Source organism: Ostrea edulis, chromosome 2 (assembly GCF_947568905.1).
Source record: "Ostrea edulis chromosome 2, xbOstEdul1.1, whole genome shotgun sequence".
NCBI classification, from domain to species: domain Eukaryota; kingdom Metazoa; phylum Mollusca; class Bivalvia; order Ostreida; family Ostreidae; genus Ostrea; species Ostrea edulis.
Genome location: NC_079165.1, coordinates 55,650,608 through 55,722,696, shown reverse-complemented (window position 1 = coordinate 55,722,696; position 72,089 = coordinate 55,650,608). Strand labels below are relative to the sequence as shown.

General features: G+C 34.6%; 3 protein-coding genes and 1 long non-coding RNA gene across 17 annotated transcripts in view; 2 read left to right on the top strand and 2 right to left on the bottom strand.

Annotated features, from left to right (window-relative positions):
- LOC125680462 (magnesium transporter NIPA2-like) overlaps positions 1–548 on the top strand; it is a 22,200-nt gene extending 21,652 nt beyond the window's left edge. For all 4 annotated transcript variants that reach the window (XM_048920072.2, XM_048920070.2, XM_048920073.2 and 1 more), the window contains one exon: positions 1–548. This exon is cut by the window's left edge and continues 4,998 nt beyond it. The gene's annotated coding sequence lies outside the window, so the exon portion shown is untranslated.
- Positions 549–14,121: 13,573 nt separating this feature from the next.
- LOC125681191 (transcription factor AP-4-like) lies at positions 14,122–20,184 on the bottom strand. The gene is made up of 5 exons (XM_048921159.2): positions 19,757–20,184; positions 18,621–18,780; positions 16,502–16,685; positions 16,078–16,277; positions 14,122–15,922 (listed from the first exon to the last, which is right to left on the bottom strand). The coding sequence occupies exons 1-5, from the start codon at positions 19,846–19,848 to the stop codon at positions 15,497–15,499; spliced, it is 1,062 nt and encodes a 353-aa protein (XP_048777116.1). The 5' UTR covers positions 19,849–20,184; the 3' UTR covers positions 14,122–15,496.
- A 7,931-nt stretch (positions 20,185–28,115) lies between these two features.
- LOC125680781 (uncharacterized) lies at positions 28,116–30,434 on the bottom strand. The gene is made up of 3 exons (XR_007372075.2): positions 29,543–30,434; positions 28,819–28,912; positions 28,116–28,606 (listed from the first exon to the last, which is right to left on the bottom strand). It is a non-coding gene; the product is annotated as an uncharacterized LOC125680781 (long non-coding RNA).
- A 594-nt stretch (positions 30,435–31,028) lies between these two features.
- Positions 31,029–70,797, top strand: LOC125679683 (zinc finger protein GLIS3-like). Of its 11 annotated transcripts, XM_048919105.2 has the most exons (11): positions 31,029–31,120; positions 42,441–42,510; positions 42,798–42,916; positions 46,153–46,214; positions 58,174–58,247; positions 61,049–61,175; positions 63,090–63,252; positions 66,374–66,750; positions 66,966–67,219; positions 68,128–68,246; positions 68,659–70,797. In XM_048919105.2, the coding sequence occupies exons 7-11, from the start codon at positions 63,213–63,215 to the stop codon at positions 69,324–69,326; spliced, it is 1,458 nt and encodes a 485-aa protein (XP_048775062.1). In that variant the 5' UTR covers positions 31,029–31,120; positions 42,441–42,510; positions 42,798–42,916; positions 46,153–46,214; positions 58,174–58,247; positions 61,049–61,175; positions 63,090–63,212; the 3' UTR covers positions 69,327–70,797. The 11 variants fall into 11 exon arrangements, with proteins under 11 accessions (XP_048775062.1, XP_048775063.1, XP_048775055.1 ...); XM_048919106.2 differs by lacking the exon at positions 46,153–46,214; XM_048919098.2 differs by lacking the exon at positions 61,049–61,175.
- Positions 70,798–72,089: the final 1,292 nt, after the last annotated feature.

Genomic DNA, 72,089 nt, shown 5'->3' with positions numbered 1-72,089 from the left:
ACATTGTAATTTATGTCATAATTGTAACAACCAACAAGTATTTTCAGACAGGTTTTTGTTCAAGCAGTATTCTTGTCAACCATTGAGAATGACTATGGGCTAAAATAGGGTTTTAAATGCATTACGCCACTGCCATGTAGCAGTTATACCTGTTTGTTCTTGACGATTTTATGAAGGCAGCACAGGGGCTTACTTCCTTTAAAATAAACACAACTATATACATACATGTATTTTAATATGTATAGTATTGTTAACAATTTTTTTCTAAACGGAAGCAAACCCCTGTGAAGGCAGATTGCAGGTAACCAATACACAGATAAAAGATCCATTTTTACATTGCATTCATCACGAAAAGTGTTATGACCAATTATCTATTTATATGAGGTATTGTTGTGATACCAAGAGCCAATCTCCATTTGACGCACAAGATCTGGATATTCGACTTATCTGAATAGCTGCAAGTACATTCCATTGTATGATTTTTACATATTTATGTCATATAGATTGTTATCTCGTTTGAGAATGTGAATAAACATTTATTTTCACATGATACTTTCACGTGTTATGTTTTATCCACATGGAGTGGAATTCAGAAAGGTAGTTAACCCGTCTCAACCAAATAAATTGGAATGTTGGAGTTATCTTTCCTCATAGCTGTTTGTGATATATATCGACCTAGACAATTATTTACTCCAATCAGGTGACCCAAAACAGACATAACATGAAACATGATTTTTTAAAATTAAAAAATGCTATACAGGATGGAGTATTCATATGTGCCGTGTGCATATTTATTATATATATATATATGAGAGAGAGAGATTAGTTATGCCGTAGTTACTAGTTACCATGGCCTCTTGTATGTGTAATTAAATAATAATCAATTTGTCACGCATTACGGGCGATAATTTTTTACTATAAGAAAGATAATGCATGTAGGTAAAAAAAAAAAAAAGAAAGTATGGACATATAGAGGCGCCTTAACCCTTGCTCAACCGTACCCCCTATATTGCCCAAGCATGTCTGATGAAGTAAACTAAGGTTATTGCTTTTAACTCCCTCCGAATCACATGACTGGAACAGGTGAGTTTACAAACACCGCGTAGTAATACACCTGAGTAATATAACACGTCAGCGGAATGCGCGAACAAGTAAGAATTTGCACAAAAGCACTCGTGGGTTGATAAGCGACCGATCATATATCACTAGGTCTGATAATGGTTTAAATGCACGGTTCCCAAAATATTGACTGCCTCGACAGATCATTTAAACTTCAAATTAATTACTTGGGTATAAAATGCCAGACTGCATTGGATAAACAGGGACGCGTTTGTTCGGTTTGCTTTTTCCCTTCTTCTGGAAATGAATAGTACCTGTGACATGAATAACCAGGATATTTTTCAATTTCTGGAATTGATCCATATCTCAATACACTGACGTGCTTCATAGGTCTCCCATGACACCTGTACAATATTCCCAAATTATCGATTATTTAATTAAAATTTAAATGGTTCCAGAATACATACATTTCTCTACATGGGATGATAAGACGAATAAAAAGTATAAAATTGAGTAATATTTCAATTCAAGAAAATATTGACCAATCTTAATCAGAGAATTGGGTAGATTTTGTTTTGTTTTCATTTATATTTTGGATTGGGTGGGTGGGGTATTACTTTTTATTAAAAGTTTTTGTATTCCCTATTTTTTAATTTTGTATTAATGTCATGATTTGTAAAAGACAATTGTGAAGTCAACATCTTCTCTGGCTGCCCTCCCACTTTAAAAAATGACATGTGCCTGTAATAAAACAATAGAATGGCCTACTTTATTTCTAATTCAGGGTCCAAAATAAACAAAAATGCCAAAGGATAGAATATGCATATTAATCAATAACAATAACTAATATATATATATATATATATATATATATATATATATATATATATATATAAAGTGAAATTTTCTGTGTTTTATATTAAATATTTCTTCATTTAGGGCAGTTATATTCATTTAAAAGTTCATTGCTATATATATTTCCGTGCTTTAGATAGGATAAGTTTATTCCAATTTTGGGCCCAGATGGCATAACAGTAAGACAGTTTATAAAGAAGGAAATTAAAAAAAGAAAGAAAGTTTACAACATTAACTATAGGTTACATAGACTGCAAACTGCATGTGGATGCAAGATGTTGGGGAAACAAGTACATACATACATGAATTGCTAATCATGTGTATACACAAGTAAATGGACAGTATCAGTATTATACCAACATATGAATAATAAACTATAATGATTTTTGCAGTTTTAAAGCATCACTTCTTTTTCTGAAAGTTTGCACTAAATATTCACTCAATTTGACAATTACTGGTTTGTCTTCATTAATATATAAAATATTTCGAATGCAATGTGCATGTATCATGTATGATCCTTTTAAATGTACGTTAAATAACTATATCCCATTTCCATTATAGCTTGGCGAGAATTCCATCGACATCGAAAGCAAGTTTTTTAGACTTGCCTAGATGGTCGAGCGGTCTAGCGCACTGGTTACATGCTGCAAGGAGATTTGGTTCCGCAGGTCGTGTGCTTTATATATATTATATATATATATATATATATATATATATATATATATTACTAAACCATGTTGTCATTGTTAATATGTGCTTGTGATTAAAGTGCATATGGTTAATAAAATACGTTTTTGTCTTTCCTTTATTATTCCGTCACTGTAAATGAGCTTCCTTCATTAAATTACTTCTCTCACGCTTTGAAAACTGCTACCTTCCGCCTTTTTTATAATATTCTTTCTTTCTCTTTTGTTTACATAGTGATTAACTATGTAAGTATTCATCAATGAATGTTACACTCCCATGACCCAGTTCCATTTTTACGTACATGAATAACTTTCACAAGATAATCTATGTAACCGCTAAGTGTGACTCATTATGCGTAAGAGCAATACATATTGCTTTCGAAAGAGAAAAAGTACACTTTTTTGCAAAAATTCCAATAAGAGGCGCTAGGATAAAATCACCCATTCCCTCGTCACGGAGATAACAAGAAACAGCCAATCCGAATCATATCTATCTCATCTTTCCAAAGCAAGCAGTAGCTGATTAATTTTTGTTTAAATCTCGTGGAATAGATTGCCATTAACCAATTTTCAATACATATTCCATGAATTTGAGGTAAACAATGACATATATATAATGCCGAGAATTCGAAGCCCCCCGCTCCTGATCTTCTTTTGTATGATCAACCAAGAATACAACACCTCTGTACAATTCCTACATAATTAAACAAGTTCTTATTAAAGGGTTTATTTGTTTGAGAAAGAGAGGTAATGTAGCATTCAACGTGGGCTTTGGGGGGGGGGGGGATAAAAAACGGGAAAAAGTGCGACCGACAATTCATCATCACCACCGTCTTTGAGATTACTTCCCATATACGTCTTTGAGATGACTTCCCATATACAATGTACTTATGAATTCTCTGGGATATCTTTTGTGTCTATCACAACAGAGTGTATTGTATCGTGAAAGTTGTGACCTATATTTTATCTATTTGTCAATATAGAACTTTTACAAATCAGTTTAAAAACAAGTTGCAGACCGAGCTGACGCCTACGCAAAACGCGGCAACAGAATCGATACTGGTATCAAGGGAAGTATTTTCAGATTGGATGGCCACGAAAGCTCATTTTCTTTTAAACTAAGTCACGATTTTATCTGTTTCTAAATGCATATCTACCTCAATGTTACATAAGTACATGCATTCTTGCTGGGATTCCTTCAGTGTGGTATACATCACGCTCTGTATACCCGGGCCTCTTTCTCGTAATTTTTTTATGTTCAATCTGCATTCAACAGATGTACACAGTAACACTGTAGAAACGGACTAGAGTAAAGTGCCTTACCCTAGTCCAATATGGCGACAGACAAGTAGTCATTCAAATATTGATGTTTTCTTAATCTATTTTGCGCCAGTGAATAGGTAGTGTACCATCAGTCAGTTTTAAATGCCTATCTGGAGATTGTATTTAACAGGAAAACCCACTTCGAAGTTTAGTTACAAATTAGGGTAAAGTTTTTGGAATGTTTATGCACGATTAGAGAAAAGTTTTTTCGCGATTAGGGTAAAGTTATTTGTAGTACATTCAAGTATGCGATATTTTTGTTATATATATACTTCTTTTTATAATTGATATAGAACTTTGCGGGTAAAATCTTGAAAGGGGGTTTATACATGCACCTTATAATAAAAACACCCTATATATAACCTTCTAATGGACGTATTATGTACCATTTATGGTACTCTTGTTGCAATAAGCTCTTCATCCTCGTTTTCATCTGCTTTTGACAGTTTTTCTTCGACTTTGTATATTATATCTTCTGGCATGTCAGGTTCATAAGTGATGCTTTCTATGATGCATTGGTCTGTAGTTGAAAATTTACTTTATCTTTTTTTTTGGCCGCATTCAAATCAACTGTACATTGCTTCCCAGACTCAGTTTGTTTAATTATGTCCGAAGCATTATGAAGTGAATGTACTTCTATTTGAGTTTGATTCCTGTGAGGATCCGGGTTAGAATAGGTCCTCAGTACCCCTTGCTTGTCGTAAGAGACGACTGAATGGGGCGGTCCTTCGGACGAGACCGCGAAAACTGAGGCCCCTTGTCACAGCAGGCGTGGCACATCCTTAAAGAACCTGCTCAAAGGCCGTAAGCACTGATTATAAGCCTAAATTTTACAGCCCTTCACAAGTGAGTGAAAAATTTTCGTTCAACAATATTGTACAATGTTATTGTTAAAATTGTGCATGCCCCCTTGGGGCCATTGATTGGTGAATAAATAAATACGTTCTTGATTATCTTCAAAATATATTCCCTCCAACTAGGAATACTGAATCAAATTAAAATACACACAATGGAGAGGATTATACTCTAATTCTTCAATGTAGACTTGAGCTATTGAGGAAATCCTTTGTCCCTGACATAATTAAGCAATGGAAAAATAAATTACTAGTACCTAACACCATGCTTTATTCAAATAACTGATATTTAAAATATGTATATATATTTATTTATTTAATGATTATGTATATTTATAATAATAATTAGTATCTTGACAGTTGTGTTTAAGATGAGAACCTCGTAAGTTGAAAGAACTTGTGTTCAAACCGTTTGTATTATATGCACTTATACAATAAAATATGTTCAAATCAATCAATCAATCAATACAAATAGATATACCAATATTACAGTGTGTTTGAAAACAAATATAGAATAAAGCAAGTAGGACATGGATCGCCACTAAGTAAGGACAGATGTTTTGTCTATACACAGATTAAAATTCGTTCTTACTTTACAATTTTTATTTCTCTCTCTCTCTCTCTCTTAATGACGAAGATGACTACAAGACTGGAACTTAGTCTGGAAGCAAATTTGCCTCATTTACACATTACCAACTAGATTTACTACCGTTTCCTTCAGATTAATTTACATCAAATTTGCATTGCGAAGTTGTTTGATGAAATGATTTGCATTTTAACAGGAAAAACAAGTATGTAGAATTAGGCCTAAGGCCTAAATTAAATATCTTTCCCCATTTTCGACCGACGCGTCTTACTAAAAAAAAAATTTTTTTTTCAAGACTACCCATCTTCCCAATCCAGAGGTTTGTGATCCACCACATTTCTCACAAACAATCGACAGACCTGTCTATGATCCACCACATTTATCTCAACGTGCATTGCCTTGGCATGGGAATATGGTGATATCATATGCACATTGTTTTATCCTCAAAGTACGAATCTACCGGGATTTTGTGTGTGTGTAATTAATTTATGTATACAGGGGATATATTACCGTGGTCACCTATATTTTACGAAAATGAATATTTTTCTTATACCAACCTCTATCCACTAGTTATATTATCAGAAAGCTAACGGTTGCTTTAAATCTCTGATACTATATAGTATTCTCTTAGAGAATTGGACAGGCCCAGCCTACATCCATGTATGTACGCTATGTCTGTCCACATCTCTAAAAAAAAAAAGAAAAAAAAAAAAGAAAGTAGTTCATTACAAAACATGTAATTTAACATAGAGAACAAAGCAGAACCATGGCTCTAACAGGTACAACAAACATTAATGCACTGGCAAATTTAAGTTAGACGAAATTACCAAAGATTTCTCTTCTCCAATGATTTGGAAATTCCATTTTTCAATGAAAATATACATCTGATATACATGTACAATGAATAGTTATAAAATAAAGCAAGGCATGCGCGGATCCAGATTTTTTCCCCCAGGTAGTGATAGTCTAAACTGCACCAAAATCAATAATGACTTTATGACGTCATTCAAAGGTTTACATTGTTTTATTATTAAAGTTTATCGTTGGCAAAAATAGTGAAAGTTGTAAATATTAATATGTTAAATCCTACCTCGAGTATGAATAACATTGTTTCATTGACCACTGGTATTAAATAATCGCTCTAGTATATATATTCTACATTATTATTTCATGATAATTTCGCGGTCTTGTCCTCATTATTCAGCACATGAATGTAATCAATGTTTTTCCCATGAATCATGATGGTATATATTTTGCAAATTCCAGGGTTCCAGACCTCTTCCTTTGCCCCCTCTAAATCCGCGCATCTACAGGTATCAGATCGGGGTAAATCGAAATATTTTTAGATAATGATGATCTAAAATATCGTTACCGGTATAGCTTTGAACACTGTTAAAAATCTTTTAATGTCGGCCTAGATATTGTTTTACTGGATACAGATCTTTTTATTTTCTACTTTTATAATAGGGAAAATGATATACCACAATCAAAGTGTTCAGTCTTGTGGTAATTAATACAAATTTTAAGCATTTTCTTTTTAAACGAAAGAAATTATATGCACACTTTGTGCGTGTCATTTGTTTCTGGCAAGCATTCATTCTGCAGTATCTGCTGAAATAATATTTATCTGTGAACTCATCTCTACTGTTCAATGGTATTTGAAATTCCTAGATGAGTATGTTGATGATAGTAATTCTTTAAGGTAAGCAGATCATTATAAGTCCTACATACATGTACTTGCGGTTTACCCATCGAATTTTCATTCGACTGGAGTTCATTCATTATATAAAAGGTGCATTTAAAGTCAATACACATTCGTGTATACCATTCCACGAATGTTTATATCCAAAACAAAACAAAAAAGGACACGATTGCCAAATATAACAGTCACGCTCTGCAAGAGACGTGGAATGTTCAAGTAAACACCTGGTAGTCTCTTACACTGGAATGTACAGGTATCAACTCGACATAAATTCTCAGACTTATATACTAATATTAAAAAAGTTTATCCTAAACATAATTACATGTAGAAGGAAGCTGCACCAATGATAGAAGCATGGGAGTAAATTTTGCATTACGCACGACAAGAAAAATAACAAAAGCACCATCCTATTTAACCATCATCTGGTCTATGAGTAATTACATAATTATATCTGCATTATATGCATGCTAAGCAAATTGTAGGTAACTGCACTAAAGGTGCCTCCAGCAAGGCTTTGTAAGTAAGATAGTCTACAAATGTAACGGGAGGTGTAAAATTCCTACACTGAACTACACCCTGTGAAGAACTCTATATTACAGGTAGAATAAGTGAATATAATGTTTTGCTCGATAGTGTGACAGAAACACAAGAATTTCATATGAGCCGTTCCTAGCAAAAAGGGCCCTTATGTATTTTAGTGCTATTAAAGTGTGAACTATAGAGAACAATCCCTCAAAATATTAGAGCAAGAATATTGATTGTCGTTAAAATATTACAATCAATCAAAAATGATAACCAACTCGTGATTGGTAACCGTGACCTTTTTCTTTATAAGTATGCAAAAAAAATGGCGTCACGTTTTTTCATTGTGACGTTTTTTGAAAAACATCATTGGATAAGGTAAGGGTCTTTTTTGCTAGGAAAGGCTCATATATGCGTTCGTATGTTTATCATCAGATTTGATCAAATCTTAATGGTGAGAGAGGATAAAACAGTAGACAGAAACACAGTACATGGACAGTACAGACGGACAAACATAGACAGACACAGACAGACAGTACAGACTGATAGACACAGACAGACTGACAGTCACAAACAGACTGACAACATACTGACAGACAGTACAGATTCACAGACAGACAGTACAGACTGACAAACACAGACAATACATATTGACAGACTGACAGACAGACACAGACTGACAAACACAGACAGACAGTACAGACTGATAGACACAGACACAGTCTGACAACACACTGACAGACAGTACAGATTGACAACATACTGACAGACAGTACAGACTTACAAACACAGACAGTACAGACTGACAAACACAGACTGACAGACAGTACAGACTGACAAACACAGACAATACATATTGACAGACTGACAGACAGTACAGACTGACAAACACAGACACAGTCTGACAACACACTGACAGACAGTACAGATTGACAACATACTGACAGACAGTACAGACTTACAAACACAGACAGTACAGACTGACAAACACAGACAGTACAGACTGACAGACAGACTGACAGTATAGGCACATGCTGACAGACAGTACAGACTGACAAACACAGACAGTACAGACTGACAGTTTAGACACAGACTGACAGACAGACAGGCAATACAGGCTGACAGTAAAGACTGACAAACACAGACAGTACAGACTGACAAACACAGACAGTACAGATTGACAACAGACTGACAAACACAGACAGTACAGACTGACAAACACAGACTGACAGACAGACTGACAGTATAGACACATGCTGACAGACAGTACAGACTGACAAACACAGACAGTACAGACTGCCAGTATAGACACAGACTGACAAACAGACAGGCAATACAGGCTGACAGTAAAGACTGACAAACACAGACAGTACAGACTGACACAGACAGTACAGATTGACAACAGACTGACAAACACAGACAGTACAGACTGACAAACACAGACAGTACAGACTGACAGACAGTATAGACACAGACTGACAGACAGTACAGACAGACACAGACAGACAATACAGGCTGACAGTAAAGACTGACAAACACAGACAGTACAGACTGACTGACAGTATAGACACAGACTGACAGACAGACAGACAATACAGGCTGACAGTAAAGACTGACAAACACAGACAGTACAGATTGACAACATACTGATAGACAGTACAGACTGACAAACACAGACAGTACAGATTGACAACATACTGACAGACAGTATAGACTGACAAACACAGACAGTACAGATTGACAACATACTGACAGACAGTACAGATTGACAACATACTGACAGACAGTACTGACTGACAAATACAGACAGTACAGACTGACAGTATAGACACAGACTGACAGACAGACGGACACAGACAATACAGGCTGACAGTAAAGACTGACAAACACAGACAGTACAGACACTAATAAGTACATCGATACTGCCCGGGTGACGGTAAGGGCGGTGGACTTAGCTGATGGACTAATAAACAAACATCTCTCTGTGGCTAACCTTTTAGTGAGAGTGCTAAAATATACCGTCTGTTACCCATTCCCATCGAAAAGGTCTCCATTTTGAAGGGAGAGGGCGAACACAGCCTTATTCTCTTTAGAGAAGTCGAAAGGCATAGCCTTCGTCGATGAAGGCTATGCCTCTCGACTTCTCTAAAGAGAATAACACAGCCTGTCTGTTAGTTGTTCCTATGTAGATCAAATAGAGAAGTTAGTCTTCTTGTTACAGTGCAACTGAATTATCTCTGCTGCCTAAAACAATGAGAATTTGTTTTTAATTAAATTAATCAAAATAAATCTTCTTTATGTTCTGTAAGTCATTTAAACAGAAAAATATTTCAGTCAGAAAACCCAACTGATCCAAGAATAGAATGGGCAATTTTGATAAAATGGAAGAATGTCAAGTTAATCTAAAAAAGCTGTTTTGGGGATTTATCATTTATAATCGATATAATAATCACTTATCACTAACAAAAATGTTAGCTAAAAGACATGATCCGAACAAATTGAATTATTGTACTTTCCCTCCCTCAATGTTTTGCATATATGAATCATATATTTGCCAAAAAACGACTATTTTTAATACTTCCTGTATGATTTCAAAGCTTAAGGGAGGCACATAATCCTTCATTATATATATATGTGTGTATACATGTGTATATATATATATATATATATATATATATATATATATATATATATATATATTTAATCCAAATAGAAAGAGATGATCCCAAAGTCAAAAAAATTGAAAAAAGCAGGAAAATATGCAGTTCAAAAATTTAACATCCATCTTCAGGTGAATACAAATATTGAATATCAAGATATATATATATAGAGAGAGAGAGGGGGGGGGGGTGAGCAGATATTAGATAAAATTTATTGAAACCAATATGGAGCCCATGAGGGCATACAATTAAAGAGCAACATACAAGAGAAGAAAGTCGAAATTCATAGCACTATATATGGTGTTTGGGGGGGTGTTGGGTGTTCACTCGTAACTCACGATGATGTACGTGCTGGGCCATGAAAATATCTCGATCTGATACTACATTCCAGATCAGCATCAGAAGTCCGCAGTAGTGCAAACTATCCGATCGCATGATCCTAGAAAAATGTCCGTATCGCATGATCCTAGAAAAATGTCCGTATCGCACTATCCTAGAAAAATGTCCGTATCCCACGATCCTAGAAAAATGTCCGTATCGCACTATCCTAGAAAAATGTCCGTAAAATATCCGTATCGGGTACAAAGTTCATGAGCAATTGCAAGACTTGCACATCTGTACATTTTATCTACAATGCAACACATGTATCTCTCAAGGGTCAACGGAGACTTATATAAATAATACAAGTTATATGTATGTAACATTCAATATGTAATATGTAGGCCTACATGTACAAATGTACATTATCGCCTTATAACGAGTGAGGTAAAAAAAATCATCTCTACGAGTCCTTTCTCATCTAATTCAAGTTAAAAAAAAAAAGAAAAGAAATTGATTACATTCAATAGCTTATGGTGAGAAGATGAAGTTGTCGGAAAAAGTTTGGCAAATGTAAAAAAAAAAAAACAAAAAAAACAAAAACAACACAGTGAGAGAGATAGAGAGAGAAGAGAGAGAGATGTTATACAAACATGATATTTGTTTGCACACAACCCGATCTGACCCGGTTACACGAGGCCAACATGTATGTAGATCGGATTGTCCTAGGATGACCCCAAATCGACCCCTATTGAATGTCCCTGTGCGTCGGTCCGAAATGCGATCAAGTAATAGACGATTTAATCACCAAAGAAAATAATCTTTCAAACATAACATGCGTAGAAGCAATACAAAAACTTTAGAGTCAGTATGTTACAGAATAGAGTGACAAGCTATATCGTCCAAATTAAGAAACTTGCAAATGATGAAACGAGAGAGAGAGAGAGAGAGAGAGAGAGAGAGAGAGAGAGAGAGAGAGTTCTCCCTTTAGCCATGCTCTTGACAATATCTTCCATAACAGATGGGCCTTTTGATAAAACTGTTGGGTTGGGTTTTTTTTGAAAAATCAAGTCACAAACTATCAACGTTTACGACATTTTCCATAACGGGTATGGGTGAAAATGTCTTCGAACAAGAAGCCCATGGACCACATCGCTCACCTGAGCCGCTTTGGTCCCGCGCTTGTTCAAGGTCATCGCCAAATAACAAGGTCTTGCCATAAAGAACCTATATAGAAAATATAAAGCAATACCTTAAATAGTTCAGGAGATATCAAATATGTCAGGTTTTTCTTAAAGTGGGTCAAACTTCAAGGTAAAAAAATCAAACACCATTGTGTCCCAATGTCTTGCCATAAAGTATCTCTATAAAAATATGAAAGCCCTACCTAAAATAGTCCCTGATATACTTGATAAGTAGGTCAGACTCAGAGTTCGAGGTTACAAGGTCAAAGGACATGATATGAAATGAAAAGTCTTGCCATAAAAAAAATTATATACAAGATATGATATATATCTACCTTAGATAGTTCAGGAATATTGAATATGTAAGATTTTTATTAAAAGTAGGTCAAATTTTCAGGTCAAGGTCACAAGATCACACACATTGGATCACATAAAAAATGTATTGCGGTAAGGAATGTATATGCAAAATATGAAATCCCTAGCTCACGAGATATTTCCTATATATATCCGCATATAACAATTTGATCCCCTATTGTGACACCACCCTACCCCCGGGGACCATGATTTTAACAAACTTGAATCTGCACTATGTCAGGAAGCTTTCATGAAAATTACAACTTTTCTGACTCAGTGGTTCTTGAAAAGATTTTTTAAAGATTTTCCCTAAATATTTGCAAGTAAAACTCTGATCCCCTATTGTGGACCCACACTGCCATAATTTTAAACAAACTTGAATTTGCACTATATTAGGAAGCTTTCATGTAAATTTCAACTTTTCTGGTCCAGCGGTTCTTGAGAAGATTTTTAAATGACCCCATCCTATTTTTGCATTTTCGTGATTATCTCCCTTTGGAAGGGAACATGGCCCGTCATTTGAACAAATTTGAATACTCTTCACCTAGGGATGCTTTATGCAATGTTTTGGTTGAAATTGACCGACTGGTTCTGGAGAATATTTTTAATATGTCAGTGTATTTTCGCTATTATATCCCCTTGGAAAAAGGAGTTGTCCTTCATTTGAACAAAACTTGAAACCCTTCACACAAAGATGCCTTTTGCCAAATTTGGTTGAAATTGACCCAGTAGTTCTGGAGAAGAAGTCGAAAATGTGAAAAGTTTACAGATATACAGACGGACAACGAGTCAGAAAAGCTCACGTGAGCTTTCAGCTCCGGTGAGCTAAAAACAACAACAAAGAAAACAAGTTAGATTTAGTCCATGAAATCCTTTGGTACCGATTTACATTTCATTATTTAAAGAAAATGCTTACGACAATATTTTCCATAACGGATATGGATGTATTCGAAAATTTTCTTATGAAGAAATTCCATGAAATCCTTTGGTATTTTTCTTTATAGAATATGTTCAAAATATCAACGTTTACATAAATTACACTATGTACAGTAAGATTTTTAAGTCTACAAAAGTTAGTAGTGGTCGTTGCAACATCTATGGATATGGTTGATTTGTATAGGGTTTTTATCATGCAGAATAACTGCATGACATGGATTTATTCAGGTACACACCTTTTATATTATTTATGTATTTTTTTTTTTTAAAAAGTCCATTTCCGTTAACGGGATAAGCTTAGCCAGTCTGAGATTTTATTTTAGGGTCATTACTGCATTCTACTGCAACTGCTCTCGCCCCAAGAACTTTGGACGAGGACATTGCTCATTCGTTGCTGCATGAAGGTCACACTACCTGACCGTACCATATTCCTCCCCCGTTCATGATTTTTACAAAGCTCGTCAAGATGGTGGGCCCTCGTCTTGTTTTATATCATTATTATTGCTGTCCTTTTATTTGTTAGCCACTTGTTAACTTGAATATTGATTCCGGATTACTGGCAGACTGCCAACTAGACAGACTAAACCCCAATACAATACTACACAACCATCAAACGAGTAATCGCTCCGATAAACTGCCCCCAAAGAATGAAATAAAATGGAAATCTCGAGACAATATGAAGATATATAAGACTTCACCAAATAACCTTAAAAAATAATAAATGCATACGACAAAGGCCAGCTTTCTCGTCAATCAACTTGGACCTGTGCCAGTTAATTTACACACACAATGCATGTACGAATGAATAAAAATAGTATCGACTCTAGTATTGATCTACCTGGCGCAGTGCCAAGGCGCCAAGTTATTTTACGCTAAAAGCTTTACACCAAATGCAAAATGCATGTCAACGGTATTTCGTAAAGGAGGAATCCCGCTATTCTATAAGGCTACCTATCTTTAGGCAAGTACGGAGAACCGTGACTGAATATGAATGGGACTATTCCTTAGATATATCTTCGTCTTGACAATTCAATTCACAATTTCAACAATTTGCATACATATTCATCAAAAGAAAAGTCAAGTTTACATTTACCACAATTTATTGTAATTCCAGGCCTTCAATTCTCCAGAAAAACAACAATTAAAAATCGGTCTAAAGTAAATACACAAAAGTATCAAGTTGTAAGCATCCTTCACAAAAAATACAAAAATAAAATGTCAACAATGTCTCACATAAGACTTTATAGCACTACTTAATGCATTTCGTGTTTAGAATAATGTGATTTCACATTTCAAAACAGAACAACCACTTTCCATTTGTTATTAAATAACTGGATACTAGTAACTGTATTTTTGGTAGCACTCTAGCTTTAAACTTAACATATCTGATGCAAATTTTCAGAATATATAGTTTTTAAACGTACAATAAATTACTGATATCTACAGATGACCTAGTGAATAAAAATGCACATGGTGGTATATTCTGAAGCTGCAAGTACACTGAGAGAGAAAAAAACTTGTCTAAAACTGGTCTTAAATATTACACTGAATTTCAAGCAAACGAAATTTTAACATCTCATTTTCAGACTGAAACTAAGCAATTATTCTGCAGATAACAATATTAAATTAACAGATACAAATTGACACATATCACCTCATACCCCTCAAGGTCAGAATCTTAAAATATTCTACTATCAGGATTAGAGGTGAAGTATGCATTGCTATGTGCATTTTGATGGTCATCTTGCAAAAAGAGATCACCCATGCATGGCAAAACATCCACAATACTCAGTTAATAACATACACTCAATAACTTCAGTAACATTTACCATACACACACACACACATTAAATTCTGTGCAACTGGGAATGTCACACCAAATGAATGAACAAGGGTATGTCACAAAGAGCACCAAAAACACACGAGATAAAAGCAATGTACATGTATGTATGTATGCATAACGAATGTTAACAGATGGATTATTTCATTGAGCATTTTCACATGTAATTGCATATGAAAATAATTGATTAGAACTGGACTTTGTGGCTTGTTTCTAGACAACTCACTCATACTTGTAAAACAATCAAACTTAACAACTGCAATAACAAAAGTCTGATACAATGAGATGATCTATTTACACATGTACAAAGTAATAAATTACTATCAATGACAAAAAAATGCCTTCCTTCAACATTACTGAATATCAAATGAAGCAAGATTAATTTTTAGAATGTATTTACAGGTTTTAGACTGTTAAAGCAATTTAAGATCAATAGACATCACAGAGTGTACATACAGTAATGAAAAAATTTGAGCATTTTCATGGGTGAGGAGAAATCTTTGAAAATTATCAAATGACTCTTTACAAAATAAGAATAGGGCAGTTTTCTTTTCCATGACAAAATGAAATCATGATAATATTTACAAAATGGTAGAATGAAATGTACATGGCTGGTTTTATGATTTCTGAACTATAACGTTTGGTCGACAGTAGTAATGAACCATGTTAGGTCGATGTAATAAATTTGTGGCAATAGGAAATTTCTCATGATACTGGGATGGAGAAAGATGGGGGTGAATTTCAGTCAATGGAACTTCTGTGACAGACACGGACTGTCTCGAGTCTATTTTTTCAAATGGAATAGGAGAATCACGGTCTTCAGGTTCACTGCAAGTGACACTACTGTCTTTTTCACTTTCGTCACTATGAGGAATGCCCCGGTGGTGGGTTGTTCTTTCGTTAAATCCTAGACGGTCTCCTTCTAGGTGTCTGATGGCCTCGACAATGGTTTCTAAGTTTCTCCGTGACATAGATTCAGAATCCGAAGAATTCCTCTCATGCAACTTGTCTTCCTCCTCAGATTCTACATGTTCAACATAGATCTACAAGAAGAGAAATACCATTTACATCATGAAGGAGTACATTGATTTTACACAAATTTCAACAAGAAAGTACAACTTTCTGAGACTTCAATGATGACTGCAGTTTGTTAGGTAATCTCAGCTCTGGGACATAACAAATAATGTAGAGAACTTACAACATTATCTTTAGGTATCTTTTCTTGCATTTGTTCAACAAATGTTGGATGATCTTGCTTCAAATGAAGTGATTGATTTTGTTTTTGCAGCATCATTCGCAGATGTCTTTCTCGGTCTAACTGGCATCGCAAGTCTATCATCTCTCGCTTGATTTCATTGATGTCTTCAAAGTCTGCTGATATTCCCTCATCAGAAGACTCTACAAATTAAGTAGATCAAGCAATAAAATAGTGTTTTATTGAATTTACCATCATAAAACTGTACATAAAAAAACACTTCCAAGACTCTATTTCAGTTTTAAAAGCTGGTCACATATCAATGCATTGTATTCACGTTTCTGAAGAAAAAAAGATTTATAACAAAAATGTCCCCAATTTCCATAACTGACAGAAATGAACAATGCAAAATTACAGCAAAGCATACCTGTATCTCGCTTCTTCCGTTTTGTTGGTGGAGATGGGTTGTAGTTGACTGAAATCTGTTTTTCATAGTCACTTCCTAGTAACCGTTTAAGCTGCGTGCTCAACTGATTGTTGATGGCCAGAAGTCTGGTCTTGTCACTTTCTAATTGCTGAATATAATCCGAGGTCTGCTGCAATATGGCAGCCTAAAAAAAAAAGATGACATGTAATTTAATTGCTTTCATTTTGCAGCATACAACCTTAATGCTTTACAGACAATTCATCAAAATTTATTTTTTAAAAATCAGGTTCCATGTAAATCAATAACTTCTGAAACCTGAATTAATACTTTCTGTAATATTATATCATGCAAACTATATGTACAATGAATAAAATGTATATCATCTTTTTAAGAAAATTTTTAAAAATCTTTTTGTACAGAAGTAACAATGATTATATATTTCTGGTCCAAAGATTCTGGAGCATTTTATAATTGGAACTGCTTACGGAAGTGTCAGTTTAATTCAATCAAGAACATTCAAATTAATCAGACCCGTGTCAGTTGTTTTAATACACAGCAATTCAAAATACTATCAGTGTTGTTTTCCCCCCTAACCAAATGAACTGTCATTCATGTTCTGTGATACTATTACAAATATCTTAAACATGGTGATGTTTTACTTTACACAAAGAAGCATTCTTACATTCATGTGATTAAAGTACATCCTGCAATTCGAACAAGACACTATATGCTGGCAAGATTACTAGATCAGCTGATGACCCATTACTAGACTGGCAACATGCCAACCAGTACTTGTATGTCTGTTTGCTTAACAAAGGACCCAGTGACCAAGAAATGTTTGTATACCTAAATGTTGGTTCTACTGACACAATCGATACTCTCACTTGTGTCTCACTAGTGTCTTTGACCTATATAGTCATTTTCTTTTCAGCTCATCTTTTTACCTGTGTGTTTATATTATCAACTCCTAACAACTGAACTCTTTCAAATGTGTAAAACCTTCAGTAAACAGATCCCCACAAACATTTCATGAATGGCTCCTTGTACGACACACCTGAGTAATTTTATATCTAGGTTCCTCTAAACTAAAGGCATCCCAAGAATCTCAGGTGAAATATATGGCCTGGATATCTTTTACCAACAAACTATCACAAACCTGTCCCAACCCATCCTATTTAATCCAAATTTGTCTACATAGCTATCTTAACGATAACCATTAAACACTTACAACTCTGTTAACTCTCTTAACACACTGCCTCTGTTTGAATGAATGCTTACACAAACAAATTTCGTGCCTACTGGATTTCCCATCAATGACAACCACTCCTCATCTCCACACTGTTCTGCACTCGAGGTTTATTACTGATGTCTCATAATATGCATTTACTCTCAGTCTTGTATGTTGGAACCATAATTTGAATAAATTATATCTTAAAATTTTCAAAGGCTAATATTTTGTCTTTTGATACTTTTACAAATTTTTGAAAGCCATTTCATCATGAATGTGTTACAGTTGTGTTTAAATATAGTATGTCTAATCTAACAGCTGGGAATTTTGACAAAAATAAAAGTAGAATGTAAATAAAAAAAACCACCTGTTTTTGAAAAATTATATGAAAATAAATATATATATAAATCGCATTTCCTCTGACCTACATATCACAAGAGCATTGCTATGCATGCATAAGAACCCTGAATCTACTTGTAGTATAGGAGAGGTCTGCAAGTCAACTATTATGTTTGATAATGATGAGGAGGGGAGATCAATAACTGCTATCAGACAAACTGTAAGTGATAACTGCTACACAGCTTCCCAACAAATACAGCAGTTACAGCTTGTCTAGACTGACTAATTTATTTTCATGCACAGAACTATCAGCTGATGTCCATCAGCTACTGATTCAGGGCAAAGTGCCAAGAAAGGAATACACATTTTGACTTTCACTATCAGGTGCAGTGATGAATATTACAAAATTGCACATGATAAACAAACACACAACATTTGTGTATCATGAGTTTCATGTACCATCCTTGCTTTTCCCCTCCGATTACAATGATGACTTATGATAACCTATTGTGAAAAATTCTGCATTCAGAATAAGCAAACGCTTCAATTCACCTTGCTCAATTTTTCACCATCACTATGTGGAATCAACGATTTCAAACTCTGAAAGCCAGCATTTATGCTTTGCATTCTTCGTCGTTCATTGCTGTTGGCAATTTCTCGCCTCATCTTTTTCTCGTGCTCCATGTGGGTTTTACCAGGGATGGACTGTGATCTGCAATAAACCAAAAACAGCCAATATGCAAAACATTCCCCATTTTTGTCAATGTTTTGTTGTTGAGACAATCTATTTCTTGATACTACAAATTCCAGATAGATCTCATTGGATGTTTGTGAATCTTCGAGACGGTCAAACGCAATGAATTTCCTTAATGACCTTAGCTATGTACTTATATACTTTCTTTACACATTTTCTCCGACTATGTTATAGAAATTCGTAAGCTATTTATTTACTAAACTTTAAAAGCACATCTCCCTCTCCATGTAAACAAATATCTATGGGATACAAATGTGTAAAAATTGTGCCATTCAGCACGACCAACACGACATGCAATAAATCTGGAAATGTGCCAAAACCAATCTTCATTTCTCAATTCATCTTTTTCTGTCATGTCATGAATATTCGTAATTTCAAACTGTAGTATCAAATGATGATGCTTTTTCCATTACATATTACATTTATATGTTTGCATAAAAACAAACAAAAATCTACTTTTTTTTCAAAAGATAAGGTCATATGAATAACACATCAGCATATTTTGGTTATTCTATAACATCATTCACCATTTATCATCATAACAATTTAATCTCGCTTAAAACGTAAATTGGTCGGGAAATAATACGTTGGCAATTCAAAAATTAATTTTTCAAGGAACATACATGAAATATTCTAAGAAATGCAGAGTAGCAAGTTAAGTTGTCTGCCCTTTGTTTTCAGTCACGCCATGTGCGGTCTCGTGCTCCGGCAAACACACCTACACTTTGTCATCAAAGTACAACACCAGAAGCACGGCAATTTTTGTAAAATCAATTGCAATCATATTCTAAGTATCATATACAATCATACTGTGCATGTTTAAAATCAAATTGAAGTTGACAAATTAAAAAAAAATACGAAACAAGCTTGGCCTACAACGCTGCTACGCAATGTTTATATTATGGAAGGCGTGCGTACTCGCATCGCCACTCACCTTCCCAAAACAGCTGTTAAATCCTCTCTTTGCAATTCGTACTCCGAGTACAGTTTCCTTCTGTCACTACTTCTGTACACATTCGACATCATAACTCTTTGGAAATCACAAAATGAACTAAAGTTTTAATCCAGGGAATATTGAAGTTGTATATTCCAAGTTTACTACCGGGTCGTCGTGGCTTCAGTAGAATGAGTATTAATTGGCGGGAAACAGCTGTAGGTCGATTCAAGAAGGCGGTGCGCTGGCCAACTTCAACATTTCTAGATTATATTTGCATAAAAAATGTTTAGATTTTTAATTATATCTAGTAAAAAGAATAATAATAACCATATATGACTTGTACAGCACAGAAACTCAGCAATGTTTTATTTGAGTACGAAACATATGGGATTATTTTTTACTGCGCAATTGATTCACTTTCCCAAGCCGTACTCTCCGTTGGCAAGACGCGGGAAACAAACCAACAGCTGTTTGGCATGCTGCCAAAAATGTGTAGGGAGAATTTGTAAAACACAGTTTATTTTTTTTAATTTATTTTCAAAATGAAGAAGTTTCCTTTAAGAAAAGCTTAGAAAAAATTCTTTTTAGATTCTAAGTTACCAAGTGAATCATTACAAAAAGAAAATCAATTCGTTAACATTTTGCATTTGTGTAAACCCATATATGATATACCTAAAATCTCCTATTCAAAACGAATGTCTGGAATGCAGACTGCTCTATGACATTACCATATTTGTAGTTACTAAATTTAGATGTCGATCAGCTGAGCTAGTGCATGTAACAGATTAGTTCATCGGGTCAAGGGAAGACAGCTGGATGGAAAAAAGACTGTTTACCAACACTATCAGATGCGAATGAGGTTCTCCATGTGAAAGATGTCAGGGAAGAGGGGGGGGGGGGGCGACAAAATGAAAACCTGCTCCATTCATTACATTTAAACAATTTATTAATTAATCTCTGAAAAATGAACAGTTTCTACACATTTTTTTCTCTTGCCAGATCATGAAGATATAATTTAGTGTTCAAACCTATGTAGCATAGAATCGTTGCTCTCCTCAAATTTATTGCAGCTAATTAGGCCTAATTATATATGCAATATTGTTATAAATATTCAAATTCAGGTTGAAAGGGGTCATTTTGATGAAGCATATAGGCACGTCTTTATTTCAGCATGATCACCAGTAGAATAGCTAGACTTGAGGACAACACACACACCCCTCCCAACCCCCGGAAACACATCCGGAAACTTTTAAAAGTGATAAAAGTCATTTTAAAAAATGAAAATTTATTTAAAATGTAAGTTTCTTATGGAAGAAGAAAAAAAAGCCTAAAACAACAACAAATAATCAAATATCCTTAATAGATCTAGAAATGACAACCCAGATCCCTCTTTTTGTATGGAACAGCTAGGCTAGTAGACCTCTATAATTAGGATCACCGGTGTATATTTCAGGGGAGGGGACTGTCATCATGATTGAGTGTTCATACATACCCTCTAACGGAAGAAATAAAAATTGATGCAAAATTTTATATTTCCAACTATGGTCCCGATAGCTATATATAAACATTATAAATCAATGATTTTATTTAATAGGCCTATAGCAATATCAAAAATGCATAATTATATAGTTTCACCTATTGATGACATTGCCTTCATTTACACGTTTTATTCTCTCTCTCTCTCTCTCTCTCTCTCTCTCTCTCTCTGACACAAGTTTTTAGTATATATAGAACATATTTTATTTTCCAATCAAGGGCCCTCAAGGGGCAGCATGAAAATATATACAAATACTGTACACATACATATACAAGTAAAGAAAGAAGTGATTACATTAACACATGCAAATACAGTGTCATATATTATTCAAAATAAATTCTCCTCCAGTGGCTCTTCAGAACATAATATGTAAATGAATTTTTGTTCATCATTGAATTTAGTAAAAAAAAAAAAATTTCCTTTTTTTTTTTTATATAGCACCACAAAAAGATTTTCTTTCATCAACAAACTTTTCACATTTAATCAAAAAATGAATCTCTCCACCTAATGAACCGGAGTTTGCATTTGTTACATATTCGTTCATTCCTAGTAATACCAGAATATCTACCAACTTCAATCATTAATTTATGAGCCGATATCCGTAACTTACAAATAGATCTTCTAATATATATTTTTTTAATTTTATTAAGATAGTTCTCAAAACCAAAGTACTCCTTTAGTTTAAAATAAGTGCGCAGTTTCCCATCAATTAATTTATTTCGATTATTGTATATATAATTTCTAAAGGACGAATTTGATATCATTTTCACAGCGTATGTGGAGGCAAGTGTACTTCAGTCCTTTCTGTTATGACCCCATTTAAACATGACCAACAAAATGTGAACGTTTAGACACAATATATGAGCTTGGTAGGGACAAGTGGTGAGGGGACACCTACTGATAAAAATCTTTTTATGCCCCCAGAATCAAGGACTCGGGGGCATATGGTTTTATCCGGTCTATTTGTCTGGCAAAAAACTTTAACCTTGGTCATATATTTTACACCATAAGAGGTAGACCTTTCATATTTGGTAGGTTTATTCCTTGTGACAAGACCTTTCCATTGACATTAACATCTTTGACCTGGTGGCCTTTGACCTACTTTTAGAAAATTTGAACGCAAGCATATTTTATATTAAAGCTGACGTGAATTCATAAATACAGTAGAATTCTCTATGTCTGCCATATTTTTCTGCTTATCTGCCCTCTTAGAAACTATGTAAATTTATAAAAACTCTCATTGATTGAGAGAGTTAGCTCTCCTGGTTGGCTCATTATCAGATACTGTAGTTCATTTTTCTCACGTATGTAAAACTTATACGGTACCAATTTTGATGCACCAGATGCGCATTTCGACAAATAATGTCTCTTCAGTGATGCTCAACCGAAATGTTTGAAATCCGAAATAACTATGAAGTTTTAGATCTAAATGTAGCCAAAAACAGCGTGCCAAACAAGTGGAGCCAAATTCGTCCAAGGATAAGAGCTATGCATGAGGGAGATAATCCTTAATTTTGAAATGAATTTCTAAATTTTATAACAGCAATTAAATATACATCCGTATTTTCAAGCTAGTAACGAAGTACTTAGCTACTGGGCTGTAGAGACCCTCGGGGACTAACAGTCCACCAGCAGAGGCCTCGACCCAGGGGTCATAATGTAAAACTTATACGGTACCAATTTGCATGTATTTAACTATTATTAGTGTAATGTATCTCTATACTGTACATTTTTCACTTTATGAGAATAAACTATTGTCATTTATTATTTGCCCTATTAGATGAATGTTCTATTTTTATATGTATCAAGGTTTGCATGGTATACAAGGGGACGAGTTTTTCGCCGCTTAACTTCACATCAGTGTTTCCGATTTATCTGTGCGGATAGTCTCAACAAGCAACACGAACATCTCCGATACTATGATATAGGATTAATTAATTGTATATTGTTTAACATCCCACTCGACAAGCAAAGGTTACTGAGGACCTATTCTAACCCGGATCCCCACGGGATCTAAGATGTAGGACATCAGACAGAAATGAAATCGCCTTTCGGAGCACCCTGCAGTGCTCAAAATTTCAAATAATAAATAATTGCAAATAAAAATACAGTAGTAAATTCTAAAAGTTTTGGGTAAATTTTAAAAATCGCCTTTCTTTACATGCATGTACGCACAGTTGCAGTAGACAGGTCATCTCCTTTCCATCCGCCACGGTGGTTTAGAGGTAGAGCGTTCGCTTCGCATGCGGAAGGTCGGGGTTCGAATCCCGGCCACCACATACTTAAGTCGTTAAAACAGATAGCCAAACGTTCGGCATCGGGTGTGAATCGGAGATAACCTTAAAAGGGGATGTCCTGTGTCACAGTAGGTGTGGCACGTTAAAGAACCCTCACTGTCCAATGGCCATAAGCGCCAAGAATAGGCCTAGATTTGAAGTCCTTCACCGGTATTGGTGACGTCTCCATATAAAGTGAAAAATTCTTGAGAGGAACGTTAAACAAGATACAATCAATCAATCATCTCATTCCCCTGACCGATGGTCGTAGGTGAGACATGGTGGACGACCTGTATAGGCCACGGAGCACCAACCAGGTTTGTCTTCTGCCAATCAGATCAGGATGGGGCTGTCCATCCAGCTCTTCGCCTGACGTCCGAGTCTGCGGCCACCTTCCAAGGTTCCCCGTAAAACTGTCTTGGTTAGGCTGTTGTGTCCAAACCGTGTTAGCTTCCTCCTTTTCACAAGGGCTAGGAGGTGTTCTTGCGGACTTGCCCGTTAAGGTATTTGGGCAAGATCTCTCCAGGAGATCTCTGGCGATCGTCTGAAGCACTTGGTCTCAAACGCTAGGACTCTTCTGGTCGTCTCAGCTATTATGGTCCAGCTATCGCAGCCGTAGAAAAGGATTAACAAGACGAGGGCTTTGCACAGTGTAATTTTTGTTGGGGAGGTGATGTCTTTACCTCTCCAGATCTTGTCGAGTTTTGTCATGCTGAATGTTGCGATGGCGAGTCTAGCCTTGAATTCGGTGGTAGAGCGGCCGTCCTTTGTGAGTGCGGCGCCAAAGTATTTGAAAGCGTCTACCTCCTCGAGCTGCTGACCGTTTATGGTGATTTGTGCAGAGGTGTTGTTTGCGCTGTTGACCATGACCTTGCTCTTTTCACTGCTGACCTATATGCCAAAAGCCCTGATCTGCTTACCAGTCTGTTGGTGAGGGCTTGCAGTTCAGTGTTGCTGCCCCTCCCCCCACTAGGTCGATGTCGTTGGTGAAACATATGTTGTTGATCGTTCGCCCACCGATGGAGATTGTGGACCCAAAGTCATGTCGTGTCTCTCTCGTGATGTTTTCCAGGAAGAGATTGAACACGGCTGGGGAGAGTAGGCATCCTTGACGGACTCCAACCGTTGACTTAAATACTCTCCGATGTCACTGTTGAGGAGAATAGAGCTGTTGGCAAATTTGTACAGTGACTGGATGACTTGGATCAGACCCTCCTCGATGCCGAAGCCTTTCAAAACATGCCAAAGTCCTTTGTGCCACATTCTATCGAAGGCTTTTTTAAGTCTATGAAATTGTGGTATAATTCCTTTTGATGCTGTAGGTGTAGCCTACATTCACCTCTGGAAAATATGTAAATACCGGAACCGATGACGGTTTATGCTTCGATTGACGTTTCAACTCAAATATGTTTATTTGAGAGCTAGTTCTTCTAGTGATGTGGTAGGCTCTCTCTTCACGCAAGTTAAGCAACGGCGAACATTATCAGCACTTGGCTGGGTGACCGTTACACGTTACCAGTGGCGGATTTAAGAATGGGGGGGGGGTGCGCAGCCAGTCCCCCCCCCCCCCCCCCCATAAATTTTCAAATTTTAGGTAAATTGTGGTATCTTGTTTAGGAAAATGTACTAAACGATAAAAGAAGCAATAATTTCTTCCTCTCCCGGAGAAATAAATGACAAAATCTTTTGATTTCTTGAATTACTTTTTTGGGAGAACTTAATTTTTTCCAAAAACCCTTAAAATTTGCGTCATTTTACTAATTTCACCTGATTGAAAATTATAGAAAATAGTACAAATTACTTAAATAGGAGACAAATTTCACCTGTCTCATAAGGTGGCGCCCCCCGTAACCGCAATTCTTGGATTCGCCCCTGGTTTTTGACAAGGGTTTATAAACCTGGTTGGTTTCCAGGTACGTCTATGTTACACTGGTTTCTCAAATAAATACTTTCTGTTAAAGATACTCTGTATGTAATTGTGTATGCTGCTTTGGGTAGAGGTGGATATGTTACATAAACCAATTGTCCTATAACGTCGTCTCTTGCTACTCTCTGCAGCAGATTATAATCTACAGACAGTGTGTGAACAGATATGTTTTGCATTGGCTTTCATAGTTAATTTAGATATGTGAGGTATATGCAAACGTGCTTGTTTTTTGTGTGTTTTGTTTTGTTGGTATTGTATTTGAAGTGGATATTTCACTACTGAAATAATTTTGTTCCATAGCACCGTCTTTTGCTACCTTTTGTATCATATTATAACTCACAAAACAACATATTGTGTTATATGCGCATTTCCATTTCAGCGGAGTCTGTAATCAGTATAATTTATGACACCCCGTTATCCATGATGAGTATTGAGTATGTCCATTGCATATATGAACATTACATTATGTTTGTGTATTAGAGTTCTGTATTGTGATTTGAATCATATATGTTGCGGGTTATGTCCGTTTGAGCCTTATATATATATGGCGAAAATAACGAACAGTGATCAATCTCATTAACTCCCACAAGGAATACAAAATAAAGAGTTGGGCAAACACGGACCCCTGGACATACCAAAGGCGGGATTAGGTGCCTAGGAGAAGTAAGCATCCCCTGTCGACGCCATGAGCCCTATATCAGGTAAATAGAGTTACCCTTAGTCAAAATCAGCGTGCCAAGAACGGCCCAACAATCGGTATGAAACACGTCAGACAGCATTTTACCCAATGATAGGTTGTTTTGGCAAACAAGATGTTATAACGACCATAGAATCATCTAAGACTACGAAGATATTGTCAGTGAAAAAAACCTCCAGCATATTTTCTATTTCAACTTCAGAGTACTTGCATGGAATCAGAGTGGTGTTTAATTACAAATTCACAAAAATGAGCTAAACATAGTTTCACAGTTGATAAACTAGGTTTATCGACTGTAAACTATAGTTTACGGACCGTAAACTATAGTTAACGACGTTAATCTATATTTCACATCTGTAAACCATAGTTAACAGATAATCTATGTTTCACAAGCGTAAACTATAATTATGTTTGTTCCGTTTCTTATTATTATTATTTTCTTCTTATTCTTATTATTCCTCTTCTTTAGTGAGAAATTTGTCCGACCGATTTTGTGAAAGTGCTTCGACAGATCCACTTCAAACTTTGTGAGCTGATAGGGGGTCACTAGGAGGGGTGCATTCAACTTTTCAAATTTTCAAAATGGCCGCCGTTTCAAGATGGCGGCCAAAAAACGTCAAAAACTCAAGGTTGTCGGATTTCAACCAAATTCTATTTCTAGGGTAATTTAGTGACCCTGAGTTCATTTCCACCATCAAAATTTTTTTTTGAGCCGCCATTTTCAAAATGGTCGCCATATACCGAAATATTTCAAAGTGTTAAAATATCTACAACATTTGGGTTCTGGGGTAAATGGAGGGTCCACAATTCATTTCTAGCATCAGTATTTCCTTCCAATCTATTTTCAAATGTTTCAAAATGGCCGCCATTGAAGAAAATGGCGGCCAAATTACAAGTCCGTCGGATTTCAACCAAATTTAGTTTCTAGAGTTCTTTAAGGATCCTGAGTGCATATCTGGCATCAAAAACCATTTCTGACATGGGGAGGTGTTCGGAGACATTTGTGTTGGCATCCCAACACAGTTATAGCTCGTTAACATTGAAAACAATCATTAGCGATTGCAAAACACAGTTTATCTGATAAATACGGTTTCACGATTGTAAACTACCCAGCAGGTAAAGTTAGTTGGATTGACGTTGTATTGACGTCGATTTCTGACGTTGGATTTACGTTGGATTGTTGTTGAAAATGAAAGTTTTTTAGACGTCTTTTTCTGACGTCTACACAATGTCAGATTACAACGTCTACACAACGTCAGATTTCAACGTCTACACACAGTCAGATTTCAACGTCTACACAATGTCATATTACAACGTCTACACACAGTCAGATTTCAACGTCTACACAATGTCATATTTCAACGTCTACACACAGTCAGATTTCAACGTCTACACAATGTCATATTTCAACGTCTACACACAGTCAGATTTCAACGTCTACACAACGTCAGATTACAACGTCTACACAACGTCAGATTTCAACGTCTACACACAGTCAGATTTCAACGTCTACACAATGTCATATTTCAACGTCTACACAACGTCAGATTTCACCGTCACAAAGACGTTCATGATCCCATGGGGATCCGGGTTATAATAGGTCCTCAATACCCCTAGCTTGTCGTAAGAGGTGACTAAATGGGGCGGTCCTTTGGATGAGACCGCAAAAACCGAGGCCCTAGCTGTGTCAAACCAGTTGTGGCATGATAAAGATCCATCCCTGCTTAAAGGCCATATAAGAGCCGAGCATAGGCCTAAATTTTGCAACCCTTCACCGGCAATGATGACGTCTCCATATGAGTAAAAAAATTCTTGAGCAAGACATTAACAATATACAATCAATCAATCGACATCAAACTGACACCATTTTTGCAACATCAATAAGTTGAAATGTAATCATTTGAACAAGAGAACTCTTATTCTTGTCATTTTCCTTCTTTATTCATTGTTCATGAAATAATAATTCAGTCAGTAACACTATCAAATATCAGGGTGTCAAGTGAATTTTGGTCCAAAAAATATAGGACAAACCTCAGAAATATAGCACCTTTTTGAAGTAAATGTTGTATAGTTACAAATAGATGACACAAATTGTTTGTAATATACAGTACTGGTTTTGCTTCAGAATCCAACATTTCTTGCTTACCCTAAAATATAGGAATTTATAGGAATTTCACAGAAATATAGGAATTTTTGTGGAAATATAGGAATTTCTAGGAATAACCCCCAAATATAGGAACTTAAAGGAAACTTGACGCCCTGAAATATAAATCAAAGTTATCATTTGATTCCATTAATTATTTTTCGACCCGGCCACCTCCACCTCTCCGGTCTGGTGCATATTTAAGGTACTTCGCAACAGCCTCTCGGACTTCGTGTTCCATCGCATTGAATTGATGAACTGCACTTGCTACAAAAATAAAGAAGTATTTATTAAAAATCATCTTTTACAATATCTATTGGTAACAAGTTAGAAATTTAAAAATTCAAAATTTATTATCAAGGTTAAAGTTTCAGACAGAAAGACAAGTGAAAAACAAATTCATACCCCCTACTTTAGTTGCAGAAACATAACATTTTTAATGACATTAAATTTAATGAACCTGACATAGATAAACATACCTATCACTGCCTGAAACACTGATGTCGTGCCAAATGCCATCTTCCCTCTTTGCCCTTTATATTCATAAGGGACATTACATCATTTGTCATTATCCTGAAAATGTAATTAAAATATACCGTCTATGAAACACTCTTTCCCACATAAATAGTGAGTGAATGGGGAAGTAGATCGTTACACAGGTACAGCTGTACATATAAAATCGATGTGCACATACATGTGAATAAAATATTCATAGTGTCAGAATTAAAATGCATAAATATTACTATTAATAGTGTATGTGCATCGGTAAGGTGTTCACTTCATAAGCTACAATTCAATAAGCTATAGAGTGAATAAATTAAGCGATATATATATATATTACAAACGAGGACAAGAGTGATGTACATATACGTTTTAGTTTATTGTTATTTTTTATTTGATATACCAAACTTGTATATTGTTTAAACTTACTAAGGATGATTTCGTTCTACTCAAAAATTCAGAGAATTATCAATCAATATAACCATGCATATCATGCTAATGTTGCATACTTTGTGTATTAGTAAATGATGTACATTTGATGTTATAGTATTTCAAAATTAATGTTCTAAGAATTTGAATTTCTTTTGTTTACAAATCAAATTATACACAGGTCTTACAATTGCTAAATATGCAGAATGAATCATTTACATATCGATGCTGGCATTTATAAGATATTAATATTAACTACAAAACTATACTCACATTACCCGACTGTTCACCAGCTCTCAGACTTTGTGTTACAAGAATGGCTTGGGTTTTCCAAAACTTTGACCTACACAGCATATGAAATCCCGAAAAAATTGCATAACTAGGATCGGCTGTATGAGTCTTGGCCATAGCATCCCGCTGTGCCATTCCGCATTGACCCTCGGTAAACACATTGCATGAAAGGGGGATCCTTAATTAGAATTCCCAGAGCAGAGCATGCACACCCACAAGCAAATGAAATGAATTCATTTGTTCAACATATATTGTTGAGTTAAAAATACACTTTTATTATTTGTTTTTTGTATGTTTTAAAACTGACATAAGATATGATTACCGGTATACGGTAGATGTCGTAATTTCTCTCTCTGTAGCATGGCTTTCTGCATGCATGCTGCACAATTTACATGGGTTTGGGCAAATGCGATTACTTTTAACTTTTCTTTCACAGTAAACGACCAACTTAAAATAAGCAATTGAAATAGGCCGACTATTGTCTGGCGTTCTCTGTTGAGTATAAAGATTGAACCAAAATTCTTATCGTAGTCGTAATCTACGTGAAATAAAATATCCGGAAAGTTATGGTTTAAAATAAAATATTACAACTCTAATTTGAATAGGCTTTTGCCTATTTTAGACGACCAGACAAAATCAATTAATTACTATATCACACGCAGTTTCATAATTTCCACAACGTTGAAGAACTGACGTCGGGATATCGTCGTTTTCCCACATCAAACTGACCACAACCAATTATCAACGTCATAACGACGTCAATAGCCAACATTGATTAGACGTAGCAATTTGACGTCCATCCGACGTTGGAATTTAGTCATCTGACGTCGCGACCTAAATTCAACCAAAATCCGACGTCGATTTGACGTCACGTGTTTGCTGGGTACGGTTTACAAGTCTAAACTATTAATAAGTTTATCTTATAAATATAGTATCACAATTTGTGAAATTAGGATTAACAATTGTGAACTATAGTTAACGAATGTAAATTATAGTTTACAAATGTGAATCTGTATTTATCAGCAAAATCTATTGTTAACGTTTATTTAAAGACAAATAAACTTGGATTAGCATTTGTAAACTATATTTTACAACCGTTAAATATAGTTTTACGGATGAAAACTATAGTTAACGAATCGTTAACTATAGTTTACAGTTCGTAAACTATAGTTTACAGTCGATAAACCTAGTTTATCAACGGTGAAACTATGTTTAGCTCATTTTTGTGAATTTGGCGTGCCATAACTAGATATGAATATTTCCTTTTTCCATTTTTGTTGAAGAAGCAGCTGTCTATGATGTAAAAAAAAAAAAAAAAGTCTTTTTCTTTAATTTATCGTGAGGAATGGTCGTGTAAAGTGTTGAAAAGTCATGCGTTTTTTGTTGTTGATCTGAGAAAGGTTTTTTGCATACTAGTATCATTTTATTGTTGTATCAAGAAAGATAACTCTAAATTGATGGCTGGTTTGTTTGACTTGCAGGGGGTCTTGCGCACGCGCAGTCAATAAAATCAGCATGTTGCATTGTTGACAGGAAGAGGAAATTCCAAAGTATTGAAAGGTAAATTCAGATTAATGTACGTAATCTATTTAACGGTACATTAGTTTAATCGTTTGAGCTATATAGCTGTCTTCTTCTATCTGTCGGAAAGCGTTGACTGTTCGGAGTGTTCCTATCCCCACCCTGTGATTATTTACAGAACACAGTAAGTTTACATCATATCCAAATCAGGCACTGTATATATTGGCAACAACATTTTAGTACAATTTAAAATTGTTTGTTATATATAGCAAACTCTCACATGTAAAGCAGAGTTGCAAATTCGTTGGAAGCTCGTGATTGTTAAGATTAAAGATAGAAGCACTTGTTCAGGTCTAATTGGTCTTGGAGAGGTTGGGAACACTTTCCCCTACAGCTTGGACAGGTTGGGAACACTTTCCCCTACAGCTTGGACAGGTTGGGAACACTTCCCCTACAGTGAGATATTCTCACGAAAATTCGATTAAATACCTCTTGAGCAAGAATAAATATATCCCTTACAACCGAAAAAAACACCTGTGGAGTACATCCCTTCATGTTCCCATGTGTAAAGAAGAAAAGGTGCTAAAATGTCTGATACTTCTGCTAATTAAATATGTAAATCAAAACAAAAGCACTCATGATGTGTATTAGATTTCAGCCTCCTGCTTTCTTACGCAGCACCATTGATATGAAATTTCTTGAATGTGTTCTCAATTTTATAGAGATAATTCGTGTCATGTTGAGTGTGTGCCATACTTATTTAGCATTGCATGCAATTTGTCATTATTTTCAATCAAAACACATTTTTCTGGTAATGTTGACTTTCTCGCTAAAGAGGGATAATGGTATTTTAGCGAGATCTCACTTTAGGGAAGTGTTCCCAACCTGTTGGAGCCCAAGAAAGTCACACATATGTACATTATAAATAGTGTTGAATAATCGGAAAAATTTCATAATCGATAATCCGTCAAAATCAGAAAAACTATCAATCAATGATCGATATAACCGGTATTTACATGTAATCAGTAAATGTTTATTATTTTTGGGGTTATTTCTTTTTAGTTTTATAGATATGTGCAACATACACACATCTATTAACCTATTAATGAGGAATGAAATGGGTGGTTTTATTCTAGCCATAACATCCAGATTGGCTTTAGTTCTAAGAAACCCAAAAGTTTACAGACGTCTGACTTGGCTTTCCCTGGGTAGGGGTATATATCAAGTTATCAACTAACCCGAAACTCCTCCAACTCTAACCCTCGCTTTTATATCATGACGTGCAGGGGAGAGATGGAGCAGACTCCATATTGAAAAGTGGGAATTCATTGACACCAACTGGTGTTGCCGCATTGCTTAACCTTCACAACTTTATTTTGTGGATCTACCACCCATGAAGCGAGGATTCAGTTATCGGATGATTATTCTACAAGTTAATCATGGCTAATTCGATGCTATTGCCATGTAAAAAGCTCTAACACTGACAAATGAAGCATCACTTTGACTTTGGTCACCTCCTCTCCATTCAAGTTCTTTGCGCATGACATCAGTACACAAATACACAAATTCCAATCGGCGTCAAATATAGGCAAAGCAGCAACACTTGCTGGTGTCACTGAATTCCCACTTTTCATTATAGAGTCTGCTCTGACTCTCCCCAACACATGTCAGAGGAATCTCAGATTAGTTATCAACTTTGATTGTTGAGTTGATTTCAATATCCATGATGATGATGATGATATCGGAAGCCTTCTCCCTTTCCAAATGTATTTATTGATGTATACCTAGTTGATTCATTAATTGTGGGTTTGTGTTTGTGTGACAATTATGGAAAATGGAATCGATAATCGGAATCAAAGAGCCAAAAACGATCAACAATCGATTTTCGGCGACAATCATTTCATCACTAATTACAAACATCAGTTCCTATTCCATACGCGGTTTGTTGCCAAATAGTGATTTTAATATAGCTCACCTGAGCCATAGAATTGTTTGACGTTGTCGTAGTATACATACGGAATAAACTCTCTCCTCCTTTATTATTGGCAGCCTTGAATGCTGGTTTATATGGAACGCCAAATTAACATATATATATATATGTATCTACTTTAATGCCAGCTAATCAGGAGAGAGCTGTCTTTTGCTTTTATCATAATAAACATTGTACATTACAGGGCTCAAAATGATTGATGGTCCGATGGTCTGGGGCCAGTAAAATAAATTATAGATTTGGGCTAGTGATTTGTAAAGAGCATGTGGCCATGGGGCTAGTTAACTTAAAATATTTAAATATCAAAATTCCTCAACGATTGGGCTATTAAATATTAGACGTGTGTGCGTCCAGGTTTTTATCGCATGCAAAACAATTTTTTTATTTTACTTTTGTTAAGTTGTACTATGAAGTAACATGTAGATAAATTCACGAATGTTAATAAGAGCAAGTTGTTTTTAAAAGTGGAGTATGCAATCGGCAATCCTCGGATGATTCCTCTACACTTCACACAAACGTACGAATCACAGGAGGAGTCTCAAGTTAGTATATCTAAGAATGCGCATCTTCAGCTACAAGATTCTTAGATTTAGATGTCTAATTTACGATGTTTTCATAATCCAGTGACATTACACTTTCACAAATGACAAAAAGGTGATGATGATGCCCACTTTTTTTTTAAGTATAACTGAAACTTTTAACTGAAAAACATGCATAAGAATAGTAAGATTATGACATCTTTTAAACCCACTATTGATGCTAGTTTGAATAAACAAAATATTAGGTCCAATCATGAAAAATTTTCACTATCATTGCAGCATATGGAATTTCAGACATTCATTTTCATACCCACTGGTCCAAAAGGACAGTAAGTTATCAATTGACCAGTAAAAATTGAAGTTGATAGCCTAAGTGACCAGTAAATAAAAATAATTCTTTCTAGCCCTGTCTTATCGTAGTTTTCATGTGTATAATTATGAAAATGCCCAAACAATATGGGATTTTCGAGATACAGTTACACTCAACTTTTATCGCGTGTTGAATGTAATTTGTAGGGCATGTCACTTCCGAATTACAATAACAACTAAGTAAACCAGCCTGGAATACTGTAATTGCTATCAAATTCCTACATTAAAAGGCTGTCTTTGAAAGAAAGGAATCACTACAACCATTTTAATATAGGAAATTGCATTTAAGGAGGTACTCTACATCGTCATAATGGCTGACTTCCTTTTAAAACATGGATGAAAATATAAATATCAGCAATATTTGCCTATTCGTTTCAAAAATCATCACCGAGCTAAGTAATTCGCAATTCACCTTTGAATTAGAACGCTTTGGTCGATATAGTATTGCGTTGTGTGACGACACAATTGAATCTGTTAGTAATACAATTGCGAAATGCAACAGAAACCCTCATTGGTCCATATGTATAAGTCCGTCCAAATTCCCTTATACGGGAGTAGTCGGCATTTGAAAACATGACGGCGAGATGGAAACAAACTTCAAAGGAAGAAAGAGAAAAAGCTGTATTCTTGTGTTGTTGTCTCATAAATTTAAAATAAAAAATTTCCTAACATATTTTCCTACTATACTTGTGTCCAAACATACCTTCAAATATTTATTAAAGCCCCATATGACCCAAAAACTCGCAGCTTTTGATGATTTCGTTCGTTGACGTAGCCATGTTAGGTAGTCAGTGAATTCGTATCCCGGTTCATTTCCATACTGGCACAATAGCGTCTAGATGTGAACTAATACCCCACAAATATTTTAGCTAAATATTTTAAATAATATATCATCCCAGTTCCATTAAATGATAATTATTCAAATAGCTAAACTCACGGCAATGCGGCTTTCATTAGTCTGGGCCGGTCTCCATCTCTGCCATTTTTGAGTGTTAAGGACCATAATGGGCTTATGTATAGCATTTTCGTTAATCAAGAGCTTATTTTAGCTTTACAAAAACTATTTTTTAATTTCTATTAATTATTTGTGTTGATAATAAATGAAGAGCGAATACATAACTTACAACCAATTTTATGAATAGATACTAATAACAACAGAGTTCGAGTTGACCGGCTACTAACATGGCTACGTCAAGAAACGAAATCATTTGAAGGTGCAAGTGTTTGGGTCGTGTTCGGCTTCAATGAATATTTGAAGGTATGTTTGGATACAAGTATAGTAGGAAAATATGTTAAGATTTTTTTTATTTTGAATTTATGAGACAGCAACACAAGAATACACCGATATCAGGCCTCAACCGTGCGCAGCTTTTGGTGCCCCGTAAATAGAAGGTTTTTATAAGAGGTGGATCTGTAGCTCTCTGTTCCATCAAAATATTTTTTCAGAGAGCTAGTTTTCCAGCTAGTAGTTTTCTAGTCCGTCAGTCTTATCTGATTACCTGAATCCGCTCGAGAAAGTGGGCGGACTGTAATCGGCCAATGAAAACTCTTGTTGTATTACACAAAACATGTCATTCAAGCTGTTCAATCATCTCATTCAATTGTGTCGTCACACAACGCAATACTATATCGGGTAAAGCATTCTAATTCAAAGGTGAATTGCGATAACATGTTGACTACTGAACTGCAAATCGCGGGTTCGAGTCCAGCAGGGGTTTTAAATTTTTTTTCAGATTGCTTTCTACTAAAACTGCATTTTTTCACTAAATAAGGTAAATTTGAAAGTTTTCAATTTCAAAATATTGTTGTTCATATCCTCCACTTTTCATCCATATCAAATTTCTCTGTTGTATCTGCACATGTATACCTCCTTAATAAATTATGTGAGTTGGTGAGAGAAATAAATCTAGGGAATATCTTGAGGATATTGGTAAAACTCATGCCTTGCACCCAAGAATACACGTCTAAATGCACCCTTTTCCTTCCGTGTAATTTGCATTCAGGTACTTAGCACCAATAGTGACTTGGATCGTCATCATAGAACTGCGCATAGCTCTTTACGGACAGTCTGCTAATGAAACACCATTTGTATCAATGTCAACTTTGCCCTACAATTGCTTACTATCATGTGACTGTGGTATGTAAACGTCAATTTTAAACTGTCATTCTGGCACATCTCGAAAGTTCCGTATTTGCAATTTCAGACCAAGAAAACTTGAATTTTATAGTCAAGTACATGCTAGTGGTGGGATGCATCGTGATACTCATCTTTGCGATATACATTTTCCAAATATACTATAACATCACAAGTCGGGTATTTTTAGTCCGCCTAGCAGAGAATGAAAGTAGAACACAAAAAAACCCATAGTGGTCTACATAACATTAGCAAAACCAACTGGAAGGAAGTTTGGCTTACCAGTTTACGAAAGGGAAAACTTTAAGAAAAATCTCATTCAATTTTGTGAAGTTTTTGGAGCATTGTGATATTTATTTTATTGTAGTCAAGTAACTAGCTGAACCAAGTGATTTTTTGTCTTTTTTTTTTTTTAACTGAATAAATTTGAAATCCGTTTAAACTCACCTGAGCCGAAGGCTGTTGGTGTTGTTGTCATTGTAAACTTTTCTCCTCCAGAACCACTGGGCCAATTTCAACCAAATTTGGCACAAAGCATCCTTTGGTAAAGGGGATTCAAGTTTGTTCACATGAAGAGACATGCCCCCTTCAAAGGGGAGATAATCACAAAAATGCAAAAATAGTGTGGAGTCATTTAAAAATCTTCTCAAGAACCACTGGGCCAGAAGAGCTGAAATTCATATGAAAGCTTGCTGTCATAGTGCAGATTCACGTTTGTTAATACCATGGCCCCTGGGGGTAGGGTGGGGCCACAATAGGGGATCAAAGTTTTACATACAAATATATAGGGAAAATCTATATATGAACCACCGGGCCAGAAAATTCTATATTTACATGAAAGCTTCCTAGCATAGTGCAGATTCAAGTTTGTTAAAACCTTGGCCCCTGGGAGTAGGGTGGGGCTACAATAGGGGATCAAAGATTTACATGGGAATATGCAGGGAAAATCTTTTAAAATCTTCTCAAGAACCACTGAGCCAGAAAAGTTTACATTTGCAGGAAAGCATCCTGATATAATGCAAATTCAAGTTTGTTAGAACCATGGTCCCCGGGGGTAGGTTGAGGCCTCTATAGGGGATCAAGGTTTTACATAAAATATGTAGTGAAAATCTTTTAAATCTTCTCAAGAACCACTGGGCCAGAAAAATTTACCTTTACATGAAAACTTTCTGACATAGTACAGATTCAATTTCGTAAAAATCATCTTTACGGTAATTCTCAACTTATTATAGATCAACGGATTTATCAAATTGCACATCTTGCAAAGTACCATGGTTTAACCAGGGCTCGAAATGATTTATATATTATTTATTATTATTTTTACTTCACTGATTACAGATTTTATCATTATTTTTGTCATCCCTTTTAAAGAGAGAGGGGGGGGGGTTTAGAGGTAGGGGGAGAGAGACTGCTTCAAATGGAAATATGTAGAACATACATGTAGTATATATAACACACTATTGAGAGGTGTCTGGAAATATGTTTTAATGCTTTCATTCAGAGTGATATTTTGTGATGTGTTGCACCTTTCAAAGTAACAATCTTGTATTCATTGAACTACTTTCGTTCGTTGTTTGATGTTGTAATTCATGCATTGCTAAGTGTTTAAAAAAGCTGTCATGATTCACCCGAGTCATCTTTCCCTTGACACAGTGGTCATTATGCAGGTGTCACTATTTATTTTTGCATCTTCAGTGTTAGTTGTATATTACTTGTAGTAGGGAAAAACAAGCTTCTGAAGGACATCAGAAAATAATTATATATCATGATGTGTTTGTTTAATTCAGTCCAGATCATTTTATTGGCTCCCATATCTTTCATATTGCCACACTCGGCACTCGAGTGTTACCCAAAAGAGAAAAGAAAATGAACATGCATGGGGGCCTCTAAAATGATTTTCTATTATCAAAATTCCTTCAGGTTCTATTAATTGTGCAAAATATTTTGGTTGGCAATTCAGGTGATGTCATTCTTTCTAGGGACTTTGAAAGTTGAAAGCTGTTTTTAATCTACAAAATCTCTTTTCACTTTGTTTTTTTCAATTTTGATGAAAAGACACTTCACATGTGCTCTGAAATATTTCAAAAGTAGACAATTATGAGCAAACATATTACATCAACAGGCTTAATCCCTTAAAGCCAGTGATTTTTCATTATTGAATTTTACACTCATGGACCTAAAGAACCTCAGTGTTTTGTGGTCCAAAACTTGGCCTTGAAATTAAAGTTTTCTGTAATGGCATAACCAGCGACTTTAAAGATTTCAGATTTTTGATTGCCTTTTACCATCAGTGCTTTTCACTTTTCGTAATACAGATGTAGGCTAATTATGCAATGGCTTCAACAAAATTGAATTGACCTTTTTTTTCTTTTTTTTTTTTTAATACATAGAAACCACTTATCCATGTCATAAAACCTAGTGTCAGAGTGCATAGTTTCTGTTAAAATAAGTTCACTTAAGAACGAAAAATGTTTAAGTAAGCTTTATGAACATTGGCAGATCAATATTCCTGCTGTTAATTATACAGTTTGGATTACATGTGCCGTACTTTTTAAAAAATGGTACCCATTTCTCAGCTTGAAAGCATTCTGAATTTTAGACCAAAGAATACAGAAGATATTTTATTGCACATTCCTATGAAGATTCTCTGTGGAGGGTCTATTGTCCACAGAATACTATCAACAAATCAATTTACTTTGCTTGTACATTTAAGAACATTTATTAGACGTACTCAAATTTGTTCTACCAAAATTATAAATTTCATGGTCCCCTGGGTAGAGGTTCTGACTGAAGGGCGGGGCCAAACTTGGTATTATATATAGTGTATATATGTAAAACATTCAAATGATATCTTCTTTAATGCTATTGAAATTAAATAGATATTTAGAAGGAGTAGGTAGTCCTTTACCTAAATTGTAAATTTCATGATACTATGTTATAGTGATTATTGTCTTTATCATTTGAAAGACTTTAAGTTTGCTGATACAGTTTAAAACTAAATGCATATTTAGGAAAAGCAGAAAAAAATGTACCAAAATTGTGAATTTCACAACCTCAGGGATTTAGATTATAGGACAGGTTCATTAGTCATACATGTTAATGTTACATATAGTATATTATGTAAAGTCTTTCATCAGTATAGGCACTAATTCAGGGGCATATAATTTTAAAGAACACATCTTGTTTTATACCATTGCTGAATATTAGGATTTAGCTTGGATATTCAAAACAGGAATTTTTTTTCTAGATTTCATAGCCCTTGAGACTGGTGACAGGGATTTATTTAATATCTAGATTGTTTTTACTACCAGTAAAAGGTACCTTTCCCCTTTGGCAACAAATGGATATTTCCCCTTCCACAGATAAAAAAATCCCCTTCATTTGTAGAAACTTCACAAATTTGTATAAGAATTTAAAAAAAAAAAAATCATTCTTTAAATATTCTAAGTCATTTTAAACTTACAATATAGATAAAATGAGTAATCAATCACATTATATGGCTGTTATAATCTGTGGATATTATATTCCATGGATATCCCCATCCCCAGGAAGCTTATGACTACATTCTCAAAAATTCCCCTTAGATATAAAATGGGTAGTAACATCTAAATGCTGGATAAATCCCTGGGTGATACTTGTAACTAACACCCAGGTGATAAGGCCTGTGGTCCTCTTGTTGAAAATAAAAATCTTTTGGACTCATAAATATCAAACAACTAAAAACAAAACCTCTACCAAAATTCATGACCTGTTGATTAGAGTCCGTATGCATCCTATATGGTTCATATGATGTTAATGCATTATTTTCTCCAGTCAGTCAACTAAACAGAGTGCTTAGTGATAACGAGCAGAAAGGTCATATCAGAAATGTGAAACTCATGTCCTTTAGGTCAGAGGATTAGACCCCTTAGTGTGGCGTTATGGATTACTTAAAGTGGTGTTTTTTTACGTCCCTTTTGAAAATTTTTTACACAATGTGTAGAGATGTCACCGGCTTTAGATGAAGTGCCACAAATTCTTACCTATGCATGGCACTCAACAGGTCGTAGCAGTAACAGTTCTAATGTTGCCAGTGTCTACATTGACATGTGGCCTTTGTTTTTAAGGTCATATCCCAAAGAGTGGTGACTTTCACTTCTAATGCCGGGCGCTTTAATAGTGAAGGAATGGTCACTACTATGTTAAAAGTCTTAAAAAGTTAGGTTTGATATGGTGCCAGATTCAGAATCAAATCCAGGCCTCCTGGTTGTGAAGCAAGCCTCCTATCCACTAAACCACCATGAATGGTGGAATATTGACATGACATGAAAATCTTTTTCACTCCTTTAACATGCAGTAGACTTTAGACATGGTAAAAGTTCAAACATATCATGATCTTGTGTCATGATTCCGATCCATGTTCAAAGGTTGCCTGTGACCAGACAATATACTCAATGACCCAGAAATCCTAGTCATTTTACCAAGATGACAAGATCCCAGAAGCATTCGGTTTGAAAGATGCTGTCATTGCACCATCAACATGCAATGTTTTTAATTCAATAGTTTTAGTCAGTGACACTGGTGGTTAGGCTGTCAGACTCTCGACCGAAAGGTCGTGGGTTTGAGTTCTGGCCGCGGTAGGGCCGACGTTGTTTCCCTGGGAAAGGCACTTTACACGAATTTCCTCACTCCACCCAAGTGTAAAAGGGGTACCTGGCTATAGACAGTGAAAGATATTGTTAGAATGTTAGTGCTCTAGCGCCTGTAACGGCAGTTTGCACTGTATGCTTCCCAGGAAGCTGAGAAAGTTCTAGATTGATATAAGGTCTGCCGGGGTAATAATGTATTGTAAAGCGCTTTGAGCAGCATACGCTGGAAAAGCGCTATATAAAAACCGATCATTAATTATCATTATTATTACAAGATGGGATGTAAATGATTATATACATGTAAAATTGACTATCATATGTCTACATTTTCATTTCTGATGTTAAAAAAATATTTTAAAAGCAAGATGATGTGGTATTTGGGTGCATTGAATGAAATATTATGAAGGATTTATTATGTCATGGTAACTAAATGTGCTCTTGTATTATCATCATGATATATCAATGTTTGAAAAAAATTATCTATCCAAATCTCAAATTTATTCTGAATATTTTAACAAATTCGAAGGAGATTTGGAGATAAATAGAAAAATAGATCACAAAAATCGCACCATAGTGATTTTCTAATTTGCTTGGGTTTGAGAGTCATATCTGTGACATCAACATAACATCTAGTTTGATTGGCTATGATGTCTTAGCTAGTAGAGTGATGATAGCCACTATCATGACGTGGGGTCTGTGATATTCTGATATATTTTAATCACACGATCATTGTCATGCCTTAACTGTACCCTGAACAGAAATTATTGTATTTTAGACAAGATACCAGGTATATTTTAAATTTTTTTGTGTAAATGTTTATTTGGTATATACATACATACAAACATACATAAATAAATGTCTAGGATAACCCATGAAAGCTCGAAAGCTTATTTCCAATGGGGTCCTTTGATGTACAGATGTATGCGCTAGGGTATCTTTTATGTGGGAGGAAACCAGAGTACCCGGAGGAAACCCACGTGTCCGAGCGGGTGACCACCATACCCTCTCACATACAACCACTGTCGGTCACAGGGATCGAACTCGAGTCTCAGCGGTGAGAAGCGAGAGCGCTACCTTTGCACTACTCGGACACCTGGGTTGACACCATTGGGTATCAGTATTAAATGTTTACTTTTATAATAATGATTGGGAGAGAAATGAATTTGCACAATGTCCTTTAAACACTATCAGATATTCATTTAATGTATAGATATTGCTAGTCCCAGATGATAGGGGGCTAGAGAAGCCGGCGACAGTTTGTTTTAACTCAGGTTGATCAGATAGAATTTGTCTTGGAATCAGACACAATAACTAGGATTGAAAATAAATTTTACCTGTGCAATATATTGAGTGAATTTTGGTCACTTCCCTGACAAGCGGTAGGTGTTTTGGTGAGCCTTAAACACAGTAGGTGTTATACATGTAATGATTAATACTGTAAATTTGTAAGCAAGCAATGTGATAAGAAAAAGTAATTCAAATTTTTTACATCTTCCCATCTAATGTCTTCTATGCAAGGATAACAACATATTTGTTTGAATGTTTTTTATTCATCCACATAAACAGAGACCGACTATTCATGTGGTGTGCTGTATAGTGTGCATTGCATTGAAATGATCCAAATTAATGGGTAAAGTTGATAATTGGTTTAAATGTACAATATTATGACACTTGGCTGTTTATTGTCTGTGTATTGCAGGTCCTTGGCAGACAAAAGTGTTTTACAATGGGTGTGGCAAGGCCTATTTTTACAGATAGAATGTAAAAAGGTAATTTAAGTACCAGGCTCATTGTGTACTCAAACTTTTTAATGTTGGCAGTCATGCAGTTCTTGTTTAATAGTAAGTATGTATCATTAGCTTTTAAAGTTTCATTCTTAACAATGTTTATTGTAATTGGTAAATTTAACACTTCAGAATGTTTATATGTTGGTTTGGTTAAATTTATATAACAATTTTTTTATAGCAAGCAATTTTATGAATGAAAATCCTCTTTTGAAACAATGTTAATAGAGTCTGTGTCATGTGTAAACGTTTCTTCATTTATTTTGATAAAGGAAAAAGGAACCATTGACCACTTCAAAACCACCATCATCTGTTAAATCACTGCTGAAATAAGCTTCTAATGACCATTGTTGATTGGGACACCATTCAGCTACAACACCATGTAACTCTGGTATGTTCAGATAATAGATAGTATAACACAATACATATAACAGGATTGAATTTGTCTGTTCATCTGTCCATTTTCCATTGCCTGATATCTGTCCCATCTTTGAGTCTTTTGACAGTCAGACATTTTCCGGGCACTTTCTCCTATACCCACTCTTGTGTGTTGACATCTTGTGCTCTAACCATAGGATTTTCATCTGTCTTTTGAATTCATGGTTGATGTGCCCTTCTTTTGTTCATGGCAATTGTATTTGAGCACTTTTGTTAGTGGCAATCTTATTTGAGTGCAGATTTGGGCTTGACTTGTTCTACTTTTCATATACTGCTATTTTTTTATGATGCCAAACTTATTGTAAGATACCAGTATGTTTAAGATTCCAAGATATTATGCAATCAACATTGATTTAGAACATACACTAATTTTTATTTTACGTAGAGAATAATCCTTACCCAATGTCCCCAAAACTGATATTGGGAAAGAGTCAATGTGGGATGTAGTATTGAAAAGGTTGTAAATTATTACTTTTATTGCTACTTATGATTAGTAATGATATACAAATACAGAAATGAAGAAACTTCATGCATTGTTTGTGAGCAGATTATTTAACCTGAAAAATATTAAGCATTCTACATGTTTTGTGTGATATGAAATATGTATCCATGTAATAGGAATCCTTATTATTAAGCATGTGATATGGATTCATATTAACCCAGGGCTCGAAATTAGTGAGAAATACTCGCAAAATGAGAGTGCATTTGAAAAATAGGGAGTAAAAATAGTGGACACTCGAAAATCTTAGCGAGTGGTGATTTACATACTATGATCGTATTGTATCCGTTTTATACGGTGATGCACTATTCGCTTTTCTTAAACTTGCACTCTGAATCATACAAACACTTTCATCAACGACCGATTTCAACAACCGTTTCTATCCGGAATTTTCTTTTATGATTTTTTAAGAAACTCGGAGTCAAACAAATGCTTTAGAGGTCGGACATCGCATATCGACATCTGCCACGAGTCCTGTTCACCTATAGGGGTGATTAAATTGAATTCCAAGTATAAGGTTTTTGTTATTCATTTATCTAAAAAAAAAATATTGGAGTCTATGTTTTACCACGTCTTCCGGTAGTTATTTTTATCAGAATCATGAGAATGTCCTATTTAGATTTATTGTCATATTGAGGTCGGGTTGTAGTGATGCTCACCGCGTAGACGATTATCAAAAAAGTCCATAGGACTTGTGATCGTGCTGCTTATAAAACCATGAGTCCGTTATTCGCTTTAAAAAATCACTAGTGACAACCCTGATGTGGCATGAAATTCGAAGACTGGATCTAGACCTGCGGTAGACAAGTTGTGGATTAGAGGTGCGATAATCAATTAAAAGACCTAAACATTGCACCATATGACTTACGTAACTTAGTGTCTTGTCCAAACGATGCCTGTTGACCCACTAGGCTCAGTAATGATGGGGAAAATCATTTAAAAAATATATTTAAAAAAAGAACACTGCTTCATTATTTTTATTTTAGCTTGTAGGTTTTCATTTTAGCCTGTGGATTTTTTACCCACAGGCTAAAATTAGCCTGTGGTAGAAAAAGTTAATTTCGACCCCTGTAACCAAGCACATTGTAGCTATTATAATTATACCTGTATTTGCAAAAAGCTTGAATTTAGTACTAAGTATGTGCCAATATCAGAGTTCACAATGAGGTAAGAAAGATTCTGTGTCTGCAGGACAATTACTGATTGAAAAATCTTTCCTATTGAAATTCAACCCAAAGCAACAGATTGCATTCTTTGCTCTCAGAGTAGCCAATATGTATGTTGGTGTAAAACCACATTGATAAGAAGTCACATTTTATCTAGAAGTTTGGAACGCTGTTTTGGAAACAAAAGGTTATTTTGGCTTATCATGTACTAAGCTATATTTTTTATACTGATCAATAATTATATTCTTGTAGATATCCACCTTAAATGGTCTTTGAGAGAAGTTTTGAAAGATCAAAAGACCACTTCTTTAGAGCTTTAAGCCATAGGATAACTACTGACTTGTCATGATGAGTAGGCCTAAAAAATGTAGGAATTTTGGCATTGGGGGTATCGACTTTGTGGAAATCTCTAAGAGAGATCCATGGAGAAGAAGTAGTCACACATTTGCTCATGAAGTACAGCAGTCTGGGTTGACAATAGAGATAATAAGACCTGCAATTGAAAAATCGGGCCCAAGATATTGAAGTTGATCGAGGGATTTTTCTTTTATTGTTAGCGATAAAGTTTGTGACATGCAGTATCAAAATTTATAGATCAGACAGTCACATTTTGTGTAGAATTTTCAAAATTCATTGTGACTTCAAGAAAAACTGAAATTTTATTTGTTTACCATAATGCAGTCATCTTATTGATAATATGACAGTTTTCATTGGTGAAATATTTGTAGCAAATTTTGAAGTTTTGTTAGTGTTCAAACAATATCTATCAGATTATGACATAACACTAACAACAGAAATATCTGTAAAAAAATTAATTTGCGCCTTCCATAAATGGAATATTTTTACGTTAAGTTAGTAGTTGTTAAGAAGAAAGGTGCCTCATCAGGCAAAGATAACAAACTGTGAATCAGAATAGATCCATTGTCACTTCATGGTAACAGACATCATACTTGTTACCTAATTTGATTTGCACAACTTTGTTTGAATGGCAGTAGAAATTTGATATCATTTTCAAATATTTTACATCTTCAGATAAAAAAATAAAGTAAAAGCAAATGCTTATAGATGTAAAAATACTCAGTGATTAAGTTACTGTTGTGTAGATATTTAAGGGGGGAAAAATTTAGTCCCAGTATTCATATAAAGTGAATGTGTACTACTTGGAGTTGATAATTTACAGCCCAAACATCTAATCTACCTTTTCCATGGGGCATTTCTTGCCATGTTATCAGAGTTTTTTCACCTGATTAATTCATTTTTGCCATTAATTTGTTTGCCCTCTACAAAAGCTAAGTGTAACATTCCATTTCAGTGCTGCTTAACATAAATGGCATTGCAAAATTTTGAGACATTAATGAAGCTTTTTGGACCCCCTGCTGTAAAGTTACAAGAAGACAACATTTATTATTGCATGTCATTATGTTTAAAGGGTGCAATTTTTACTGCTTCAGATTTTCATAGTGAAATATAGAAAGGAGATTTAACATAGAATTTTCATATTTATGATCATTGTGTATTAACTAGGTTTTGATGAGCCTGGCCTACCACATGTATCTATGAGAATTACAGATAAGCATAAACACCTGGTATGTATTAATTATTTTGACCTGTTTGATAAGATGAAGTATTTCTATGTACTTCCATAAAACTTTTTGAAGCAGTCAATTTCTGAGTTTGTACCAATTATACATGTTAGTAAAACAGATACAGATATGAAGGACTATTGAAAAGTTTTTGATATTGTTTAATGAAATTAAAACATGACATTTTGAATATTTTTGTAAATGTCAGAAAATTTCGGTTTGATTGTGCTCATCACAGAAAATATTTTGTGAGGATTATGGTGTAGGCTGATATTTTACGTCATATTTAAGATATTTCTATATACTGATGTAAAAATATTTTGTGACGATTATGATGTAGGCTGATATTTTACGTCATATTTAAGATATTTCTATATACTTACGTAAAAATATTTTGTGAGGATTATGATGTAGGCTGATATTTTATGTCATATTTAAGATATTTCTATATACTTACGTAAAAATGGATGACAATTAGAACAACAATTCTTCTTAGCAAAGGGCATACTGCAAAGTCCGTGCCTTATAAGGGCTTACACCAAGAGATATTAAAGCTGATTTGGTCTAAGTATATGGAGATCAATCACTTACACATACATCAGTGGTGGACGCATTGTTTTAGATCAGACAGGAAGTCACTTGAAGATTATTCTTGTTAGAGTTGGCCGTTGTTAACATATAGTGGAAAAGACATTGATGCTATGAAAATGCAATCACTGATGATTCAATTAAGATATACTATGGGATACTTTGCAGATATTATAAACATTGATTTGTCAGCTGTTTTAAGCATTTTAAAAGAACAGTTAAAGCTCAGGAAGCTTGTGCCCAGTGGGTTCCTCATCACCTTATGGAAAAGCATAAATGCATCTGAGTAGAACTGGCCACCCAATTACTTGGTATTAATGAGATTTGTGATCAACAGCTACTGAATGAGATTGTAACTGGTAACTAAATCATTTACTTTTTGAACCTGAAACTAAATGAAATAAAAAAAATTAGATCAGAGAGAATGACAGCCAAAGGTTGTGAAACATTATTTAAAAAAATGCACTGGCTCACAAATTTTACTTAGTAACAGACTATTTGGAGGAAAATAGAATTGCTGTTTGCCACATCCACCTTACAGTCCTAATTTAGCTCCATGTGATTTTAAAGATATTTTTTTACTGGAAGAACAATTAATTTGCAAAAACCAAAAATTATTAGAGGAAATTTGGTCTACTTTTATATTGCTGAGTTTACCAGTGTTCATCGATTCTGCAATGCAAATGAACAGAAACATGTTTTTCCATGGTGATTTTGCTGCACATAAAGACGGCTCTAATAAAATATCTAGGTTCGTTGATTTTAAAAGTGAGCCCTTGAATTTACCTTGACACAAAAACAACTGCAACACCCATTTTTCTGTGTGTTGCAGACAAAATATAACTTCTCAGGGCATCCAATAAATGAAAAGGTGAAGATAATGAACAGTGATCAATCTCATATAACTCCTATAAAGAATACAAAATTAAAAGTAGGGCAAACATGGAACCCTGGACATACCAGAGGTGAGATCAGGTGCCTAAGCATCCCCTGTTGACTGGTCACATCCGCAGTGAGCCTTATACCTTGATAAGGTAAATGGAGTAATTTGTAGTCAAAATCAGTGTTTAAAGAATGGCCTAATAATTGGTATGAAATACATCAGACAGCATTTGACCCAATGACAGGTTGTATTGGTATACCAGATTGTTATAATGACCATAGATTTTGCGAAATGCTGACAGTAAACGAGACTGTTGAAACACCTATAACATCAATTTATTTGTCTGTAGCTTGTCTCAATTTAAAAACTGATCATACGCAGAACAAGCTCTTGCATATTGAATCGGTTGTGAGACATAAACACCATATGCAGGTGATAATGGAATATTGCTACATAGATATGGGAAGTTGACGATGGAGAAGCTGAAATCATCCTGTTTGTCATAAAGTTGAGTTGTTACTTTGCCATTAACATCTATATTCAATAAAATATCTAAGTATGAAGCAGATATGGAAGACTGTGGTGTCTTTTATTTCAAGTTCACTGGAATATATTGCATCGACATATGAATGAAAATTATTATTGTTAATAGATAAAATGTCGTCGATATACCTATATGTGGAGTTGAAGGCCACAGCAAGAGATTTTTTCTTCTCATATAGAAACTTTTGATTTAATTCTACCCCATATGATTATAAAAATAGGTCAGCTGATAAAGGAGCACAATTCATGCCCATGTAAATTCCAACAAACTGTTGGAAGATATTGTCAATGAGGAACTCCATCATCTTGTTAATATTAATATATTGTCAATGAGGAACTCCATCATCTTGTTAATATTAATATATTGTCAATGAGGAACTCCATCATCTTGTTAATATTAATATATTGTAATGAGGAACTCCATCATCTTGTTAATATTAATATATTGTCAATGAGGAACTCCATCATCTTGTTAATATTAATATATTGTCAATGAGGAACTCCATCATCTTGTTAATATTAATATATTGTCAATGAGGAACTCCATCATCTTGTTAATATTAACTTCACAGTACTTGTGTATAGAAACAGAGTGGTGTTTAACAAAGTAAGTTTTTGAATAGCTGAACACTAGATATGAATAGCTGAACACTAGATATGAATAGCTGAACACTAGATACGAATATTTCCTTTTTCCATTTTTATTGAAGAAACAACTGTCTATGATGTCAAAAAGTCTAATCTTTTTTGTGAGAAATGGTCGTGTAAAGTGTTGAAAAGTCATAAATTTTGACGTTGATTTGTGAGAAGTTTTGTGATTTCAAATATCAAACTAAAAGTTCTTTAGAAATTTTCAGAATACACATTCAAGAAGAATCCATCCTTAAGCATTAATGATATGGAAAATAATGAAGAGAAAAAAACTGTTCATCCTCACATCTTGATGTCTTTGGATTGATGGTTTAACCTAGATTTAATTATCTATATTGGATAAATAATTTTAATCATGTATATTGTGTCTTGTGACAGCTAGGACAGTTTCCCCCATTTTTGCAGTGACGTACATTGGTTTTCAAGTTTCATCTTGATTAAATTCAAATTTCATAAGATGTGCAATTTAAACTTTCAAATATTTATTGTCAAAATGATTGCATTGTTATGGGATCAGGCTTAAAGAATTCAATCTGGGTTGTCACATTAATTCCACTGCATGTTTAAGTTCTCCAATTAAATTCTAATCAAATTCAACAATCTCTAGGGGGTATGGAATGGTGGTATTGTTATTAGCTAAAGTGTAACCCCCCATGATCATGGTCCGGACTGACAGCTTGTGATAATTGTTTATTTCTTATTATGAGCAGGTTTTCTGTGTGTGCAGTGATGTATATTTAAAGGTCTACATATAAATGACCTACACAAAACATTTATAGGGGGTACCTGTGTGTGAAATATATAATCAATTCCTAGGGAGGTAACAGAGAGGTTTAATTATGGTTTCAAATAAAAAGAGAAATGTAAAAGCACAATAATGTGCTTAATGGCTTGTTACAAGACTTGGAATTGATGTGTTGTTACAGTTACAGTATTCTTTGAGTAGGCATTAACTGATACACTTCAAATTTCATAGTGGTCAACTGTTTCTGGGTAAATTATTCAATTTCACCCCATCACACAGCCCCCTTGCCACACTCGATTTGGATTTGATAGGTAGATAAACAGTTAAAGATATCTTTTTATATATCTCTTCACACATTTGATGACAATTAATATTGTGGTGTAAATCAAAGTGGAATTAAGGAATTTATATTGGTAAGAAAAATATTTAAATTTTTATCTTCAAAAATTTTAATGTGGTTTTTCTCAAACTGTGAAGTGGTAATTGAAGTTTCAGAGTAAGAATTTTCCATGTTGATGTTCAAAGGAAAGATTCAGGCTGGTTTTAATTTTGGAAAACAAGAGACAGAGAATAAATGAGACAGGAAAAATCAGATAATGCCATATGACTATATATTTTAGTACTTGGGGGTGGATTCTTCTCATATTTATTGGATGTTTTGAAATGTTTTATTTTTTCTGCAACGACTATAGAATGTATGTACATTTCTTTGACTCACAGAAAAATGGTGTTGCAGTTCTTGATTTTGTGTCAAGGTCATGCATTTTACAAATTTAAAAAATCTAGAAATTCCATTAGAGCAGATATAAACTGTACTTGTGATTCATTTCAGATTTTGTACAAAATAATTTTCAATTTTGTCTGAATTTGCAGCATAATCTTTATAATCACGATGTATGAATACTGTTATACATTTTCTCTCTGTTTGCTTAGTAGAATTTATGAACACTGGTAAACCCAAGAAGATATATTGGAGAACAAATTTCTTCCTGGCATACTACTACTAGTTAGATTTTGCACTTTGGGGTCCGACATCATACGTTAACAATTGAACATTTTTAACTTCTTGATAACTACCATTCCAATTCTTTTCAGATTTGTTATGCATCTTTGAAACACGGGTGACATAAATTGTAAATTTCAAGACTTTTGCAACCCTGGGGCCTTAGGGGCTGGTATAAAATTGCCAAAAATTGATAATTTTTCAAACGTCTTCTCTACAACTGCATATATCTCTACAAAAAACTAAATGCATAGTGATGTAGAGCAGGAAGTGTAAGTTTCATGATCCTTGTAGTAGAGGTTCTGACTTCAGGGTTAGGGCCAAACTTAATTGGTATGTATAGTATATATGTGTAAAACATTTAATTTAAAATAATATCTTCTTTAATGCTATTGATACTAAATTGAAACTAAATAGATCTTTGGAAGGAGTGGGTAATCCTTTACCAAAATTATAAATTTCATGATCCTAAAGGGTAAGTGTTTGGTTCCAGGGTGGAGCCAAATTATGTCTCCCCTCTTTCAGGGGGAGACTTATTGTTTTTGTACTTTCTGTCCATCCGTCTGTCTGTCACAAAATCTTGTGAACGCTTCTCCTCCTATATGGCTTATCGGATAGACTTGAAACTTTGTACAATGTGTCATTGCCATTTGTAGATGTGCATATTGGTGGGACATTAGGATCCAATTATTTTCCTAAAAGTTGTAGTGGATCTGATGGGTGGAGGATGTTAAAATAGCTTGTTAACGCTCCTTCTCTTATATGGCTTATGCAATAGACTTGAAATTTTGTACAATACCTCAATGCCATTGTTTAGATGTTCATATTGTAGAGACGGGAGGATCCAATTGTTTTCCTAAAAGTTATAGTGGATCTAAGAGGGATGGAGGATGTGAAAATAGCTTGTGAACGCCTCTCCTCCTATATGGCTTATCCAATTAACTTGAAATTTTGTACAATACTTCAATGCCATTTGCAGATGTGCATATTGTCGGGACAGGAGGATCCAATTGTTGTCCTTAAAGTTATAGTGGATCTGAGGGGTGGAGGGTTTAAAATAGTTTGTGAACACTTCTCCGATGTGGCTTATTGGAGTTCATAATGTCTATGTTCCTGTTCCTCCATACCATGCAGTACATTAAGGGGAGGTGGTTTCATTTGGAGCATTTCCAATTTGGGGAGCTGGGTGGGGAGACATTTGTTTTTCATAAAAAATCTCGAGTTATTATAGTGATTATTGTCTTTATCATTTAAAAGAGGTCTTTAAGTTTGCCGATACTAGTGTTGAATAATCAGAAAAATTTCATAATCGATAATCAGTCAAAATCGGTAGAACTAGATCGATCAATGATCGATATAATCGGTATTTACACATAGTTAATAAATGTTTATTATTTTTGGGTTATTTCCTTTTAGTTTTATGGATATGTGCAACATACATACATCTATTAGCTTATTTACGAGGAATGAAATGGGGTTTTTTTTGGCCATGACATCCAGATTGGCTTTAGTTTAGTTTTAAGAAACCTTAAAGTTTTCATATGTCCAACTTTGGTTTCAATGGGTAGGGATATATATCAAGTTATCAACTAATCCGAGATTCCTCCGACTCTTACCCCCGCTTTTATATCGTGACATGTGCGGTAGAGAGTCAGCGCGGACTCTATAATGAAAAGTGGGAAGTCAGCGACACCACCTAGTGTCGCTGCATTGCCTACCTTTTACAACTTTATTTTGCAGATTTACCGTCCAAGACGCAAGAATTTGGTTATCGAATGATTATTCTACAAGTTAACTATGACTAAATTGATGCTATTTCCGTGTAAAAAGCTCTAACACTGACAAAAGAAGCATCACTTTGACTTTGGTGGCCTCCTCGCCATTCAAGTTCTTTGCACATGACGTCAGCACACAAATACACAAAATTCCAATCGGCGTCAAAGTAGCCATGATTAACCTTAGTAATACTCATCCGATAACTGAATCCTATCTAGATCAGCGAAATAAAGATGTAAACGGTAGGCACAGCAGCGACACTAGCTGGTGTCGCTGAATTCCCACAAGTCTTTTCATTATGGAGTCCGCTCTGACTCCCCTCCACACATTTCGTAATATAAAAGCGGGGATAAGAGTCAGAGGAATCTCGGATTAGTTATCAACTTCATAATTATTGAGTTGATTTCAATATCCATGATGATAATATCTAAAGCCTTCTTCCTTTTCGAATGTATTGATTGATATATACATAGTTGATTTGTTTATAATGGGCTTGTGTTCGAGTGACAATCGATTATGAAAAATGGAATCCATAATCGAAATCGACGAGCCAAAAACGATCGACAATCGATTGTCGGCGACAATCGTTTCATCACTAGCCGATACAGTATATAAACTAAATGCATACATTTAGGAAAAGCAGAAAAGGATGTACCAAAATTGTGAATTTCGCAACCCCAGGGTTTTGACTTTAGGATGGGTCCAAATTAGTATTTGTGAATGTTACATGTATTATATTAATATGTAAAGTCTTTCATCAGTATGGGCACTTTCAGGGGCATATAATTTCAAAAAACATCTTGTTTTATACAGTTGCTGAATATTAGAATTTAGCTTAGATATTCAGAACAGGAATTTTTTTTCTAGATTCCATTGCCCTTGGGACTAGTGATACTTTTAACTAATAATCAGGTGACTGATATGGTCTGTGATCATCTTGTGTAAAAAGTTTTTATATGATAACAACCCTAGTGCAATAACATACATAATGACATAGAATAAAGTAGGGGCATTAATATATCATACAAATTTACTATACTCTGTTACTTTTGTCAGTTACAACTTATTTTCATTGTTTTGAAAATCTTTTCTAGTTTCTTGCATTTTTGCTTCTACTGGAAACAAAAATGAGAATTTTTCAATTTTTTTTAAAATTAGGATATAAGGGAATTTTTTTTTCTATTTTGTTGATTCACTGAAAGTATAGTCTCCTTTAATTCAAGTTCCCCCCAACCCCATTTTAGTGTTCAAATGTTACAACTACATGTATAGGTAAGCAAGTCCATGACCCACGTGAAGAAAATATATGCTCCATATCATCTGATTTGTCTGAATGATGACATTCCACCCTTAACATCTTCAGTATTATTCTTTGCAACATCACAACTGTAGCTCTGTGTGTTGTTTACATGGAATCTTATAAAATTTCATTGAAGACTTTCATGTTTAGCTCCTCTGAGCATGTGCTTTGTGTGTCTTTGTTCTGCCTATCAGTTATCACTTCACATTTTCAACTTTTCTGTTGCAGGACCAATGTGGTCATTTTCAAACAAACTTGCTTTAAAATATTTTTGTGTTAAGGAGATTCAAGTGTATACAAATGAAAGATCACACCATCTTTTAAGGGGAGATGAATAAAGAGAAATATTGAAATAAGGTATAGTCATTAAAAACTCTTGTTCTCAAAATCATCCGGGTCAGGAATGGTGTTTATGTGGTAGTTTTCCTATTTATGATAATTACATCTGGGCTCTAGTGAAACCAGGGATAGAATTTTACATAGATCTGAAACATGTATGACAGCATCTTAAAAAATCTTATGAATGATAAGGCTGTGATTTGTCAGAATGATGTACAAGAATACCCATTTAGTGTAGAATTAAGATTATTCAAATCATGTCCCCTGGGTCAGACTGGTGCTACAGTATGAGTGTGAGATGTGAAAAAACTTAAAATCACTCATAAAACAACGGGGCTACAAGTTGTCAAGGGAGAAATATACAGTGTAGATTCAAATCATGACTCTCAAGTTTGGATAGGCCACAGTAGTAGTCTTTATATTAAATATATTTCTAAAAAGAGCTACAATTTGCTAAATGATAAGCGCAAGCATTCTGATGTAGTAAAGAAAGCTTGATGGTTGGGGTACAATATCAACCCACAGAATTACAGTTGCTATATAAAATGTATGAAAACAACCTTATTTCAAAACAGTAAAAATATTTTTAGTTCACAGTGCTACGGTATTCTTGACTGTCTGTTGTATGATAAGCATTGTTTTTCATTAACTTTTGAACACTTTCGACTTCTAAAAACTGCAATGTTTACATTCATTTGGGATTCACTAAAATTATTGTGGAATGTCTTTTTCAGTTGGGAAACGAAAGTTGTGAATTTTATGTAGTTACTCAAATCAGTTTCCATCTTTGTATGACCTCGATCTCAGCAACTTGATTTTGCATTGTTCCTATGTCCTGAGTATACGACGATTGAGTCAGAGGTTGTGGTGGTTTATATGATACTCTCATAGTAGGTATGCTCTCAAGCAATATTCTCTTGTTTAATTTGCTGCATTTTTCATCTGATTTGGGGATTATCTTAGTTATACCGATACGTGTTAATTGGTACATAACTTGGTTAATTGAAAAATACCAGTAGTTATAGCTTGTATTATTTTGAATATGCACGGACCTGTACTTTATGTTGAGTAGTAATTACACACTTTTACAGATAAAATTCCATTAGAATATCTTTTCCTTAATACTGCTTTGAATGAAAGGGGAATTAAATACATGCCATTTCAAAAAGGACTGGATGCGATTGTTTACATTCATTTGGGATGTTGTTCCCTACCTTTACTGTATAAATCAAGTGTCATTATGCACAATAGTGCTTACCTGTGTTCATTAGATGTTTTACCATCGTTCATTACTAATATTCTTCAGCTGTGCATGCTTTTGTTTCCCTCCATTGTACAGTACTCTGGCTTGAAGTTTTGCATGCATCGCTTTGTTTGTTAGAAGCTCACTGATTGGCTGTCAATATAAACAGCGAGGCGTCATGAAGGAGTAGACTACACACATTCCAAGTTACTGTTTGCCAGGATAATTTGATTATGGCCCAGAAGGTGCTCTTGAGCAATCCTTCCCTATTGCAGAAGTTGAATATTTTCCAGTGCCAACTTCCATGTTATTGTTTACCTTAGCAACAAACACCTTTGCTTCCAGATCGGTGCCCCTTCATTCCCAGGTTTGTGCACCTTCTTTCCCAGAATTGGTGCTTCTTCCAAAACTTGCACCTCAGGTGTCTATAAATATTTCGCATTGGTTTATTCTTATTTGTCCACTTCCAGGACAAATAATTTTACGGAATCTCATATACCTAGTTCCTCTCCCAGCATACACCTCCGAGAAGTTTGTAACACATCGCGTATATTGATATTTTCACTGAGTAAATTTATATATGTTTGCATACATCTATCTTGCATTTTACAGGTATGGGCCCACACAATAAATTAGAAATGATACAGGTGTTAATTAATATTTCTTGGAGACACTAAGAGATACTTCATTTCAGTATTACATTAAATGATATGCAGGTTCACGCTTGGTTTATCACTGCAATTGAGGCTCTAAACTATTTAAGTTGTACTTTTCCTAGAGCTTAGGGTTTCTTGTGAATTTATATATTGAACATTCATAACTTTTGTATTGAAGAATCATGAATTGTCTGTCAAATTCTAGAATGAGCTAACTAGATAGAGACTACAAAAAGAGAGGTTCTTGAAATGATGAAATGTAATTACATCTGTTGGCTGTTGCATAGTTATGCATTGTCATATATATTTGGTCAATAATAATTTTTTTTACTGGCCTTGTATCTTCTCAGATCCGGTACAAGGCCAGTAAAGAAATCTATAAAAGCACTGAAAAGGCCACAACACTCTTAATATATATATATATATATATATATATATATCCAATAATAAAAGTGAAGAAACACAAAACTCGAATAATAACATTTCACTGTTAGCACTTTCGGCTTTAATGCCTCTTCAGACAGTTAACGGAAGCAGTTTAAAATAACTGTCTGAAGAGGCATTAAAACCAAAAGCGCTAACAGTGAAATGTTATTCGAGTTTCGTGTTTCTTGACTTTTATTATTGGATGTATTTACTGTATCAAATACCGAATTCTTTTTTACAAACTATATATATATATATATGTGTGTGTATATATATATATATATACATACATACACACACGTATCTCTTATGATAATGGTCTTTGTCTTGATTTGTCAAGAAATCTCACACGAAGTAATGTCTCACCTGTTTGACTATTACTTGTAAATGTCAGTATCAAGTAATACATTAGGAGCAATGACATATGAAAACTATAGCATTTATGTAATAATGTGGTGTTAGAAATTTTTAGATCCCCCAAGTCATTTGGGTGACTTACTAATTCGTCTGCATCCATCCATCATGTGTTAACTAACAATTGAACAGTTTTAACTTCTTCTTGATAACTGTCAGTATCAAGTAATACATTAGGAGCAATGACATATGAAAACTATAGCATTTATGTAATAATGTGGTGTTAGAAATTTTTAGATCCCCCAAGTCATTTGGGTGACTTACTAATTCGTCTGCATCCATCCATCATGTGTTAACTAACAATTGAACAGTTTTAACTTCTTCTTGATAACTGCCATTCCAATTCTTTTCAAATTTGGTATGAAGCATCTTTCAGGACAAGGGGAAATAAATTATAAATTTCAGGACTAATACACCCCTGAGGCTTTAGAGATGGGGCAAAAATTGACTAAAAATCTTCTTGTCTACAACCACACATCTGTAAGAAAAACTAAATACATAGTCATATAGAGCAGGAGTTTTTGGTCAACAGAAGTGTATCATTTAATGTCAGTTGGATATCAATCTATGCTTATTTCACAGACGAATTCCAGGTTAAGCTTTAATTTCAAACACAGAAAGATACCAAACTTCCTTCAAGATTTACGTCCATAAGAATGCGAGAAATTAAGAAAACCATATCTATTTTCTTCACATGGCTATTCACGTTGCTTTACTGGAAATGTAAACCAAAAGTGTAAATACCAGAGTTGGACAGAAAAATTTTCTGGAAATTACAAGTTTCGCAAACTAAAAAAATTTGGGGCGGGCTAATTTTTGAGGGGCGGGCGGGGATGATAGTCTATCAATTAAGTTGAATTGGCCTTATATGTGAATGTTTGAAGAAAACAAAAAAATGAAGCTAGTAACACAATAGAAATAGTGATAATGTACATTTATCTGTGCTCTATGCAGAAATTGTAGGGTATTGAATATATAGGAAGAGAGTAATGTGTGGAAGCATGATAATTTTATTGAACACTTAAGTGACTGATAAAGTCTGTTGGCCTCTTGTTAAATTTCACCTCATGTAGCAAAAAATTGCAATTTTAGTTTAATTTCATTATCAAGAATAAATTAATGGAACTCATGACCTACGTAGATTGTCTTACCAACCAGGACATGCATTAGCCCACTAACCTAAACAGACAGGTGAAGAACTTTAAAGGACAGAGATGTACTTCTGATTGAAAAATTATTAAAATGTCTGGAAATCCTTATTTGGGTTTAATGTCATTGATGATGTATACTGAACTCCAGAATACATTCAATAACCAAGTGATGATCTATAACTAAACTGGGTCATTGGGCTGTGAAAAATACGTGATAATTGTGTCATTATATATATTTACGTAGGTGAGCCATGCTTGGTTATTCTACATCTTGACAAGAGACTGATGCAGACCTGAGCTACTATCATGAAATCAGAGGTATGATAAATTCAAATGTTTTATGAAATTCTGAATTTGTTTATTTGATGGTATTTAATAATAAATTCATGCACACTATCAATCTATATGCAAGCTGTTTCAATGTAGATAGAATGTATTTTTATAAAAGTTATTAGTATTCAGTATCTAAATTAGAAAAAGAAAAGAAATACTGATGATTCAAAATTAATATTGCATAATAGAATGAAGTGTAGAAAATAGTGATGATCTGATGGGGAGAATGAAGTGTAGAAAATAGTGATGATTTGATGGGGAGAATGATGTATAGAATATAGTGATGATTTGATGGGGAGAATGAAGTGTAGAAAATAGTGATGATCTGATGGGAAGAATGAAGTATAGAATATAGTGATGATTTGATGGGGAGAATGAATTGTAGAAAATAGTGATGATCTAATGGGGAGAATGAAGTCTAGAAAATAGTGATGATTTGATGGGGAGAATGATGTGTAGAAAATAGTGATGATCTAATGGGGAGAATGAAGTGTAGAAAATAGTGATGATTTTATGGGGAGAATGATATGTAGAAAATAGTGATGATCTGATGGGGAGAATAATGTGTAGAAAATAGTGATGATCTGATGGGGAGAATGATATGTAGAAAATAGTGATGATTTGATAGGGAGAATGAAGTGTAGAAAATAGTGATGATTTGATAGGGAGAATGAAGTGTAGAAAATAGTGATGATCTGATGGGGAGAATGAAGTGTAGAAAGAAGTGATGATTTGATGGGGAGAATGATGTGTAGAAAATAGTGATGATTTGATGGGGAGAATGAAATGTAGAAAATATTGATGATTTGATGGGGAGAATGATGTGTAGAAAATAGTGATGATTTGATGGGGAGAATGATGTATAGAAAATAGTGATGATTTGATGGAGAGAATGAAGTGTAGAAAATAGTGATGATCTGATGGGGAGAATGAAGTGTAGAAAATAGTGATGATTTGATGGGGAGAATGAAGTGTAGAAAATAGTGATGATTTGATGGGGAGAATGATGTGTAGAAAATAGTGATGATCTAATGGGGAGAATGAAGTATAGAATATAGTGATGATCTGATGGAGGAGGGCAGAGTAAGGGGACATGGGAAGGTTGTGGGGGAAATTTGAAAATACAGGAGCAAAATCCTTCATTTTGGTTTATTTCTGTGGGGAAAATCTGAAATATTTATGACATCTTTTCTTTCCTTTTTTCAATGATTTTTACAACCAAACCGTGATGACCAAAAAATTATAAGTTTTTGGATGACTTGTGCTTAATTGTAAATCATACTTACAAATCATGCTTTTATACTGCACTATTTCTGGAATGCCAAAATGACTATTTTAAGTTGCATTTGGTATTAGATAATTCAATAAAAATTTAGCTTGCTTTTTCAATAGATGGAAAATTTGTTTGAAAGTTCTAAGATTTTGTAAATGCACATTTCAAATTTCTAATCCATCAAATTATTTGATATGATTGATAATCAACTTGTCCAAAGCAAAATGTACTAGCCTTGGGCTACAGGACTAGTGTTAGTATCCAACCATGAATTCAGTCTGTGTTTAGCTCATGCCTGAGTGAATTAGACAAAGTTTCATCATTAAACTTCAAACCCAGATACATTAGGGTGAATGCATGACAACTCTGCCTAAATTTTCCTGATCTTGAACTTCCAAATGACCTTGATCTTTAGGGATGGAAAGATTCATGTTTCGCCTGGTATTGGATACCTTCATCAAACTTTTAAATACAAAGATGCATCTTGGTGAGAGTATGGATATTGCAAGAACTATTCATGATAGTTTGACCTTCTAAATGATAGTAACCTCACATTTCTGGACTTTAAATTTGGTTTGTTTCTTACTGACCAGGACATATTTCTAGTAATTATCCCCCACATCCTTTTAGCAAAAGAACCATTTTTTAACAAAATTAGATTGATGTATTTATTGAAGGCCACTCGTTCTGGATCTGTCCTTCATTATGTCTACTCGGTGAGAGGTTAGGATATAGGATTCCACAATTACTGTAGATTCCTTATTTTACACGAGTATCTAATATCGCGAAATGCCTCATGGACGTCAAATCATGTGATCATAAATTCGTGAGTGGTGTATTAATCAAGAGTTTTATCATGTATTTCAACAATGTAAAAATAAAAGCAAGTTATTTTATTTCACGAGTGATGCTTCTCGCGAAAATACACGATAATGAATTCCTCGCGTATATTTAGGAATCTACAGTACCTGTAGATCCAAGGATTGTTACAAGTAAATGGATATCTTAACATTCTGATTTTTATACGTATACGTCTTTAGACGGGACGTATGATTATGGAACAGAGATGTCTGTATGTCCGTCTGTGGTTTTCTGTTTTCAATTTTTTGTCACTTATCAAGCAGAGACTTGCTTTGTAGCTTCACTGTGGGTCACTCTAGATCATGCAATTTTCGACCTCTCTTGCACGAGCTTTGCCCCATATAATTCCTCCCACAGTTTTCAAATGAAGACCTTATTTTATAGAGTGTTTGTATGGGTATGGAAGATGTGCATTTGGCAAGGATTTTGATTTCCTTCAGGTTTTTTTGTTGTTTTTTTTTTTTTTTTTTTTAGAAAATTACAGGTTGTCAGATTTAATCTGTTTTGAAGAAATGTTACATAGAGAGTTTCATTATTTGTCCTTTTAACTCTTCTCACAGTTTTAAAGCAAGGGCCTTTGTAAACAACTTGAAGATGTGCATAGTGCAAGGATTTTTATTCTCAACAATTTTTCATTTTCTTTGATGTTTAGAATATTTACAGGTTGTTGAACTTGGTCAAATTTGGGGAAATACTTTGCACACAGAACCTTGGTTTGTCAATCTACCTCCTGTCATAGTTTTTGAGCTAGGACGTTTTATTCATACGATGCACAAAAAGTATGTCACAGCCTGATGATGGTTGATACTACCTTAAGCAAAGTTCTACAAATTATGGCTTAAAGGGACTGGTTCACATTTTTCGAAAGAAATATTTTTCATTTGTGATGTTAAAAATAAAAAATATAGCTCATTTAATGTTGACAACCAAAATTTGGACTGTCTGAATGTAAGGATAAGAGCAATATTTTAGTTTTGATTCTTTGTTATGTAAACAAAGACTCGAGTCTTTTTATGTAAACAAACAAACCAGTGAAACGTTAATTTTGTAATTCAAAGCATCTTCATTTTTGTACTGTTACAAATTTTCACTTTTAAATAACACATTTTACCTAAAGCATACTTGAGATGTGATAGATATGATAAACTTGGATCAATATCCATTTATTTTGAAAACCAGTAAACAATAACACACCTCAATCTTTGTTTTCAAAACAAATGATAAACTCTTTGTGATGAGCTTCCATCATGATAAATAACCTTAATTTTTTGTGAAACCTTCTAAAACATATTAGACTGTAGATTTTGATTATTTAAAGTGAAAAACAAAAGAGGTATAGTGCATTTGCTGACGATACGGCCGACTGAAAAATCTAAATGGAAAACACCGGTTTTCAATAATAGACTGGCGTGTTATATTTAAATATATGACCAACGTTTTTTATGTTTCGTTAACCAAGATAAATAACTACTGCAGTTTAACATTACTGACATTTATACGAGTCGTTCTTTACTTAATAAACCATTTTCCTATTTGGAATGATGAACAGTATAATATTTTCAAAGACCTGTGCATTCATATTACACAACAACCCTTTTACATATGGCATTACTTAACTCACTGTTCTGACATGACTGCTGCGTCTTTAATAGATGGCATCAGTTCATTTGCCTTTGGTTGATAATTCGAGTGTTTAGCTTTGCCTAAATATCATATGACAGTTGCTACATAAGTTTTTATATTTTCTTTTTAAAAGTCAAACTGTACAACAGTTCTTTTCCTCCCTTGACCAATTTTTACTTATTACATGCTGTGCATATGTGTCCTTTTTTCTTGTAGTATTTGTTTAGCTTTTCGTCAGCCACATTACAGTCATGTTAGTGTAAACAAACGGAACTACAATGATCTCGGAATAAATTCCCTTTCTTTAAGTCGTAACTTGCAAATATTAGAAATTATGATGAAAATGACTAATATTTGTTATAATATATGTATCACATTTAACCCCCAACCCCCCTCAAGAAAACGAACCCCCAACCCCCCAAAATGATAAGCAGCAGCAAAAAAAAAAATGATTGGAAAAATATTGGACTTGAACTCAGAATGTATGGTTTAAGTGTGAGATTACCGAGCACCTAAACCACTAGGCCACCCAGTCATGTGAGTTTAAAGGTTTAACGTTTGACAGGCTGCTAAATCTCGAGGTAAATTTTGAGAACGATTTTTTCATATTTTATCCATTTTTAACAAGAGGGCCATCTTAAACCAAATTTCCTCAAACGGACTTATATACAGTCATAATCAAAAAAAACAATTTCAGTGTTTTATTTCTGGTTTAGGGTGGCCTTTTGCAACAGTTTGCAATTTTTTATGCCCATTACGTTACATCTACTATAAACTCTATATAATCACGGTGATGTTTATGCTTATCAAGTAATGATACTATCAACATATCAATATCTTTATTAAGTAATTTGGGTAAACACAAGTATAAACTGACATTGTATAGCAGAATATTTGTAAAAAATGATATTCAAGAAAAAGGTATCTATGTAGGCGAAATTACATACCAAGTGCGCTATACCCCTTTGGAGGAAAATTGTGAATCAGTCCCTTTAAGAAAAACACCCAAGTAAGCTTTTCATGGGTGTATTATGTAACATTTCCAGTACTCTTGTTCATTTTTTCTCCAGGTGCTGTTGAATTCAGCTTCTAGGAAGCAAAACAAGAAGAGACACATTTTTGTGCATGAGGAGAATGGAAGTCCAAGCTGTGACAAATCTAGGAGTCCATCTAATTCTTGTAATGTTTTGGATATGACCAAATGTATCAAGTTATCTGGAAATCTCCTCCCAGGTATAGTATTGGGTTCACATCATCTATCCATCTTTCTGTCTGGAAATTTTTCCAAAGACTGTTTATTACGTCACCTGAATCTCAGGTGACCTATTGTTATCTGTTTTTGTGTGTTGTCTTGCATAATTTGTTTTTAATCATCCATTGGTCGTGAACTTTTGAACATTTTCAGCTTCTTCTCTGCACCATCTGAACTAATTTCAACCAATTTTGGTATACTGTATAACATAAATGGGTAAAGGAGAACAAAAATTGTGAATTTTATGGACTCTGCCTCCCTCAAAAATCTTTACTCCTGAATGTCAAACATTCTAACTATTAGCATGATTATAATAAGCAATGAGCCCTTAACCAAAATTGAAATTCATGACCCCTGGGTTCATGCCACAATGTGGAGCTAAATTGATCATATACCAGTATTAGAATTTTGTTACATCCTAGAAAATCTTTTTTACTTTTTAAATTCATGACTCCCGGGTTCATGCCCCAAGGTGGAGCTAAGTTGATCATATACTAGTATTAGAATTTTGTTACATCCTAGAAAATCTTCTTTACTTTTTATATCCATGACCCCTTTGGGTTAAAAGTTCATAACCCAGGGTGGAGCCACAGGCACTTGTATTGCTTGTGGGTCTAATTACTATATAAGAGTATATAGTAATTAGACTTACAAATAATATTTGTGCTTGTGGGTAGAGCCAAGTTGGTCATATATTAAAAGTGCATTGTATCTTGGAAAATCTTATCCTTTACTTCTACCAAGAGAAAAATGTTTGCACGCTTATAATGAGCATTGAGCACTATGCCATATTTGTGAAATTCATAATCCCTGGGTTCAGGCCCTAGGGTGCAGCTTAGTTTGTTGAAAATGCATTATATCCTAGAAAGTCTTTACTTCTGGACATCAAAGCTTGTCCACCCACTACTCTGAAGGTCCACTAGTCCATAGGTTGACTAGTTCAAAGCTCCACTATAGGCCAAAGTCCACAAACTAGAATTTAACAGAAAACAAAAGTTTGAAATGGGCCTATATCGCTCGGCAGTGATCCAAAATGCCATGGTTCATTGAACACACTTTTGATAAGCTGAGATAAATGATAAATGAATAGTCTTGCTAGATGTGCCATAAAATCCTCAAAACACCCCCACCCCACCCTCTGCAAATATGAAATGTACCTTGTCTAAATGAAAGTAACATAGGTAACTTTCAATTTAGATAAAGAAATATAGGTTTTAGGCATTCATTTACAATGAGTCAAATTTTTTATATAAAAAAAATCCATTTCTAGTTTGAACTTTTGTGATCAAAGAATTATATTTTTACATTTAAATTGCTTCGATATTTAAAATTAACAATTTCTGGACATCCTGAATAATTTATTAAATTTGTTTGCGTGTTCAGGATCATAGCGGCACAATGAGTGGGTAACACTTTGCCTGAACCAAGGGTTTATTCCGTGGGAAGCAGTTTTGCTGAAATTGCAACATTTTAACATTTACCTTCTTTTAATGGGGCCCCCCACATCTGTGCTGTCCTCCACTCACCACCTCATTCCTCACCCTTGATTAAAGAAAATGGTTAAAATCTACAATTTAAATCTAAATCGGAGAAATATACTCCAAATTTCACAGTTTTTTAAAAAACACCATGTGGGAGCTACCTAACTTCCCCTACACCAGAGGGTCACCCCATACCGTGCCTAGCATTGGCCCTTAGGGCTGAAAACCCCCTTCCCTGCTTACCACTCTGGAACTGCCACTTTAAACACTCTGCTAACTTTGAGCTAAGATGCATGTTGTCAAGGACTTGAAAATTTCACAGATTCTGAACATTCTGCCAGTATCCTTTCCTCCTCCTCCTCCCCCCCCCCCCCCCCCCCCCCCCAATCATCTTTTAGGGGTGTATTTGTTTCACCACATCTATCTGTCTTTTCATCCATCCTTCTGTTATTTGGACAATTCATTGGTTTTATTTAGTCTGTCCATGTTCAAAGATATTCAATAAACTTAGCATATCCAGAGCTTCAAAGAGCAGAGAAACACAAAGCCATTTTTTTCATGGACCTATTGTATTTAGTGGACATTCTTCTTTTTGAACAAAGAACTGTGTACATTGAAGCTCTGAAATCATGGAAGTTACTTTTTCACTTCACATATTCAATATTTTTGCCTTTGATATCTTTACAAAATGCCATTTCCTCATGCATGTGGTATAGTTGTGAACAATATGCCTCTGAGTATTGATAGATATAGTACCTCTTATTTTAACAGATGAAAATAGAATATATATATATATTAATAATGAATTCATTTTTGGAAATTCATAAGGGTGTGAACTGCAACAAGTGCTAATGTGCTTTATGAAATATGATGGTGTGAAGCTTCATAGGTCATACCCTACTGTATATTCAAAAATGAAATTATTTCACAAGTAATCTAATAGGAATAAGCCACATGGAGTATTAGTTCCATTAGGACATATCTAGTTAAGGCAGGATGTAGTAATAGGAAGGTGCCTACAGATTTCTGATATTAGGGGTAAACTCTTTTAATGATATTTCATCATTATATCTTTGTCAAATTAAAAGCTTGATTTTGAGAGGAAAAAATTAATCAAATATGGACTTTTTAAAAAAAAATCCATGTTTTCTCAATTAACATTAACATTGATGACAAAACCAGCAATAAATGTGTTCTTTCATTGCCAAACAAATAAAATGGATCTAGATTGCCATTTCAAACAAAAAATATGTTAATGCTTTTCAAAATACAAATTGAATGTAGGTATCTGGATTACTTTTCACACAATTTTATAATTGCACTATTGTAAAGTACAGGAAAAGTATTAAATTTTGATGTCACAGTAAAGTCTCAGAGAGCAATATCTGAAACTCATTCTCAAGATCTGGATCTTAACTTCCAGTGGGAAAATTTACAAAAATTCAGAGTTTTGGAGTTCTGACTTTTTAGATTGATGACCCACATGAAATCATAGGCAGGTATATGTACATGTTGACTAATGTAAACATTTAAAGATTTCTTTTATATGTTTGTACCAGAAAAAACTGTAAAGTAAAGCTCTCCATTTTAAAATGTGATGTTATTTTCTATGATATTACAGAATCAAAATCCAACAACGGTCAGATTACTAATGGGGTTGGACTCGTTTTAGAAGGAGCCCCAGAGAATCGACCAGCTGCGTTGTCATGTGATCCACCTCTGTCCTTTGGAATGCTGACAAACTTCCACACCGACCACTTGTTTATGAACAAGCATAATTCTGCTTATGATGTGAATCTGCATACATCTTCACCAGATTCAGGCTACAATGATATTGTCCACAATCTGTCTGTAACGTCTTCAAATTTTAGAATTACGAATAGTGTGCATCATCCAGACTTGCAGATGAGCACAGTTGATGCTCAGGGAATTCCCGTTCCCTTGGTGACCTCTTCTGCTATGATTACAACACCTCCACTGTCAGATGAGATACAAAATGCAAGTTTTATATTCATGAATCAATTGAATGTCAGGGACTTTTTTCTGTCAGAAAATTAAGTTTAACTTACAAATAGTAAAGGGAGAAAGATTGATGATAATTGATGTATCAATAATAGTATTTCTTGTGATTTTTATTTAGAAATTGTATCTATTTACTTGAAAGATGTGTAATTAATGAAAGTATATCTTATTAAACTGATTATAAATTGCAGACATGCCAATCTAGTGGTGGTTCCCCAACCAGTGGTTTTCCTTACTTGAGATTGTACTCCAGTGACAAGGAAGACTCGCCTCCCAGGGTTCAGTTTCACCAATGTCGCTGGATGCATTGTGACAACAAATTCCTCAACATGGACGACCTTGTCAACCATGTCAACGACCAGCATGTCAAAGTTGAGAGACCTGATGTTGATTACCAGTGTAAATGGGAAGGCTGTCCAAGAAGAGGGAAAGGATTCAATGCTAGGTTGGTGTTACTTTGGGGTTATATCTTAATTATACTGTATGGGCTAAGTGTGTTGGTTTTTCATTTGTACGAGAAAATTGTAATACCTGAATGTCAAGGTTTTTCCACACTAAGGCCAAAGTGTTTCACAAACACATTTTATTATACATTAATTACAGTGTATGTTAGAAGTTATGAACATGGCTTTTTAACGTTATAAAGTTACTGTATTTACAGAAATGGAAAATGATTTGGTTTTTATTTTGCATCTGTACATTAAAAACAAAAATTGTATGTTTTAAAAATTGGACAGATTTGAAATTAGTTAAAATATAATATGTACAGATTTGGCTTTCCAGAAAGTCAGAAATGTTCTTTCTGTGGTGTAACATAAGATATAACTCCTCTTTATATTCTTATGTGAGAGATGATTAGATGATTCCAAGTATATCTGGTGAAGTATGAAAGAAAAGCATGGAATGGATGTGAAATATTCATGGCGTAACAAGGGTGACTGGTATATAGACAGAGAGACTAAGACACATGTACTAATGCTATGGATTATGAGTTTATCCCAAGTTACTTACTACAGAATTTTAAGAATATAGTCATATGCTTGTGTGAATGGAAATGTGAACACATGAATCAAGGTTTCCAATCGTATAAAAACTGTTGGGTCTCTGGTCATGTCTCTCTTTTTCATTATGTGACAGCGATCCGATTGGCCATTGGCTGGGCCTTTATCTAGGAAATGACAATCAGTTTTTACTGGACCCTTATAATAGTTTCCATTTTCTGTAAACAAACTTAATGTGTCATTTTTGTTATGAGGTGACAATAAACAATAATTTGATCAAGTATTCATTGTGTGTGGTATATTTGATATAGAATAATTCCTGCATTTATATACATGTATGTCTAATTTTCAGATACAAAATGCTTATCCATATAAGGACCCATACAAATGAAAAGCCCCATAGCTGTGCTTTGTGTGGAAAATGTTTTTCCCGCCTAGAGAATCTCAAGATTCACAACAGATCTCATACTGGTATGACATTAATTGCAGGGTGTTTTTTTTAACCAGCTGATATCTGTTTAAATGAGAGCTTTTAATGGAGCTTTGTTGCAGTTAGGCAATATCTATAAAATAACAGATAAGTAATTGATAATAAATCACTAGTGTGCCTTAAAAAGAATCAACTCTAAAGGTTAACATTCTATAAGAGAGGACATTTTTTTTAACAAGGTGTCTTTGGAACTTTAGTCAATGGAAAATAAAGAAAAGGAATAAACACTGTATATAAAAGAGTAATATTGAAATCTGTTCACATGATATATGAAATTACTGGTAATTGCATTAAATTCATTTTATATAAGGGCTGTATTTAGGTTATTTTACAAAAGAAGTTCTTTTTATAGATTTAAAGCACTTCCTCAAATTTATCTATAATCTTTTATAGGAGAGAAACCTTACATATGTCCTTTTGAAGGCTGCAACAAAGCCTACTCAAACTCAAGTGACAGATTCAAACATGTAAGAACCCATCAAGAGGAGAAGCCCTACATCTGCAAAATGCCAGGCTGCAACAAACGATATACAGATCCAAGCTCTCTACGCAAACATGTCCGTACACATGGACATTATTTCAATGGTGAAAATGAAAGTAAGACTCCTAAATCAAAGTCATCTGATCAAAGGGGGTCATCACCCCAAAATAAGTCACCACCCATTCCCTCCAGTCCTTCACCGTCATGTGGCAATCAGAAGTTGTTCAGCATTCCCACAAGCTGCATGTTGCCTCAAAGTGTGCCAGCTCATTACATGTCTCCTCATGGTATTTTTCCATCCAATCCTATGTTATCGTCTGCCGTCCTAACAGGTGGTCTACAAACAATCTCAGTTCCACCAGCAGACAGCTTTGTGACTGTATCTCCAAGTTCACCCATCAAACTGGAAATGGAAAGTGAAAAACTGTCTGTGGAGAATAAATGCCAGGAGGGACCTTTAGATCTGACTACCAGCAGTCCCCCAACAGGGTCCGATGTGGATGTTGGGGACAGGGAAGGTCCTCACTTTTCACAGAATGGAAACTCATCCATTCATAGTGCCTTGTTTGGGGATGATTGATTCAATAAGGTTGTGCATTTTGTTGTCTTGTAGTATGTGAAAAAGAACTTATTGGGAACTTCTGCCTCGCACTTCAATGTATCTGTATTGTTACTTGTAGATTATATTTTTAAGGACTTAATGTTGTTAAGTTTTGGTTGTTGTTTTTTTTTTTTTTTTTGACATGAAGGCAGAGGTTTCCCAAGAATTTGTTTATTTCCTCCGTCCAATTAAAAAAACATTTTTTTTTAAATGAATTCTGTGATCTTGTGTGATTTTGTTTAAAAAGTGTATTTTAGTAACATGTATTGGAATACAACTGTGGCATTCTTGTCACAAGCAATGAAGAAAGTTTCTACCTAACAGTATTATTGCAATAATCATGTTTTATTGTTAATCATAGAAGCTAGCCCGGCCATTTGGAAATGTGCATTCATTCCACAGCAACAATATTCAGAGAATAATTTCATCTGATTTTAGTTGGGTTGAACAGCCTTTTGTATCATATTTTATGTGTTGTGTGGCCTTGTGTATGGTATTCATTTTATTGCTTAATTCTACACATGCTGTTTTTAAAAGTAACTTTGTGGAACAAAATTTTCTTGAAAATATTGCATTCACAAATCCTTTGGAAATATTACAACTATAGTGTTGAAAAGTCGTCAGCAGTAAGTCAGCTAGACAGTATTTAGCTTTCGGTTCACCAACTGGTATTGTAAGCAATTGTTAAAGTATGCTTCGCTGTGTTCTCAACTTTTGGATTTTAAGACAAAAACTGTTTTTAGATTGATAAGCAGCCTTTTTTTTAATTAGTACATGCAGATGGCAAATAGGTGACCCGTCTTATGCGTTGGATTGATCCTCATTTAACAAAAAGATTTATTCGTAATAATATTTATTATAAATGTTTGTTCGGAACAATAAAAGTGATATATTAGTGCTAAAAATCTTTTTACATTTATGTAGAAGAATGATATTGAACAAAAACTCATTTTCTACTTCATCTCTTCACTGTTTTATCAGAAAACAGAGACTGAAAGGGCATATTTTGTTTCTGTTTTAATATTTCCTTTTGATATACTTTGCCAAAAATTTCTGTTTAGAGCAATTAAAATACCTTTCTGTACAATGTTATGAACAAAAGTTGTATAACAACTAGACATTTAGAAATATCTGTGATACATGTTCATTTAATACTACAGGGATCATTTTGAATTGTTTAAAGCACTATATTGAATAACTTTGGTGTAACAAAGCTAAGCTGACTGTGCCAAACAATATGCTTCAAAGTTTGCATTCCATACACATTTGAATTTAGCAAGAAAGATGTGAGCATATTTTTTTAATTTCTTGCCCATTTCCAAATGACAAGAATATGACTTTCTTCTCAGCTGTATAGGTGCTACATGATCAAGCATTTAGTGACAAATTAGCTCATATACTTGTTGTGATATATTGTTTTGGATTAAATGAATTATATCTGTTATAACAAGTGCATCTTTGTGTTATTTTCATAGGGTAACTAACAGGTATTGGAAAAATATTGCAAATTTGTTGGCATAATCAAAGTGCCTGTTGAGAGCCAAAGTATGGATTGATTATCAATGGTACCTGCAAAAATGTTCTCTGAAATATTAAAATATGGGCAGAAAGGGTAAGAAGGAGGGATGGGAGGAATGGAAAGGGGGGGAAAAAGGTGGAAGGAGAGAGGGGTTGATCCTCCAAGCCAAATATGAAAGCCTTACCTTTAATAGTTCAGAAAAATTGAATAGGTCAGGATTTTTTAAAAAGTAGGCCAGAAGACCCACCAAGGTCTTGCCATAAAGAATCTATACAAGAAATGAAAGCCCCACCTAAAATAGTTCCGAATAAATTTAATGGGTTTTCTTAAAGGTAGGTCAAGTTCAAGATCATGACATCAAATGAAGGTTGTTGCCATAAAATTTTTTAAAGATATGAAAGATCTGCCATGAATAGTTCAGGGTGTATTGTATATGTCAGATTTTTAAGTCACCTGAGTAAACTCAGGTGACCTAATGCAATCGGTTGTCGTCGGTCATCGTGCGTTAACAATTGAACATTTTTTTAACTTCTTGATAACTACCAGTCCAATTCTTTTCAAATTTGGTATGAAGTATCTTTGGGACAAGGGGGACATAAATTGTAGATTTCAGGTCTCCAGCACCCCTGGGGCCTTAGGGGTGGGGCCAAAATTGACAAATTTTCAAAAATCCTTTTCTCAAGAACCACACGTAAGAAAAACTAAATGCATGGTGATGGAGAGCAGGAAGGCCTCTACCAAAATTGTAAATTTCATGAACCCCGGGGTAGGAGTTCTGACCCCAGGGCGGGGCTAAACTTGGTATAAGCTGTTTATGTGTAAAATACTTAAATAACATCTTCTTTAGTGTTGTTGATACTATATTGAAACTAAATAGATATTTAGAAAGAACAGGTAGTCCTTTACCAAAATTGTAAATTTGATGATCCCAGGGGTAGGGGTTTTGGTATCGGGGTGGGGACAAAATGGTCAGTTATCAAATGTGATAACAATAGACATTTTTAACTTCTTGATAACTATCATTCCAATTCTTTTCATATTTGGTATGAAGCATCTTTGGAACAAGTGTGACATAAATTGTAAATTTCAGGATTCCTGCACCCCTGGGGCCTTAGGGGCTGGGCAACAACTTCCCCAAACTGACCAATTTTCAAAAATCTTCTCAAGAACCGCACACATGCAAGAAAAACTAAATGCATGGTGATGGAGAGCAGGAAGGCCTC

Coding starts and splice junctions, on each gene's coding strand:
- LOC125679683 (XM_048919104.2), top strand. Junction 66,751..66,965: donor TGTCAGATGAGATACAAAAT/GCAAGTTTTATA, acceptor TATAAATTGCAG/ACATGCCAATCTAGTGGTGG. Junction 67,220..68,127: donor GGGAAAGGATTCAATGCTAG/GTTGGTGTTACT, acceptor TCTAATTTTCAG/ATACAAAATGCTTATCCATA.
- LOC125681191 (XM_048921159.2), bottom strand. CDS start 19,848: ATGATGTCGAATGTGTACAGAAGTAGTGACAGAAGGAAACTGTACTCG. Junction 16,686..18,620: donor ATGGTGAAAAATTGAGCAAG/GTGAATTGAAGC, acceptor TTTTTTTTTTAG/GCTGCCATATTGCAGCAGAC. Junction 15,923..16,077: donor AGATACCTAAAGATAATGTT/GTAAGTTCTCTA, acceptor CTCTTCTTGTAG/ATCTATGTTGAACATGTAGA.